Below are 62,817 nucleotides of genomic sequence, written 5' to 3'. Positions count from 1 at the left end.
CAAATAAAATTAATTTGACCCATTTAAATTATAATTAAGTCCTTGCACTTAATTAAATCCTTCAATTGGATCCAAATTAATTCTTAAACATAATTAAAATTCAATTTGGCCCATGATTAAATCAAATTGGCCTCTTAAGAATTTAATTATGTCCTTGGATTTAATTTTTATGCAAATTCGTCCAATAATCATTTAATTTGACCTTGAATTTGATGTTTCTCTCTATTTTGGGGCATAATGGGGGTACAATTAGGTCATTAATTTCCTTTAAAATTGTAGTTTGATTCCCTGATTTGCTTTCTTCATATTACCAGCCTTTATTATTATTTTTATTTTGAAAAAAATTTATTTTTGACGAATAACCTAGAATTGGGTTATTAGATATCTAATCTAACTTCTTCATCAATAATAGGCTCTTATTGTGGGCTCAAGTTCAACCATAATAAGTTAATTGAAACTCTACTTAGGCTACCAGGTTTCCTTTTGTAGTCCCATATATGAGAGCAAATTTCCCATTTAGTTGAGAATTGGTTGTGCGAGCTTTAAGACCTTCTAGTGTCACCTTCCTGTCTTTAATCTTAGGATAAGGGTCCAAGGTGTGTTCAACTCAAATTTTGTTTAAATGTGGATTGTAGGTGTGTGCAAAGGGGGCAACACTTCATATACATGCTAAAGACTAAGAAATGGTACAGAAAAGGCACATAATATATATACATCATAGGATATCAAAAGATCCAGAATGAATTTCTAAAAACAAGAAAAACATGGGATTTAACCTTCATTCCTTAGTAGAGTCATCATGTTATCGCACCAGAATCTTTGTGCAATCATGAAATAAGTGCCTAGAGTTTTGGCTAAGAGGGTGAGAGACCATGGTCACCCTAACATGCCCTCAAGGAGGTTACCACTTATTTTCTAGCTTATGAGAATGATGACACTATAGACACAAATAACGTAGCCCTCAGAAAATTAGAATCTCACTAATATCTGAAAGCTCACTTGGAATCTCTCCAAATAATGAACAAAAACTTCATAAAACTAATCTGCTTCTATTAGTCAAAAACAGGCTTTGAATAATCGAATTACAAATAACTGAAATTGAAAGATTAAACGACTAACTATCTGTTACATAAAGCAACACCCATGTTCCACCACTTGTTCATAAATCAAGAGAAAGTGGGCAATTATTGACAAATAAATAAAAAAAGAAACAGAGACAATCCATAATAATAGAGGTAGTGGGTAATTATTGATAATTAAAGGAAATAAGAAACGCACGCAAATATGTTTAGTTAACTGATTATGGCTGGTCATGTAGTTCTGGCAAATGCATCAAAGAATTCATTATCTTAGTCTGATTAGTGTCCATGCTTCTATCCTAGTATTGTAAAGTATTTATTAGGCCCTTTCTAACGCAAGTGATTAGAAAATTAAGATCAAGCTCAATCTCTCACCTATTAAAGCTCAATTGGGAAGGTGTGTCATTTGAGCTTGAAATTAGGGATGATAATAGATATTGACGGATCGGGTTTTGGGTATCCCTTATTCAACTATTATTCAATATTCAACAAAAAATAGGAATGCATATATTTGAAGTATGCATGTATTTATTCAATGATATATTGTTTGCCTTTAAGCCAAGGGTATTTTTGTCTTTTCATACAATAATCAGTCATTATGGATTTGTCTAGGGGTATTTCTGTCTATTCAATATATTTATGAATAGTAAAAGAACCAAAATACCCCTGGGATAAAAAAAAATAAGCATTGTAAGGCAAGGGTGTTGTCTTTTTCTTTTTTAGAATATAATAAGATTATGTATGTAACTTTAAAGACAGAAATATTATGCCATTGAAACAAGGGTTTTGGTGTCTTTTTCTCACTGTTTTTTTTTTTGTAATTATTGGTTTGGTTGATAGTTGTAACGTAATTTACCATTTAATTTATGATTTTTAAATGCAAAAAGTTGTTGGCACACTTTGGATGACGCGTGCACCATCTCCTGGTAGTGTAAAATAAGCTTTTGTCATCTTATTTGGTTCTCCTTCGTGTTCTCTTCCTTTATTGGTGACACATGGCATCTAAAGGTGGTTGGTTTGCCGCCCATAGCCCTTCCTATTTTCCCCCTTCATACTCTTCTAGCCTAAAAAATCAACTCCAATCCCTATGGCTGTTGATGTTTTAGATTTAGTCTTTTCAGTTCTGATTTTTTTTTCATTTTTCTCTTTTTTTCCTTATTAAAGTTTTATCTTTTTTCAATTTAATCCTTCAATTTTAATTTCTAAATGTAAGTTTTTCAATTCGATCCTTCTAGTTTCCATTCTTTATTTTTTTTTCTTTTGCTCTTTTATCAAAGTTTTTATGGATTTCAATTTTATCGATCATAACAGGTTTTTTAATTTTTTTTCTTCAATAAGAATAATACTAATTTCAATTTGGCTTCTTTTCTTTGGATTTTTTTTTTATTCTGTCCTTTTGTCAAAGTTTATATGGTCTTTAATTTTATCCTTCAAATCTAGTTTATGTTTATTGTTATTTCAATAATAATAGTAAATCATTCTAAATTCTAAGAAATCATAAATTAGATTTTTTTAATTAATTCTAAATGAATATCAATTTGAATTCTATTCAAATAAAATGGAATAAAAAATCAAATATTTAAAAATATTATATAAATTAAATGTATTAGATGTAGTCTATTAATTAAATATAATAGGAATATATTAAATAGATAATAAAAATATAATAGGAATGATCCTAAAAAGATTACATAATGTAGTTATTTACAAATAGGATCCTGAAAGTAAACTTTTTTATTGTTTTCTATTTACATGCCCATTCTTACTTTATGTATGGATGTTGATGTGTTTTTTTATCTCATTACTTATGGTTAAAAAAGGAGGGGGGGAATAGCAATGTTAGGAGTGGCCTCATTCAACTCTATTTCTGTTAGAGAATAATATAAATCATATCTTAGGACCTCACCTAAAAGCTTAAGCTTTTGGGTTGAGATGGTTCTTTGACATGGTATCAGAGCCTTGATGACCAAGTGGTCACGAGTTCGAATCTCACCATCCCCATTTATTTGATAAAAATTAAGCACAAGGTAAAGTGGGTCTGTGCAAGTTTCAAGCCCAAAGGGCTTTCATTTGAGAGGGTGTGTTAGAGAATAATATAAATCATATCTTGGGACCTCACCTAAAAGTTTAAGCTTTTAGGTTGAGATGGTTCTTTGACAATTTCTAACACTTTGTGGGTCTACTGCGTTGCCAATTTAGTTGGTTCAATGATGATGCTTTAAATGCACCCAACTTGCCAAGTTAGTTGTTTTCTCTTGTACAAAGCTTTAGGGGAGTTGTGATTGAATTAGTAGATCCTGAAGTTTCATTTTACACTTGCTTTCATTTCTCTTCACGAAAACACCACTCGAATTTTATGTTAATGCACAATGCAAAAAAGTATTGTCGACAGTTGAGGGCAAGGAACATAGCTAGAATATTGCATATGATGTTGTGGGAAGAATCTGGTTGTTTCCTTGATTAAAGGGTGCCGACTCACTTTATGATCCAAGCCCAATGATGGTATCCTAATGTTTTAAATATGAGTCTCGTTTCATTGATGATCTTATTGGCATGTTTCACAAATGTGTATCTCATTTATACACTAATTTCTTTATGTTACAATTTTTTTTTTGTTTGGCACTTCTTGTCTCACTACCGGCATTGGACAAAGAAAAATATCTGGAAATTCTAGTCAACCGAACATGTATGTACCTCGTGAATGCACTGGACAAAGAAAAACATTTGCCTCTCTCTCTCTCTTATTAGTAATGCATCACAACAAACAAAATTATTTGATCTCTAATTGTTTTGCTATATAGGATTAGAATTAAGGTTAGGGTTTTGATATTTTAAATTGTAAGAGATTCAATTTGTAGATAGATGGGTTTATAAGTGTTTATGCTGCCTCTCATTGTTAAGATTAACTTGTGAATCCAGACGGTATAATTTTAGTGAAAAGACCATATAATTTCAAGGAGTACATTTTAAATCTTGTTGCTGAAGATTTTCTTCTTCTAAACTTTGACTTGTTTTCTCATCAACTATTATATAATCATAGAAATATCTATTTCTCACTCTCGTTCTATTTCCCTCCATTGCATTTTTATCTTTTCAAGTGACTCATTATTGTTTTTCTAATTTTTTTTTTGCTTTTAACAGTCGGTAATAATGGTATTACTAGTTCATCTCTTTAAGTTTGAAAAAATAAAATAGATTAAAAGTTTGATTGAATCAAGCAATGCACCAATTTGAGCTGAACTGAATTGTAATATTCTTGTTTATCTCTATGTGCCTAGTTAGGCAGACACATATTGAAAGTAACATCAAGATTAAAGCCTAGAATAGTAATTTAAAAGTCTTTTTGATGGTTGAAATCTTCATTAACAATCACACTTTATCTCTGAGTTGAAGTTTGGAACTCTCTCTCTCTCTACAAAAAAAAACTGAAAAATAAAGAAAATAAATTTTTATATCAAAATTAAATTTTGAACACCAATCACCTATAAACCTAAAAAATAAGGAATAAAAATATTTTTTTATATGAAATTTGAAATCATTATCTATTTTACCTTAGTTTTTCTTTGATCCTCTAATTTAGATCTACCCTTCCTTCCAAAAACTTAATATGCCGGAAAGGACAGGTTATTTATAAGAAAGAAAAAGAAAAAGAAAAAGAAAAGAAAAGAAAAGAAAAGGAGTTTATGTATTTTATTTATGGAATATCCTCGAATATTCAAAGATTATTTCGCAACATTATCCAGTCTCTCTTCCATGTGCTTCATTTTGTTCCCATTACTCGATGTGATAAATAATTTTGTCAGCTTTGTAAGTAATGCAGGCGCCTTTAAAACATGGAAATATGTTGTGGTCTCCATTGAATGACAGGAATCGCTGGGGCTGAACCACGCAGAAAGACTGGTAACCACAAAAAAAGGAAAAGGAAAAGAAAAGGACTGCACTACAAAACAAATATTGAGATCTGAATTCTGAAGGCATCATCTACTACTGTTATCACGTGTTGTTGTAATTACTGTTTACTTCTAAATATATTAAAATAATATTTTTTTATTTTTTAAAAGTTATTTTTTGATATTAACGTATAAAAATAATCTAAATACATAAAAAAAATTTAAAACAAAAAAAATTTAAAATTCTTTTAAAATATTTTTAAAATAAAAAAACAAACAATCATATCACCACGATAAAATAATCTCCATGGAAACTTTTTTGATAACATTTGTGGCGACTGGAAGGAAGAAAGCAGGAGGAGGGCTCCTCCACTCATGGCAATAATTGTCCTTTGATATATAGCAACCCCGTGAAGAATTTTCTATTGAAGTTGGAAGGTACCCGAGAGTTGGAATTTATTATAAAATATCACAAATTCCTATCTATATTTTTACTGTGAAATTATAGCATTCCCAAAGTTGATTGGGGGTGAGTGTTGAATTGAAAGACAAAGAACTAAAATAAAATAATCAGGTAAAATAGGTGATAGGTTTGCAAATAGTTTAAAAAATTCATCTGCGTCCCTCATCTTTTTACGTTATTAGTTAGTCGGTCCCTATAATTTTTAAAAAATAAATTTTGATACCAAACTTAATTTTCCTCATTTTCTAGTTCTTTGTTTGGTGGATGAGAGAGAGAGAGATGCCGGATTCTGGTTTAGAGAGATAAAGTTCACATTGAGGAAAATTTAAGCCATCAAAACGATCAATTTTTGTGTCAAATAGTTTCATATGATGAGGAAGGTTACGATTAAATGTTCTTTTAACTTGAAAACACCTAAAAAAAATAGATCTAACCTTGAGAAGATTTTTGGTTTCAAGTTTGGATTGGTGTATTGTGTTTTTGGAGGCTATGAATTGGTTTACCAAGGTTCCTACGGTGTTTCCTAGGTGTTTTGAGTAAAACAAAATACAAATAACCTTGTTTTTCTACCATACCAGTGGCTGGATTCTGAAATTTCCAGTTGATACGTCATTTGTTTTCTCTCAAAGAAACTGGGACCGATGACGCGTTGTTCATCCCATTAAATTTTAAAAAATAAATAAAGGCATGTGTGTGGGGGTCTTTTCTTGACCGAGGTGTGGCCTCATTTTTTTCAATTTTTTTTATATTAATGGCTATTTTTATGTGTTTTTTCAAATAATTTTTATAATTTTTAAATTTTAATTAATACCCCTTCTATATAAGTTTTTGGATTTTTTTAGCCTTTCTTGAAAAGCAATTATTTTTTAATTATATTGAGTGTGTTTAATGTTTTTTCAAACATTAGTATGATTCATCTGTAATTTTTTTTGTATATTGATATAGATTAAATATTTTTTATAATATTTTTAATATGTGCAACCTTATATAATATTTTTTGTTACTTTTATTTTGTTTAATAAATTTTATATGTGTGTCAATCTCTATTACAAATTGATTTTCATAAACAAATTTATTAGACACAATAAGATAAATGACCTATGTTGCGATATTAAATATTTTTATCTACATTAGTATTTTATTTTGCCAATTATGTTTTTATTTATTGTTGATTACTTTTTTTTTCATTTATTTTAACAAAAGGTTAGTGGTTTATTTAATTGGATGTGTGCATAATTGTTTTGATTTACATTTTTTTTTATATAAAAAACTTTGTTGAAAAATTCAACATATTCAAGTTTATTTGATCATGTATTAGTGTTTTCCATTTGATCATTATTCCTATGATTTTTTTTTCTTAACTCTTTAATAAAAATTTTCTTCTTTTTAATTTTATTATTAAATCCAAGTTGATAGTGTATCTGTTTTTTGGTCTTTATTGATTGCTATTGTTGCTTTTTTTTTAATATGATTCAAATAAAACTAATTTATTTAGTTAATTTAGATTGAAATATGTTTACGACACTAAATTATTTTACTAGAAAAATAATACAGATCGACAATATAGTACAAGAACCAATAAATAATAATGAACTAAAACAACTCTTTTACTTACAATTGCAACACAACACAATCTAATAATAGATAGTTAGCCTTTATTGTAATCAATGTCTTTTAAAAAGTTAGCTAAATAAGAAGTCATGTTAGAAGGATAATTTACTAAACCAAATCTTAATAAAAATACAATTTTTTTATGATATAGATATATTCTTACATTCAAATTATTTTTAATTCAATCTGCAGAGAAGAGAAGAATAAGGTGTAAACTAGTTATTTATATAAAAAGTTAGTCTGTAGCTAAGAACTTTGAAAAAGTGGAAATGATCATGAGTGACATGGACACTAGCATCAATTCGAGCATAGGCGACGTTCAAATAATCCAAAGAAATAAAAAGGTTTATATAATTATTATTTTTAAAAATCGTGAAATTAGTAGATATATATATAAACTGATTTAAATATTTATATTAATCTTAAAAAAAAAGAAAAAAAGATAAGAGGTCAGAAAGGACAAACGCTATTTTATTTATGGAATATCCTCGAATATTCAAAGATAATTTCGCAATATTATCCACTGTCTCTCTTCCATATGCTACATTTTGTCCCCTTTTTTCGATGTGATGAATAATTTTGTCAGCTTTGTAAGTAATGCAGGCGCCTTTAAAACATGGAGATATGTCGTGGTCTACCTTCAATCACAGGAATCACTGGGGCTGAACCACGCAGAAAGACTGGCAATTAATGGTACACGAGCCATGTTGCTTGATCTTTATACTATTATGATTTATTTCCTCCTTAATTATTAATTCTTAGCTTTACATAAAAAGTTGCGTTTTCCCCCAGCACTTTGAAAACGTGGAGACTATCACGACTGCCATGGCCGCTGGTATCATTTCGAGTGTCTTTGCTGTTCAACTAATAGAAAGAGAGGAGGTGGGTTATTAAAATAAAATCCGAAAAGATAGCATAGAAAGAGGAGTTTATGGATTTTATTTATGGAATATCCGAAGATTATTTTGCAATAATAGCCACTGCCTCTCTTCCATGCAAGTAATGCATGCGCCTTTCAAAGATAGACACATGTTATGGTCTATCTTTCCCACGACAACGATGACCAGGTAAACAGGGGATGAATAAGGCAGAAAGACTGATAACCACAAAAGACACAAGAACAAGACAACACAACCATGCAAAAATTTAGATTTGTATTAGTTTAATATCTTCTATCAATTATATATATATATATATATATATATATATATATATATATATATATATATATAGAGTACTAATAAAGGTTTAATTTATCTTTAATATTAAATTAAATAATCTAATATTTGATATATGAATCTAAAGTAAAGATAAATTTCATGGGACAAAAATACTTTACAAAGAAAATTATAAAGTTGTTATAATTATGAAATTCCTATTATATCAAACCATTGTTTCCAAACTGTTCCTAGTCGATGCTCTCTAAAATATTGGACATTCATTAGAGTTGTAGAGGTTGGTACATATTGTCGCACATGTGCGGCATCGCGATGATGCGTCCAGTACATGTAGGTCTGAAGTAATCGGGAAAATAGGGCGGACAAGTAATTCTTGTCTTTTATATGTGAAAAACAAGAATGAGAGTCGCCACTTAATATTTTGGTCACTAGGAACCCTAAATAGTCTTAGAGATTGGGTATGAGGACTAGTTGTGTAAATTGAAGGTATTAGCACCCCAAATACGTCTTACCTAAGGTAAACTGCATTGTTTAATTGTCTGATAAAAAATTAAGATCTTGTCGTGTTTTCTAATTGTTGGTTTGTCTAAAGTTTAAGAAAAATCCTCTACTGTAAGAAGATCCTTATTTTATCAGGTAAAGGTCTATACGTAGATAGTGCAATGTTTGATTCTCTTAAGCTTTTCTTCTTAACCCATTCACAAGCATTGAGCCAATAGCTCCTAAGTTAGTTGACTTTACAGTATTAGGTGTTAAAACACCCCTTCGAGCTTAATTGCTTAGGTTAGGGATTTGATTGACTTAATTTTTAAAATTATCCTGAATTAATATATGAATATTATTTAGGCAGCAAATTGATATTTTATCAATTTATAGGCTTTTAAATTTTTTCTATAAATATTAAGTTGTGCCTTTTATTTAGATAAGGTTGCTTATTACATAGAAAAACTATGCAAATTATAAAGTAGAGAGCTAACACTTTAGACATAACAATCTCTCTCCTAAATAGGGATTTATAAGATTTCTCACTAATGGTTTGTGTGAATTATCATTAGAGATTGGACAATTAAACAACTTGTGGTTTGCAACAACTCAACCTTTAAAGAATTATTAAAAGAAAAAAATCAGTTCTTCATGTAATAAATCACAAAACACTCTAGATCTTCATGTAACAAAAATAATTTTGTTTTATTATTTTCACTGTGTATATAAAATAGTTGATAGTTTTAGATAAATAAAATAAAAACTGAGTTGATTTTGAAATGACTAACATGTGTGACATGTTTTAAAACATAGTTGATGGTTTTAGATAAATAATGATTTTTTCACGTGACATTTAATTGATTTATCAATTGGTTATAAGTATAATTATGACAAAAAATATTTATTTATTTAAGAAATAAAGAAATATAGGTGGTATTGTTTACATTAAAAATAAACATTCATATAAATATTATATAAGAATAATGATTTTTTATAACAAATAGGAGAACAAAGCTAAAATCAATTAAGTACATAGAATTGACCATGCTAAAAAAGTCTTGATCGACCAGAAGATTTGAGTAAGTAGTCGATTAGGTGATAATGAGTTATGATCGACCATTGGAAATTGATCAACCATAAGATTTTTAAAGTGCACGAGGAATGAAAAAGCTTAATTCTATTCATAGTTGGAGTCCTTAATAAAAAAAAATTAATTAGAAGTCATAGGATTTGCTTAGAATTCATTTGATATCAATAAATAAGGAGTTTAATTTGTATTATGATTCAATTAAGTCTCCTTACCTTATACCAATAATTGTATAAGATTAGAATTTTCATGTTTTGATAGGATTCAAATTATATATCAATAAATAATGGGTTACATAGTTACTATGACTGATGATTAGCATTTTATATACAATTTTAGTTATTGTTTTTTTAGCAGTTTTAGTACTATTTATTTATTTCTTTATTTATAGCTTTATTTTATTTTATTTTCAAGCACTTTAATTATTGTAATCTCTCTCTCTCTCTCTCTCTCTCTCTCTCTCTCTCTCTCTCTCTCTCTCTCTCTCATTCTTTATGAACCTATATTTTTATTTATATGGTGTTGCTTTAGAGCATATAACTTTTCTTAAGACTTGAGGTCTTAGAGCCCTACACCATGCTCAATGTTCCACGGTGTTTACGTGCCTACTCTCGAGATTAAATTCTTATTATATAGTTTCACCTTTTTAGAATGTGAAATGATTAACTAGTAGCATATTGATTAGAAGATTATTTGAATGATCAATAGATTATCGCACCAAATATGATTTAATATTTGTTTTATAAGATAATAATTATGCGTCCAAGAAAAAACACAAGTAATGGAGAGAGGCCACCTTCTTAACCATGAAGAGCTTAATATTCTACCATCTCCTTATATTCTAATGTATTAAATAGTATTAGACATTTTTAAAGATGGGTCTTCATTGTCTAAATCATAAGTACACTATAGAACTGTGTTTATATACACTTTTACTGTTCCTGTGTAGTACCTCATGTTTCCATCAATCCAAATAGGTTCATCACCACCAATCATGATGATATAGGCCTAATATTAGTAATGAAAATGGATAATATGGGTCATCCTATTGATTTCATAGAAAGTGATACCGAGATATTAGGAATATAGAATAGAAACAGTTAACTTACATAAATGATAATTTTTCTCGCCACTTTAAGGTACAAAACCAAAGAGATATATATTGAAATAACCCACCACTTTAAAGATACATATTCACTCACCACTTTAGAGATACAAAGTCAAGGAATAAAAGTTCACTACTAATAAGGAGATACAAAAATGTATAAGGAACAAAAAGGCAAGGTCAAAGACTTTTTTATTTAGATTTTGTTAAAGATCTCCATACATTATTTAAATGATCATTATATACTTTGAAAAACCTTCCAGGTCTAGGGATAGATTAAAATGATAGAATTGGAACCAAAATAAATGATTTCTATAGAAAATTAGACAAATAATAACTAACACATGTTTTGACTTATTAGAAACACAAATAGACACATAGAAAGTCTAAAAACTAAAAAGCCATAACTTTATGTACAAAACTCCAATTCATGTATGGTTAGCTAATTTAAAACCACTAAACTCTCATGGATTGTCAACTTGGATATGATTAGTATATTGATATGACACGATATTAGCCTATGATTTTCACACCCTATAGGCCTCATATTGACCTTTAGTGGTTGATTATTGAGCAGTTGATGACCCTTTATGACCAATTAGTTATTAAACCTACTTATAAACATAATAATTATAACCTACCTTTAAGAAACTTCTCGTATAATGTCATTAGGAAAACCTGACATGAACTTAGTCTTAAATTTTATGAACTTGGGTGACAAGTTAGTTGTTATATATGAATGTACCCTATTTTAGTTTCAGCAAGAGTCCAAGTCATTGCAGCAAGTAAGGAGGATTGCAAAAGACCCAACACCAACAAGTCGCCAACTATAAATAACATAAATTACATCATTAACAAGATAGATAAACTAATCTAACATTGGAATGATTTGAGTGCACTGGATTAGATAAAGTTCCTAAAGAAGTAAGGATGAATAATGCATGTCTTAAAAACACTTGTACAAAAACCAAAAATTAAAGCTTTGGTTCATTTTAAGATCCTTTGTATATATCTATTTCTTTTATAGACATTGATATGATGCCTACAATAGAGGAATACTAGAGGTTGATATAGTTCTTAAAACCAGAGCACTTAGTGTATTTCTATCAAAGACTAGATGAAGCCTTAAGAGAATTGGATAAATTGTTGAGGGTGGAGCAAACGGGGAGATATCAAGAAAAGAATAATGTTGGAGGAATACAACTGAATGTGCTTAAAGATACTAGCCTTAGGCATCTTCAGATATAAGTTCCTTTGATGTTTGTTCAAAATCATGTTTCTATTCGTTAACATATCTAAGGTTCAAGAAAAGTTCTCTTCGGTAAGGAGATCTTTGTCTCATCAGATTAATACCTAGTCATTCTAGAGCCCATAAAGATATGTCTAAGGTTTATGAAAAATCTTTATTAGTAAAGAGATTCTTATCTCATCAGGTTAAAACCTCACTATCCTAAAGTTCAAGACATAAAAAAGAGGTTTTATCTGAAATTTTTGTCAAATCCTAATGGATAATCGCAAACTTGTTATGATACCCATTAATTAATGTTTTTTTTTATTTTTCAAAGTATGATGAAAATGTAATTTTTATTTTTTCATATAAAATATGCATGAAAATTTTAGAATCTAGTCGTATGCACACCAAATAAAACATATTTTTTTGTATTGTTGAAATGAGGAAAATGTTTAAGAGATTTTTGGAACTTTTGAAAATTTTGGCGAAAAGCAAGTATTCTTAATACCGGGTTAGTATCTTACAATATAAGTCTACAACTTCGATATTAAGTTAATTCCTTGAAAGGAAACATATTTATGTATTTATAAAATAAAGAATTTATTTGTTTTTGAAAAAAAAAAACCAAGATTGTTTTAGAAAAATCATGTATTTTTAATACCAAGTTCGTATTTTATAGTATAATTCTACGGTCTAATATTGGGTAAAATTGCAAGAAAAACACGTGAGGGGGCCACAAATAATTTCAAAACGGTCCTTGGATTTCTTAGATGTTTTTTAGATTTTTTAAGGGTCTTTTTGGCTAGACACACAAATATAAACAAATTAAAATTAAAGAAAAAAAACTTATGGTGTGTTTACCAATCGCACCCTTAGCCTAAAATCATAAGCATAAAAAATTCATTAAGGTCGTGTTTGGCAAACACCCCCTACGGAGCCAAACAAGACCTTATTTTCTTAAGGTAAAACAGAGCGGGCCAAATATACATTTAAGTCTGGGTTTGAGTTGGGCCTATTGGGCTTGAGGCCCAAGTCCATGTATAGGGTTGGACTCAGGCCCAACCCAACTTATTTTGTTGGGCTAACAAACGATCCAACTAACCTTTTTTTTTAGAAGTTGGCTTAGGTCCAGCTTGTGTCACATGGTCACTAGTCTAGCCCCTGACCATGTTAACTTTTAATTTGCTATAAAACATGAATTATTTATATTTTGCATGCAAAAAACAAAAACTTGCAAAACTCAAGAGAAGGAAAAAGAAGAAGAATTATATGGTTGTATCGTTGAAGAACATTTTTGAAATAAAATATATTATGATATAAAATTAGATGAAATAACTTTATAGAATTAAGATAATTGAAGAAATATTATATTAAAATATGATAAACTCATTTTAAAAAAATAAAGACATGTTAATTTTATTCTTACATAACTTTATAGAATTAAGATAATTTGTTTTCAATTATATGTTATTTATTCTTACATTTAGATAAGCCGATTTAATTCCTTGAGCTATCAATCAGACTCAATAACTTAAAATTATGGTACCAACCAACATGAATTATGATTATACTATCTCATTGACTTGTTCTATGTTGCGGGTCGGGTTAAATTTTTTTAAAACATAAAAAAATATTCAGATATTTCTAATATGTTTTTTAGTGAAAAAAAATTTAAATCGTATGGTCAACCAGACAATCAACTCAGACAACTTGTAAAAACATAGTTTAACTCAAAAGAATTTTCAAGATGATATTTTTTAATATTAAAATAGCAACATATTGGATTGACTTGAGTCAACCCCGGTTATAAGACTATGATAACCTCATAGAAAACAAATTATAAAACTTAATTTCCAAACAACTCAATGTTGAAGGATGAAATTGAAAAAACAAATACTTAAAAAAAGGACCTAAATGAGTGATCTGAGCTAACTTGTCAAACTTGCGAATCGGGTTATAAGACCGAGAGAATGCCATAGAAAAAAAATTAAAATAAATTACGAAGTTCAATTCCCAATCAGTCTATTGTTGAAGAATGAGACTAAAAAAAATTAATTAAAAATGAACATAAAATATGACCCAAGTTATGAGACTGAGATAACTTCATAGAAAAAACAAAAAAAAAATGACCTGATTTAACCAGGATTAACTTGTCAAGTTCGCAACTCTGGTCATGAGATTGAGATAACTCTATAAAGAATAAATTATGAAGCTCAATTCTAAATCGATCATGTCAGATCTAATATTGAACGATGAATTTGTAAAATAAATAATTAAAAAAATAAGCTAAGTCAATATGGGTTAACCCGTTAAGCACTATTTTCAGGTCATAAGGTCAGAATAACCTAATAAAAATCAAATCAAAATAAATTATGAAATCTAATTATCAATCAAACACATATTAAATGATGAAATTGGGGAAAAAAGTCAATTAAAAAAAAACCGAGTTAACTAAAATAACCTACCAAACCCGTAACCTAAGTCATGAGACAAGGACAACCCCGTAAAAACAAAACCTAATGTTGAAGGACATGAGACCGAGATAACTTCTTAGAAAAAAAAATGACTTGATTTAACCGGGGTTAAAATACTAAAACATGTGACCCTGATCTTGAGACTAATATATCTATATAGAAAACAAATCAAAATAAATTATGAAACTCAATTCTCAATCGACCCAATATTAAATGATAAAATTGAAAAACAATTCAATTAAAAAAAAACATAAAAAATAACACGAGTCAACTCGGATTAACTCGTTAAACACTATTCTCGGGTTATGCAATCCAAATAATCTAATAGAAAGCAAATAAAAAAATTATGAAGCTTAATTCCTAATTAACTCAATACTAAAAGATAAAATTAAGGGAAAAAAAGAGTTAAATAAGAAAAAAAAAAGATAAAATCTAGCCAACAAGGTTAACTCACCAAATCCACAATCAATGTCATAAGAGTAAAATAATATAATAAAAAATAAATATAATATTAAAAGATAAAATTAAAAACAAAATATTAATTAAAAATTTCAAATAAAAAAATAATCACAAATAATTTCCCCATATATTTTAAATAATTATTAATAATAATTATGGTAAGCATTGCCATTTCGCAGTGATGGGAGGGTATATTGGAATCTCAGTTTCTATAAATTCCCATGAAAACAATCCACAACACACAAAGCAATAACATTAATTAGCTCTAAATTGTCCCTCTCCTCATTTCAGCACTACGTGCTTGGCTTTAGCTTTCTCCAGGGGAATCAATGGCCTTGGCTGGATTGCCAAGTAAAATGTTGGCAGTTGAATTGGCTGTGATGGTGCTTGTGCTACTGGCCATGGCACAGCAGTCTATGCAGCTGAACTTGAGACGCCCTTTACCTGAGGTTGCCAAGAAAATCAATGGCAATACAGTGTCTTATTTAGGCATTGTTGTGAGTTCCTCTGCCAGCGAAGACGCTCTTCTTAATTCTGGTTTCTTTGTTCCCAGCACACATGTACCTTACATTGACCTCGTCGGTAAATCCTTTTTTTGAATCTTAATTATGAGTTGTAACAATGGACACTCTTAGTTAATTAATTAATTAAATTAGGGTGGGTTATCCTTAATTAAATCTAATAATAAGCAAATATATATATATTGATCAGCTTGACACTGCAATAATTTTAACTTTCTGGTTTTTTGATTAATTAGGAAGAAGATTCAACATTGGAAAGATTAAGGACGTTCATGTCGTAGTTGTTAACGTAGGGGGTGAAATTGTAAGAACCCTTCTCTCTCTTCTTAATATCACCGTTTAAGTGCATATATAATTAACGTTAACTCTTGTTTTTAATTAATTAACTAATCCGATGTTTAATGCTGTTTGCGTATTAGCCAAATGTAGTTCTAGGCACCCAAGTTCTGTTCGATTTACTTAGCATCCGAGGAATCATTCATTTTGGGAGTGCTGGAAGTGTTAGCGATTCGTTGCGTCTTGGTGACGTTGCGGTGCCAGCGTCTGTTGCCTTCACAGGAAATTGGGAATGGAAGGTACAATTAAACTAGTTCAAATTATGCAAAACTTTAATTTGTGAGACTACAACTGACGTTTTGTGATTTATGCGTGTATTTTTGGCGCAGAGCAACACGTCAAAGAGAGGGAAACTCAAATTCGGAGACTTCAATCTTCCACAGAAAGGATCCAATTCCTTGGGAAGCGCAGATTTTCAGAAAGTAAAACTGTATACTGCCGGGAACCCATCACAGAACCTTTTGTGGCTTCCCGTCGATTCAGACTGGCTTGCGGTTGCCTCTGAGCTGCAGGTAGCCACTGATTCGATACTTCTCCGTACTCTATTACCAAAATTCTATATTTACTGTTAATTAATCTGTTTGATTGCATGCAGGGTTTGAAGTTGCAAGAGTGTGTAAATGAGATAAACGAGACGAATTGCTTAGAGAACACGCCGGCAATCGTCTTCGGAGGAAGAGGCTCCACTGCCGATATATACCTTAAGAATGCAGCATATGGCGAATTCCTTGCCAATAGATTGAATGCCACATTTGTGGATACATCGAGTGCTGCCGTTGCTTTGGTAAGGGAGAAAGGAAAAGTGAGAAAAGCATGCAGTTGATTTTAGGATTCGTCACAATTTGGTAACTAATGGTTCGTGCTTTGATTTGCATTTGCAGGCTTCTTTGACAAATGAAGTGCCTTATATCTTGTTCCGTGCTATTTCGAATTCGGTAATTCAAGGAACATCAGGCTCCAACTCTCGCTATTTGGCCACCGCCAACTCTGTCAAAGTTGCAGTCAAGTTCATTGAGTTGATTGGTGAACCGAACTCGGTTTTCAAGTACTGAAAGCAACTAGTATTATGCCCTTTCCTCAATAAGGTCATGGTGAAAGCTCTATCCTCTATGTCCATGTCATGTACTCAATAATGAAGTGTAATGAGGAGGGTGTTCTCTGTCTTTTAATGAAGTGTAATGAGAAGGAGGGTGTTCTGTGTTCTGTGTTCTCTGTCTTTGACGTTGAATATGGTGTAGAAATCATGTGTCTGCTGCAATTTCCGTTGGATAATCGAAAGAACTACATCTCCGGTTGCCAGGATTGAACAAAGAACAATGATAACATTAAAAAACAGAGATAACAACATTCAAATGTGTCTTAAACACACACACAAGTCAATTCAATCCACATTTCTTCGACCTTGATCTTAAAGACAGAGCCTTGAAGCGGTGACTTCATCGACTTGCTCGTGTGTGTATGCGTGTGTGCACGCTTTTGTTACACAGATACGTAGACCACTGAACACAACGGTATTTTAATTGTAATCATTACACATTCACTGCTCCTCTAATGATCAACACTATGATGTGCAATATCATGGCTATTGCTAACTTTCTAAACCTGGTCCTTCTCGTTTTCACTGCTCCTCTAATCGCCCAGGTGTTGTTTTTCATTCTCCTTACTTGAGGAAGTAGATAGATTGCGGGGAAATTTAAATTTTTAACTTTGAGTTGATTTTAGATTTTTAAGCTATTTTTCATGTTGTTTGAGAATATAAATAGGTTTATTTTACTATGTTTTTTTAATGTATTTTAGATCAAAAATTGGTTTAAAATGAGTTTTTTAGATAAAAAAACCAAAGTCTTATTTTTTCAACTTCTATCCATTACTTAATTCTATAAAAAGCAGATAACACATTATTCATCCCTTAAAAAAAAAAAAAAAACTAGGTCTTGGTGTGCAGCCTAGGATGGAAAGCCTACTCGCCTTGGCTCTCTTTTTTAGAAGGATACTTGGCAACCAAGCCCACGCATTTCGTCTCTTTTTTTTACCTCTAGGGTTTTTTTAAAAAAAATAGTTATTTTATATTTAGGTCAAAAATAAATTTTTTTAAAAATAAATTTAATTGAGTCCATGATTCAGGTTGAAGGTTTGACAGGTTAATTCACAACTTCTAAGGCAACACAATATTTTATTGTCTAAATAATTTTTTAAGAAAAGAATATATTTGATTGTTTTTTTTTTGGTTAAGCATTTGGTTTATTTTTAATTTGTTCATAATGTATTTCTTTTTCTTTTTTGTGGGATTACATTTTTTAGATTTTACTTTAACATATTTTTCACGGTGTAGTTAAGCTAGGAAACCCGGATCAATCAAATATGTTGTCATTTCTTTTTTGTTTTTTTTTTTAAAAGCGATGTTGAATTTTTTTAAAGCATTTTGTTTATTTTGAATCGGTCTTTATTATATATTTCATTTTGATTTTTTTATGGATTAATTGGTTTCAATTTGTTTTTTATATGGTTTTTTATCATCTTCATTTTTTTAAAAATCCAAGCCACATTATTATCGGTCATCCAACTTGTCAGATTATATGATGCTTCAAAAAAATTCATGTTATCTTCACATTTTTTTTTATGTTTTAAAAAATTTGATCCGACTTATGGCGAAGCACAAGTTAAAAAAACTAGTAAATATCTATGTTTAATAGTATTTGTGATTGAATTGGACCGTCTTTTTTTGTTGGAAATTAGGTAAGAGAAACATTTCTGAAATTAATGAACCTATAATAAAAAATTATTTCTTCATCTTTATTAAAGCTCATTTTTTAGTATGTTTTCTTAGATGCTAAACTATTTTTAAAACAAGACCAGTAGCCTCATGGTTTCCATTCAGGAAGAATTCAGGAATTGTTGTTGTTGGAAAGTTTTTTTAATTAATAAATTTTAAAAAAATTATAGGTGAATAAAAAATTAATCTTAAAGAACTCTTAGTTTTTCTAGATTTAATTTTTGATTTATTATGGCAAATCAAAAGTTGATAATTGTGGGAATTAATTCTTATTAATTCAACATTTTAGCTTTCAAAATTCACTATAAAATAAAGGGGGTAAAGAAAAAGTTCTCAACTTGAATTTTTCAGATTTTTACATACTCTTCCTCATCTCATATTTAATATTTTCTTCTCATTTTAAGCTTTGATTTTTCTTTCAAATCTAGAACTTAGATTCTTCTTGTTAAAACATATTCTTTAGTTCAAATACATTATTTAAAAGTGTATCTAAACTAAGATGGTGGTATTAAAATCTTGAGAGGAATTTTACAAACATCTTAGTTACACAAATGGGGAGTAATAAAATTTTAAAGACCCTCCTTCAATTTAAAGTATTTCAACAATTTAGTACCCTCCTTCAATTTAATTTGAACATAAATATTTTTTTGTTACTAGTATGCATGCTAGAACTTTGAATTAATCTCAACCGTAAATTTGATTATATGCATAACATACATGCTAGAATTCTATTATTATTTTTATGTTGAAACCATGTTTGTTATTATTATGTTTTTACATATGTTCAGTTTTAAACATGTATAGAATTCTATTATTATTCTTATGTTAAAACCATGTTTGTTATTATTATGTTTTTACATACGTTCAGTTTTAAACATGTATAAACTCTAGGTTTTGTTAGACATCTTTTATATATCATGTCTTTATAATAATAAACTAAATATTTTCCCTCATTAATCTAATATATATTTAGATTAGCAGTTGTAATTAAGATTGGAAACACCTGTAATTTGCTCAATTGGATATAAAATTTGCATACTGCCATTCTTATTTCTATTGATCAATTCCTTGCTTTCACCATATATTCAACAATTACTCGCGAAGTTTAAGAAAAACATGTTTTGAATCTTTAAAAATTCTCACATCAAATTTTGTAAGAGTTTTCATGAAAAAAACTCTTTACACCTATACTAAAAAATAAAGATGGTGACTCAGTGGTAAAAGTTTGGGACTAAGAGGTTTGTTCCATCTGTGGTCTCATGTTCGAATCCTGTGGTTGCTCATATGATAGCTACTAGAGGCTTACATGGTCGTTAATTTCAGGACCCGTGAGATTAGTCGAGGTACGCGCAAGCTAGCCCGGACACCTACGTTAAACTTAAAAAAATAAAAATAAAGACCCTCCCCACTATTAGTTAATATCGAATGATTCTTGAATGGTGGAATCTTGTTTTAGCTCAAGTAATCAAGATTCTTGAATGGTGTAATTGCTCATTGATATGTGAAGCAATCCCCACATGATAATGCTGCTTTTTTAATGAAAGTTTAAAAGGTATGTTCATTAAACTTCAAACTTTAGCTATTATCTGCGCATCCTAAATTGTCATTGGAGCTTGCTTGGATTATTGTTGTGTTCCAATTAATATTTTAGATATTTTTTTTATAAGGTTATGATGTGCATCTTGTGAAAGATTAGTTTCAGCCATATTTTTATGATAATCACAAATCTTATTAGCCATATAATTGTTTTAAAAGTATTTTCATAAGAAAAAAATTTATATGATTAGAAATAGTTTTCAATGATATAAAACTCTACTAAATTAGAGCTTCATGGTGAAAGTTTTAATTTTTTAAAGATTAAAAAACTGTTTATATTAAAGTTAAGATTCTCCATTATTTTAGGATTACTCATTTTTTATAAGAACCAATTATAGTAATGATATATGCTATTCCTCAGCCATATTATGCGGGTATTTAATCAAACTAGTATAGTTTGATAAATGTTTTTGAGAAATAATATAGGAGAGAAAAGTATTTGGAAAATAGTATAATTAACTCAACCGCTATTAAAAAATATAGTTTTATTAACCATCACTAATGAAAATAACGGTTATAAATAATTATCATTCTCATTAGTGTCTTATTAAATAACTGTTATTATCATTAGTGGTCATTTAGAACGCTAAGCAATCGCTACTAAGAATAGCGGTTGTGTCCAAAACCCAGTTTAAATATAGAACTAAGTCTAAACCACCACAACAAAAAATTAAATAAAACCTATAAATTATCAAACCTTAGACCCATAATTCAAAGTGATATTTTAACATTTTTATTTGTTAATTATAATCTTAAATTATTACGTGCGTTTTAAATATTGTTTTTATTTTTGTATTTTTTAAGTTGTTAATGAATGATTTGAAATTTAAAAAAAAAACATTCATGTGTTTTTTTGTTTTTTTATGATATTAAATTATGCTTATATAAACAAAGTATGAAAATATATAATATATAAGACAACTTTGACAATTAGCAAAATCAACATCTACAATTTATAATTGAAATTTTTTAAATTAAATTCTAATTGTAATTTTATGACAATCATGCAAAGAAATTTGATCTTTGATTTGGCGATTGTCCTAATTTGTGTTCTATATTGTATAAAATGAGTGTTTATGGAACCTTTATTCATATTTTGATGAGACAAATTTTATGAGTTCTAATATAACTGAAGGATAGATTTTCTTTTATACACACACACACACATTTTACAGGTCAATTCAAAGATAAAAAAAAAATTGGCCCATCATTAGTTCCATTAGTTTAATCGAAAGAAAGGAAGAATTGGAACTTTAATCGAAGACCAGGAGGATAAATTCTGGTGTGGTGGAAATGGAAGAACCTCGGAGTGGCAAATTACATTAACCCCTTGGTCATTGTGCTTGCTTGGTTAGTCATTTCCGTTGATCCCATCCCATCCCAACCCTTGACCAAATTGATTCACTGTCGAGGTAAATATCCTACCGGATGGGTCGTTTGTTTGACCATGCATGAACCCAACCATCATGTTGTGGTGGAGATGAAAGAGCCATTAGGTCTATTGGGTTGGGCCGATCCACTAGAGCTGTTCTTGACGGGTTTGATGTACGAAGTGCATGGAAAAGAATTTATCAAAGAAAAGGGATCTCAATCCTGTTTATTTTTATATTTCAAAAATATTTTAAAAAAATTTAAAATTTTTTATTTTTTATTTTAAATTAATATTTTTAAATTATTTGAATACATTAATTAATATAAAAAATAATTTTTTTAAAATAAAAAAATATTATTTTGATTCTTTTCCTACTAAAAATCAACAGCATTCCCAAATACTTCCCTCCACGACAAACCTCGCCTGCAGATTGCGAGGCTCTTTTTATTCGGCTGAACCCCCCTCCCCAGACGAAGCAGTTGACTCGTCAGAATCGAAATCTTTTCTTACTTGTAGCCAAGCCAACAAAAGAACTCCAGAAGATACAGCCACTAGCCGAAGTTACACAACTTAGAAAGCCCAGTGCATACAAATCTGATAGACTTCATTGGTCTACAAAATTATTGACCTAGTTCATGGATGAGCATGCACCTAAAGTCCTAAACCTGACATAACAAATTTCTCCTCTCTTTGATCAAAAGGCTGCTACCCACCAGCAGCACAACACCACCTCTGCAATAAACATAGAAACATACAAGTTCTGAAAGCTGCAGTCTGTTTTTGTCCAGTTGATTAACAAGTAGCAAAGCCAAGTTTATAATTTCAGGCCAAGGTTATTCCACAAAATTACAGATAGTTCGAAACGTATCTAAGAATTTGTATGTGTGAAACGAGGGATAAAATTTTAGAAAAAAAATGCATGTTCATATCCTGAGCGTATTAATGGTCTCAGAGAAAATTTGACGGTAAAACTTAAGAGATATCGTTGACTAGAGTTTCGATACACTAAAGTAATTTTGCATGCAAATGCTATTATATTTACATTTTGATATCAGCAAGCTGCAAGGGTAAAATATCTTTTCTACAATGGTCAATCCCCACAGGGCCAACAAAAGTCATTAGGAACACGCTCTACAATAACCATGTAGAAATAAGCTACTTCATGTCCCGAAGTCTCAAAATTACGCGAGACTATCTTAGTTACTAGCTGATTCTGACGGACTTGAATAACAATTGACAGTCCATCTTATCATCAAACATTATAGATGAAAAATTTACCTGAGTAGCTAGCAACAAACTTGTATACACTTGGCAAGTATCATTCCATTAAGCTTTCCGATGTTAGAAGCCCCATCTGTTCAGCAAGATGATTCATATGTTGAATATTGTCCCATCCATTGTCCTTCCATGATGGAAATTCATGCTCCTTGCTCGTAAGTGATATATACATATGCATGCTTGAATAGTTTAAGAGAATGGGTAGCTACTGTTGTTAGGAGTAATTATTATTTTATTGTGGAGTCATACTCTTCTTATTTATATAAACACGTACGTGCGTGTGTGTGTGAGATATGTAAGATAGTGAAAGAATAAATAAACAGTCACTACATATCACAACATTTCTTTCTTCGTTTTCTTCTTTCTTCTTTCTTCTTTCTCTTATCTTTCTAACTTCCTTTACCCATCTCTAAATAGTCTGTTAAAACAACTTGGTATCAAAGCACAACAAATAAATCTAGTGCATTCAAGCATCAACGTTGTTTTTGTTGATATTAGCAATAACAAGTTGAGGTCAACTTGACTCCATGAACAAAAGCCCTAACATCTCACCAATCATTGTTGTTGTTTGAGCTGTCAATTTCATAAAAAAAGGTGGTTATTAGTTTGTTGGTCTTGTGGTGATTAGATATGCAGTACTTTATAGTGTTGTGAATATGACAGAGAAGATCTTAGCTGATAAAACAAGTCTCCCCTCTAGTGATAGTACTAGGAGTCGAGTTGAAGTTGTGAATGAGAATCTTACCCACTAAATCAGCCCTATCAAATAAGATGAAAATAATTATATAGCTTAGTCCTGATTTTGTATGTTGTTTATCAAGGCACATGGATTATATGGGTGCATCACAGGAAAAAAGGAGAGAACAGTAGCTAGTGACTAACTAATTGAACCTCTTTACTCATATCATGGCTCATCAACTTTGTGCAACCTTTGATAGCTTGTGGTATCTTTCATTAGATTCTGCTTTAAAAATCTAGAATGTTACTAGCCAAATGTACTCACGATTGGGCAATGATGCACACGTTTGTGAGCTAAGGAAAAAGGTTCGTGAAACCAAGCAACGTGATATGTTTGTAGCCCAATACTTTATGGAACCAAGCACGAGTTCAAATATGGGTTGGAGACCATTTCTACAAATATTAATCAAGAACTACATTTGTGGCATAGTCAATTGGAGCATTTATCTTAGTAGCTTTACCAAAGCTTTTTCCAGCATCAATGTACTATAAAAACCTTATCTTGAGACGCGTGTGAATTTGTTAAGCATAAATATATTGCTTATACCTCAATTAATAATAGAAGTAATAAACCTTTTTATGGTAATTCACTCAAATGTTTGAGGTCCTAGCCCAATTGTTTTTTTATCTGGTATAAGGTGTTTTGTTACTTTTATTGATTCTTATAGTCATAATACTTGGATTTATTTGATTCATAATAAAAATGAAGTGTTTTCAACTTTAAAAGATTTCATAACATGATCTCTACACAATTTAATGCTAAAGTTCAGTTCTTGAAAAGTGATAATGAGTACATGGATGGAGGTTTTCAAAACTATATGTTGGAACATGGGATTCTCCATCACACTAGTGTAAATACACCAAATCAGAATGGTGTAGCTAAGTGAAAGAACATATACTTATTAGAAGTTTCCAGATCTCTCATGTTCACAAAGAATTTTCCTAAAGCCTATTGGGAAGATGCAATTCTTACAAGAACATATCTCATTAATAGGATCCCACTAAGAGTTCTTAAGTTCAGAACTCCAATGGAGTTCCTAGAAGGAACTTGTTCCTATATTGTCACAGCAAAAACCTTTAGGTGTGTTTCCTTTGTTCGAGATCATCGACAAGATGTTAGAAGGCTGGATCCATGAGCATTAAAATATGTTTTCATTGAATACTTTGCTCCTCAAACAGAGTATAATTAATTTTTAAACATGTTTCTTAAACTTGTTTTTTTAAACCATAACTAAAATATCTTTTTAAAATATTTTTTTTTAAATTATAACCGCAATATCAAACAAATGCATTATATTAGATGTAATTAATGAATAAAATCTGCTATTCATCAAGAAAAGGTAAAAGCTTTGATTTCTTTTTATAACATAATTCATTTCAGGTCTTAAATAAAATCTTCTTTATAGATAAGATAATTAACAGCAACATCTCCATTTATGCCAAATGACAAGACTTGCAAATACTCTTCTATACTGCAACCATCCATGATATTCATTTTATTCAGAGACACAACACTCTACTTTTCTCATAAACTGGGCATCGAAGCCAACGATCCAACAACATTTTACTTAATTTAAATGTTTGTTTTATTTAAAAAATAATTACATGAAAATAAAAATAAAGACTCTTTAACAAATCCTCTAACTCGGGATAATTGAAATCTTCTCTGATCCTAATACTTGTCATGACTTGTGTAACACCCGGATATCATGGTAGTCTATTAAAAAATTTTATTGATGAAAAATAAATATGTATTAAGTGACAGACACACCTTTAGGAAAAGTAGTTTGAATTGAATAGATCTAGAATCTAGCTGGCCTACTCTTTGTTTTTTTCTTGGGCTGGATCTAACCCAGCTGTATGGGTTGAGCTAGACCCAGCCAGTCCGACCTGTTACCGGTTAAAATGTGGCTTGCAGATGCTGCCTCAATCTAATAAGTTCTTGCATGAGAGCATTTTCATCCCATTTAAGTCTTTCCACTTCTTCCTCAAGGCCCCTCGAGGCCAAACTTCTCAACCTCAACACATGCTGCAAACAAAGAGTTCTGGACTTGAGGTGGGAGGTTATCATGAACAAGAATAGGTTTTTTCCAAGATATACTCCTCAAAAGGTGTTTTTTCCCTCTTAAGAACCTCTCATTTGCAAATTCAAAGCGATTAGGATTAACCTTCTTGAAACCCTGCTCAATCACAGTAGAAAAGGTAAAACATGAATGATATAACCATATAAACACCAGGGTTGATCATTATTATAAAGAATATATTGATGTAAAACAGAGAAAGCTGAAAATAGTGCGACACAAAATCATTATCCAAAGTCCAACCATCTATAAATTTTTCTTTTAAATTGAATTTCAAATAATAAATATAACTTCTTGAGTTTATGCAGATGAGCAAAAGTTAAAAATCCATTACCATCAACTAGCACAATGAGCACACAATTACCACAACCGATAGCTAGAAATAGAATTCAACATCATAAGTGATACATGTGCCTCCTCGAAAGGTTTAAGAGAATGGGTAGCTAACTGTTGTTCAGAGCAATTGTTATTATAGAGTGGAGTCAAGAGTAGTAAAATAATTTTATATTCTTCTTATTTATATAAACACGTGTGTGCGTGTGTGAAATGTAAGCTAGTGAAAGAATAAATGAACAGTCACTTCATATCACAACATTTCTTTCTTTTTTTTCTTCTTTCTCTCATCTTTCAAACTTCCTTCATCCATCTCTAAATAATCTTTGAAAACAACTTGATATCAAAGCACAACAAATAAATCTAGTGAGTTCAAACATCAACGCTATTTTTGTTAATATAAGCAATAACAACATGTTGTTGTCAACTTGACTTCGTGAACAAAAGCCCTTACATTTCACCAATCATTGTTGTTGTTTGAGCTGTCAAATTTATAAAAAGGTGATTATTAGTTGATTGGGTTCTTGTGGTGATTAGATATGCAGTCCTTTATAGTGTTTTAAATATGATAGAGAAGAGCTCAGCTAATAAAACCGGTCTCCCCTCCAGTGAAAGTAGTAGGAGTCAGGTTGAAGTAGTGAATGAGAATCTTACCCATTAAATTAACACTATCAAACAATATGAAAATAATTATATAGCTTAGTCCTGATTTTGTATGTTGTTTATCAAGGCACGTGGACTATATGGGTACATCACAGGAGAAAAAAAGAAAAGAGTAGCTAGTGACTAACTAATTGAATAATAGAATAAAAAAACTCTCTACTTATGTTATGGCTCATCAACTCTATGCAACGTTTGATTGATTGTGGTATGTTTTATTACATTCTGCTTTAAAAATCTAGAATGCTACTAGCACAATGTACTCATAATTGGGCAATGATGCACAGGTTTATAAGCAACGAAAAAAGGTTCATGAAACCAAAAAACGTGCTATGTTTGTAGTCGAATACTTTGCGAAACCAAGTAGTTTGTGGCAAGAGTTATATTTCTAATAGGATTTCTAGGCAGATTGTCCAAATGATGCAGTAAAGTTTCAAAAACTAATTGACAAGGAACATGTCTATAACTTCTTAGCTAGGTTAAACATTGAATATAACCATATTAGAGTTTAGGTTCTAAGGAGAGAGCCTTTCCCTTGCTTCAGGCAAACATATTCTTATGTTCAACAAGAGAAAAGTAGGAGAAATGCATTGTTGCATCTTATTACACATGGGAGGTTAGTCATGATAGGTAACTCCAATAAAAAAAAAAAACTTTAGTGAGGGGTTTACACGTCTTAGTAAACCAATGTTAGCAGACGAAGAACAATTGAAGTGTGATTATTATAGACAAACCAAACATACTAGGAAGACAAGCTGGCAGTTACATGGACATCCTTCAAGAGGACGAGGTGGGAAAAGAATAGGTTTCCTAGATATCAAGCACTTGTGTCAAAGATAACTAAGACTCCAATTCCTGATGGTCAATCAAACACTTCAACTTTTTTCGAGAAAGAGATTCAGACACTTAGACATCAAATGGCCAAGCTTGATCCTCCCTCTTTATCCAACTTTGCACATGTAGGTATGCTAATGATCGCATTTAATTCTTTCACCATTTCTGATTCCAATCATTAGGTGATAGATTCAGGAGCCAATGATCACATGACTCGATTTTAAAAAAAAAATCATCATAGATTTTTTTTTCAAGTAAAGATAAAGTTTGTATAGCTGATGATTCCCTAGCCTCCATTTCTGGTAAAAGTTTTTATCTAATGTACCACTTTATCTTTAACCACAATCCTCCATGTTCCCAAGTTCTCTTCTAATCTTTTATCTATTAGTAAGATAATTAAATATTTAAAATCTAAAGTCTCATTCTACTCTACTCATTCTGTGTTTAAGGACCTGAAAACAAAAATAAAGGTGATTGGTTATGATAGGGTAGAAGATAGCTTATATTTGTTAAAAGGTGGTTTTGTTAGTTTAGAAAACACAAGTTTAAACATGGGCTGGTAACCATTTCTACAGATGTTAATCAAGAATTGCCTTTATGGCATAATTAATTGGAGCATTTATCTTATGTAGCTCTAACAAAGCTTTTTCCAGCATTAATGTACTACAAAAACCTTATCTTCAGACGCGTATGAATTTGTTAAGCATAATTGTGTTGCTTATTCCTCAACTAATAATAGAAGTAAGATACATTTTTATTGTAATTCACTTAAATGTTTAGGGTCCTAGCCCAATTGTTTTCTTATTTGGTATGAGGTGCTTTGTTACTTTTATTGATTCTTATAGTCATAATACTTGGATTTATTTCATTCATAATAAAAATGAAGTGTTTTAAACTTTAAAAGATTTCATAACATGATCTCTACACAATTTAATGCTAAATTTCAGTTCTTGAAAAGTGATAATGAATACATGGATGGAGGTTTTCAAAACTATATGTTGGAACATGGGATTCTACATCACACTAGTGTAAATACACCAAATTAGAATGGTGTAGCTAAGCGAAAGAACAGATACTTACTAGATGTTTACAAATCTCTCATGTTCACAAGGAATTTTCTCAAAACCTATTTTGGGGAGATAGAGTTCTTACTAGAACTTATCTCATTAATAAGATCTCACTGAGAGTTCTTAAGTTCAAAACTCCAATGGAGTTCCTAGAAGGAACTTGTTCCTATATTGTCGTGGCAAAAACCTTTAGGTGTGTTTCCTTTGTTCGAGATCATCGACAAGATGTTGGAAAGCTGGATCCATGAGCATTGAAATATGTTTTCATTGAATACGCTACTCATCAACAAACAGAGTATAAATGATAATAATATTTATTTAATTTTTCTTTTCATTGTATTCTATACATAATTATTTTTTAAACATGTTTCTTAAACTTGTTTTTTTTTAAACCATAACTAAAATATCTTTTAAAAATATATATTTTTAAATTATAACCGCAATATCAAACAAATGCATTACATTGGATGTAATTGTTGAATAAAATCTGTTATTCATCAAGAAAAGGTAAAAGCTTTGATTTCTTTTTATTACATAATTCAATTAAGGTCTTAAATAAAACCTTCTTTATAGGTAAGATAATTAACTACAACATCTCCATTTATGCCAAATGACAAGACTCTCAAATACTCTTTTGTACTACAACCGTCCATGATATTCATTTTATTCAGAGACACAACACTCTACTTTTCTCATAAACTGGGCATCGAAGCCAATGATCCAACAACATTTTACTTAATTTAAATGTTTGTTTTATTTAAAAAATAATTACATGAAAATAAAAATAAAAATAAAGACTCTTTAACAAATCCTCTAACTCGGGATAATTGAAATCTTCTCTGATCCTAATACTTGTCATGACTTGTGTAACACCCGGATATCATGGTGGTCTATTAAAAAATTTTATTGATGAAAAATAAATATGTATTAAGTGACAGACACAGGAAAAGTAATTTGAACTGAATAGATCTGGAATCTAGCTGGTCTACTTTTTGTTTTTTTCTTGGGCTGGATCTAACCCAGCTGTTTGGGCTGAGCTAGACCCAGCCAATCCAGCCTGATTATGGGTTAAACTGTGGCTTGCAGATGCTGCCTCAGTCTAACAAGTTCCTGCATGAGAGCATTTTTGTCCCATTTAAGTCTTTCCGCCTCTTCCTCGAGGCCAAACTTCCCAACCTCAACGCATACTGCAAACAAAGAGTTCTGGACTTAAGGTGGGAGGTTATCATGAACAAGAATAGATTTTTTCCAAGATATACTCCTCAAAAGGTGTTTTTTCCCTCTTAAGAACCTCTCATTTGCAAATTCAAAGCGATTAAGATCAACCTTCTTGAAACCCTGCTCAATCACAGTAGAAAAGGTAAAACATGAATGATATAACCATATAAACACCAGGGTTGATCATTATTATAAAGAATATATTGATGTAAAACAGAAAAAACTGAAAATAGTGCGACACAAAATCATTATCCAAAGTCCAACCATCTATAAATTTTTCTTTTAAATTGAATTTCAAATAATAAATATAACTTCTTGAGTTTATGCAGATGAACAAAAGTTAAAAATCCATTACCATCAACCAGCCCAATGAGCACACAATTACCGCAACCAATAGCAAGAAATAGAATTCAACATCATAAGTGATACATGTGCCTCCTCAAAAAGTTTAAGAGAATGGGTAGCTAACTGTTGTTCGGAGCAATTGTTATTATAGAGTGGAGTCAAGAGTAGTAAAGTAATTTTATACTCTTCTTATTTATATAAAAATCAGGCTCCCCTCCGATGATAGTAATAGGAGTCAGGTTGAAGTTGTGAATAAGAATCTTACCCACTAAAGCAACCCTATCAAACAAGATGAAAATAATTATATAGCTTAGGCTTGATTTTGTATGTTGTCTATCAAGGCACGAGGACTATATAGGTACATCACATGAGAAAAAGAGAGAAGAGTAGCTAGTGACTAATTAATTGAATAATGGAATAAAAAAACTCTTTATTCATGCCATGGCTCAGCAACTCTGTGCAGCCTTTGATTGTTTGTGGTATCTTTTATTAGATTCTGCTTTAAAAATCTAGAATGCTACTAGCTAAATGTACTCACAATTGGGCAATGATGCACAGGTTTGTGAGCAACAGAAAAAGGTTCGTGAAACCAAGCAACGCGATATGTGTGTAGCCCAATACTTTGCGGAACCAAATAGTTTGTGGTGGGAGTTATACTTCTACTAGGATTTCTAGGCAGATTATCCAAGTGATGCAGTAAAGTTTCAAAAACTAATTGACAAGGAACATGTCTATGACTTCTTAACTGGGTTAAACATTGAATATAACTATATTAGAGTTCAGGTTCTAGGAAGAGAGCATTCCCTTCCTTGAGGCAAATATATTCTCATGTTCAGCAAGAGAAAAGTAGGAGAAATACATTGTTGCATCTTGTTACTCATGAGAGGTTAGTCATGATAGGTAACACCAATAAAAAAATCTTTAATGAGGGGTTTACACATCTTAGTGAACCAATGTTAGCAAACAAAGAACAATTAAACTGTGATTATTATAGACAAACCAAGCATACTAGGAAGACAAGCTGACAGTTACATGGACATCCTTCAAGAGGATAAGGTAGGATAAGGTGGGAAAAGAATAGGTTTTCCTAGATCATAAGCACTTGTGTCAAAGATAACTAGGACTCCAATTCCTGATGGTCAATCAAACACTTTAACTTTATCCAAGAAAAAGATTCAGACACTTAGACATCAAATGTCCAAGCTTGATCCTCCCCCTTTATCCAACTTTGCACGTGTAGGTATACCAATGATAGCTTTTAATTCTTCCACCATTTTTTATTCCAATTATTAGGTGATAGATTATGTAGCCAATGATCACATGACTTGGTTTTTTAAAAAAAATTCATCTTACAATTTTTTTTCAAGTAAAGATAAAGTTTGTATAGCTGATGATTCCCTAGCCTCCATTTCCGGTAAAAGTTTTTATCTAATGTACCACTTTATCTTTAACCACAATCCTTCATATTCCCAAATTCTCTTCTAATCTTCTATCTATTAGTAAGATAATTAAAGATTTGGAGTGTAAAGTCTCATTCTACTTTACTCATTATGTGTTTAAGGACATGAAGACAAAAAAAGGTGATTAGCTATGATAGAGTGGAAGATAGCTTATATTTGTTGGAAGCTGGTTTTGTTAGTTCAGAAAGCACAAGTTGAAACATGGGCTGGTGACCATTTCTACAGATGTTAATCAAGAATTACCTTTGTGGTATAATCAATTGGAGCATCTATCTTATGTAGCTCTAACAAAGCTTTTTCCAGCATCAATGTACTACAAAAACCTTATCTTGAGACGCCTGTGAATTTGTTAAGCATAAATATGTTGCTTATTCCTCAACTAATAATAGAAGTAACGAACCTTTTTATGGTAATTCACTCAAATGTTTGGGGTCCTAGCCTAATTGTTTTCGTATCCGGTTGTAGGTGATTTGTTACTTTTATTGATTCTTATAGTCATACTACTTGGATTTATTTGATGCATAATAAAAATAAAGTGTTTTCAACTTTACGAGATTTCCTAACATGAACTCTACATAGTTGAATTGTAAAGTTCAATATTTGAAAAGTGATAATGAGTATATGGATGGAGGTTTTCAAAGATATATGTTAGGACATAGGATTCTGCATCAAACTAGCGTAAATACACCAAATCAGAATGGTGTAGCTAAACGAAAAAAACAGATATTTACTAGAACTTTATAGATCTTTCATGTTCACAAGGAATTTTCCCAAAACCTATTAGGGAGGTGTAGTTCTTACAAGAACATATCTCATTAATAGTATCCCACTAAGAGTTCCTAAGTTTAGAACTCTAATAGAGTTCCTACAAAGAACTTGTTCCTATATTGTCCCGCCAAAAACCTTTGAGTATGTTTGCTTTGTTCGAGATCATCGACAAGTTGTTGGAAAGTTGGTGCCATGAGCATTGAAATATGTTTTCATTGAATACTCTGCTCCTCAAACAGATTATAAAGGTTTTCATCCTTTAAGTATAAAAATATTTGTTAGCATGGATGTAACATTTCATGAAAATGAGTCATATTTAGTCAACTCACCTCAAATGGAAGATTAATGAGAGTGAGTATATGTTTTTGGCATCACCTACTCTATTTAGTTACGGACCAAAATTGGATGGAGCAAATTAGAGGAAGAGAGAGTAAGGAGATGAAAATCCAGCAAAAATAGAGAAATGTAAAAAAGATGAAGAACCAGAAAGAAGGAAAGAAATAGTTCATGAAGATGATGGGGAAACTAGAAAGGACAAAAAGAGAAGGTTTTGGCAAGTTTACACTCACATGAAAAAACTGAAAGAAGTCAATGAATCTACTCTACCTCACCAAGAACCATCTTCGAATTCACCCTTACACCAAACTCCGGACAATAAGTTTCCTAACTCTTCCACTGAAAATATTATTCCTTCTATTGATGATATTCATATAGCTCTTAAAAAAAGAGTTTGAAATCGTACCAAACATCCTTTATCTATTTTTTGTCATATGATCTCTTGTTACCTTCATATAGAGCTTTTGTATCTTCCTTATCTTCTATGTCTATTTTCAAGGATTGGATGGAAGTTGTTGAAAATACCAGGGGGAAAGAAGTTATGGCAAAGAAAATGAGAGTTTTGTTGAAAAATGAAACATGGGAGCTCACTACTTTTCCTACTAGAAAGAGAGTAGTAATTGCAAATGGGTTTTTTGTGTTATGCAGAAGTTGGATGGAAGTATTGATTGGTGTAAGACAAAGCTAGTTGTTAAAGGATATATCTAAACTTATGAAATTAACTATCAAGAAATGTTTGCTTCTGTTGCAAAAAATAAACTCAATCAGGGTATTGCTTTTCTATATAGAAATTTAGAGAAAAAGATGTATATGAAAATTACTTCAGGTTTCTCTTGTAAAAAGATAGAGGGCAAGGTGTGTAAGTTAAGAAAAACTTTATATGGCCTTAAGCAATCTCCCAACGCGTGGTTTAATAGATTTAATAATGCGGTTGTTAGATTTGGATACAAATATAAAGATGGAGACCAAACTATGTTCATCAAACATTACCAAGGCAAGACTACAATTCTCATTGTATATATTGATGATAGAAAATGTTCACAGGTAGGTTTATATGTTGAAAAAGTATCTTGCTAAAGAATTTGAAATCAAAGGCCTTGAGAGGTTACGTTACTTTCTAAGAATTGAAGTTGCAAGGCCAAGCCATCTTTATTTCTCAAATGAAGTATATTCTTGATCTATTAGTTGAAACAAGGATGTTAGGGTGTTGGCCAGCCAATTCCCCTACAAAAGTGAATCATCACCTTGTTGATTGTAAAGGTGAAGTAGTTAAAAAATGAAGATATCAAAAGCTAGTTTGTAGGCTTATATATTTATCACATATCCGACCTAATATAGCTTATTCAATTCGTGTTATCAGCTAGTTTATGTATAATCCTTGCACATCCCACCTTGATGTTATTTATCGCATCCTTCGATATTTAAAGTCTGCTCTTGGTAAAGGTTGTTATTCTCCAATAACACTTGAAGGTAGAAGCCTTTACCAATGTTGATTGGGCTAGATCATCAGGTGATAGGAGATCTATATTTGGATATTGTTCTTTTATTAGTGGTAATCTGGTTTTGTGGGGGAGTAAAAAACAACCGATAGTGGCTCGGTCATGTGTTGAAGCAAAGTATCGAGCAATGGCACATGGAGTGTGAACTTTTGTAGCTAAGAATCTAATGCATGAGATGGGAATAACTGTTGGTGAACCTTTGTCATTGTTTTGTGATAACATAGAAGCTATCAAAACTGCTCATGATCCAGTTTAACATAATTGAACGAAGCATATTACGGTTGAAGGAACTTTATTTAGGAGAAGTTGGATAAGAAGACTATTTGTATCCCACTTGTAAAAATTGAAGAAGTTTGTGTGTTTACTAAAAGTCTCAACAATAGGGTGTTTCACACTAGTACTTTCAAGATGGACATGAGAGATATCTATGCCTGATCTTGAGGGGAGATGTTGTTTGGAGCAATTATTATTTATATACGTGTGCGTGATATAAGCTAGTGAGAATGAATCAACTTGTTTCATCTCACAATGTTTCTTTCTTTCTTCTTCTTCTTCTCCTTCTTCTTCTTCTTCTTTCTTTTTCCTCTCATATTTCCAACTTCCTTCATCTATCTCTAAATAATCTTAGAAAACAACTCTAACAAATGAAAAAAGATAATACCCGCACATTCACATCCAAAGAATACACAAGAACTTTCAACTTTTTATGTAGCAACTTTCCAAAGTTCAAGTGAATTGATCTATGAAAGTGTAGTCACCTTTTGTGATCTTTTTATAATAACTATGTAGTTGATCTGGTATCTAATATGTCATAATATGTCTCTTTAAAATTTGAGAGAGATAGAGACAGAAAAAATAGATCCATAGCAAGCTTAAAACTCACGTTATAGTAACATATCATTTAATACCCCCTGACCAAATGGATCGGAACTATAGTAACTATAAAATCACAAATATCTGGTAATCCGCTATTTTTATGCAAACAAACATGCATAATTAATTATACACTCTCCAATCCTGATAATTATGACCTAAAGAAAACTAAAATCTAGAGCTAAACTTAAGTTAAAATTTACTAAACACAACTCCAATTGAATGAATCCTACCACACACACACACACGCACAAAAAAAAAAAAAAGAAGCTTAAACAGTAAGGGAATACACTCTTAATACATGTTTTCTCAATGATACCCTTGCATAAAAAATTAAACAATCAACTGTAACCTTTAGTTTATCCATACTCTCTAACATGCACATCCATCATCGAAATTAAAAGTCACATCCATTATGCATGACAATTTAGTTGTGAATTGTCTTAAATGCCCTTTCAAAAGTATGCAAGGAAAAAAAAAGGTTCTAAATAAGAAAATTTTGATGGAAAAAATTGAAAAGTGGGCATATTAGAGAAAATGGATAAACTAGATAATACTGACAACAAAAGAAGCAAGATTGATAACTTTTTATAGACAAGGGTGTTTCTGTAATTTACAGATTTTCTGGATATTCTGGGAAAAAGGTCTAGGTCTGGTTTTATACTTAGCATTTTATTAGTTCTAAAGTAATTAGCTTTAAAAGGTGTTTCCTATTTTAAATAGATTTCTTATATAGGAAAATAAGTCCTTGTTTGACTAGGAGTACTAGCATCTCTATATAAAGGTTATGTAGGCTTTCAATATTTTAATTATACTTTATGAATAACATTCCCATCAATTTTGCTTTGATTGTGTGACTCAATCTCCTCCTAGGTGTGGTGACCCTTAAAAACCCTAGGAGTGACTCCTATATTCGATCTACATTCTTCCTCATATTCCAGCATCAATTCACAGCATTACCACTCTAAACAATCTCTAAAAGTCAGATTCTGAACAGCCCCCTAGGTTGTCCTGCATCACTAAAGATCACTATTGTTTGATCATTTTGTTCAAGGGCACAGTTGAGATATGCATAATATATAAGGGTACACTGATAGGTTTTCCCTAACAATAACATGCATACACATTAAAATTCAAAAACAAAAGTTATTTATCAGGTGATTTCACGGAGAACTTATAAATCACGGTCAAAAGATTAAACTGGCTAAAATAAGAGTTATCTCTGTTAACTCATAATACCAACACAATTATCGACAAACCATGTTTTTGCCAAGACCAACGCTGGTCATGCATACTCAATCAAGGTGTAAGTTGACCTGTAATTTTTGAGCACATGGAACATATACACCATGCCTAATGTGTTTCTTAGCAACAAAAGACAATTTGACAACATTCAGTCAATTTTGAGTCATTCAAATCATGTTTGTAATTCAAAACCAAAAGTTCAAAATGCTATAAACAAAAATCCTTTACACAAGAGAGAGAGAGAGAGAAAGCAACAAAAGATTCTTATGAGGTTCTCTGGTAAAAAATGGATGATAGCAACAATATATAACCAGAACAACAAAAGAAGAAGCCTAGAATGAAGTAGGCTTCGGTAGTCAAAATGGCCAAAGAGTGGATTTGGAAATGGAATTAGTCATCATATATGTTGAGTTATCAAATCTAGCATGAGTTATCCACAAATAACTGGGAATGGATGCCAAGATGTTGAATAAGTCAATAAGATCCACACTCATCTTCTTCTTTTTCTTTATTTTATTTTTTACCAAAAGAAGATGCATTAGAAAAGAGATGTTCAAAGATGAAAAATATAGATAAAATAGCTAGCTACTCCTAAAAAAATATGTGAACAAACCTACTGCTCACTGAAAACCAAGCAGGAGAGTAGTGAAACAACTCATTACTATTGAACCACCAACTCCAGTTTCCCTAAGCACGACTGTAAATATCATTAAGTTTTCTAAATCCATTAAACCTGTATCTACTTTATCCACTACACCATCACTGTTGAAAAAGCAATGTGTTCTATGTCAAGCTCCATAACATCATTATAAATTTATTCGAAGTCCAACAAAATCATATCTTCAATATGAGAACATATCCAAATCATACTCTCCATCTTTAAGTCAACAAACTCGTATCTTTGATTTGTAAGTCCAGCAAACTCTACACATAAACATGTATAAACACACAAAGAAAGGGGAGAGGGAGTACCAAATGCTTACAATAAACTTAAAAGATACAGCTAGAGATTTCCTTGAAACTCCATAGAATTCATTAGACTCCATGAATACCTACTACTCATTTCAGATTACCTTTTAAAACACGTAAGTCTCGTCAAAACTGATTTCATATTCCTTGACCACTTTCATCAGCAACTCCAGAGCTGATCTCTAGCTAATCTTGCCTAATACCCCAACTTATGATTCCAAAAAAAAAACATTAAAATCAACAGATGGTTAGAAAATAATTACCATCTCTGAATAGGATTCAATAAGTTTACATGGAGAAAAGCATGCAAGCCATAGTACGATACAGGGCATGCACATAACATTAATAACATATGATCATTAAGCTTTTTATTATTATTATGATCATTGTCAAAAAGAAAAGAAATTCAAGCAATGGTTTTCACAAAAGTTTATGATTATAACAACAACAACAACAACAACAACAACAACAATATTGATTGCTTCATCAAGATATACATGAAGAGCACTTTGAATAAAATTGGTTAATAATAAATAATCTTGCAAACATTCAGAAGCCAGTCAGCCCCTTACTGATTGGTAATAATCCAGTTGAATGGATTAGGATAGAATTACTAAATAGCTTAATAAGTAGCCTAGCTGAAATAAAGTAAATCCACATGCTAAACTCACTTCCTTGTACCATTAACCATTACCATACAAATAAACAAAAGAATGAAAACTTTGAACGACTAGCACTGATGGCATATACCAAAAACTTGTGTAAAAAATAGAAGTTTCCATGGCGCGTGCATAGGTTGCTAATCTAACTTGAATCCGATTTAGAAAACCATTCAACCAAAATTAGTAACTAATTTCATATAATGAATTCTCTCCCATTCAAAACCTAAATTTGGCAGTAAGAAGTAAAGCAGCAGCATTAGCTTCCGATTTTAATTCAAACCCATCGGCAATAGAGAAATCCAATAATCTATATAGACCCATCCTTCCTTCCATTTCCTTCGTATCTAACCACTAAGTTATATATCTAATAAATAAAACTGCTAACCATCCAATTGAATGGATTGCAAATGTAGATAATATATATAGCAATTCAATTCTAAGATTTAAATAAAAATACACACACACACACACACAAAAGTATTCAATTGCCTGACAAAGCTGGAGAAGTTCTTGTGCTTGAAGTACTTAGGAAAAAGATCTCTTTGAAACCCTAGGACATTCCACACCACAAAACTGTTATTGCTGCTACTCCATGACACCATTGAATCCGTCGACGGGTCGTCTACCATGTCGTAGGTTTTGCTTAGAAATGGAGGCACTATGTTCGTGTTATTATTCCCAAAATACATTCTACTAATCTATTTATTATTCTTTTTTTTCTAACTTTTAAATAAAATTATAAACACAAACTGATTTTTTTTTCTTTATTTTATAGCGATAAAGAGGCTGTTGAAGGAAGGATGAAAAGAAAAGAAAGGCAAGACTCAGAAAAACAAGACACGGAGATGGAGAGAGAGAGAACGAGGGGATGGGCCGTGGAGATGTTACGGTCAATAGAACACCCAGACGTAAGAGTACATTTTGGTCCTAACATGTTATAAGTACTCGAACATGTCCTTAATTAGACCAAAAAAAATTGACCATCTAATTGCGACCTTAATATATCAAATAACATTTTGATCTTTTAATTTGAAAATATACAATGACATCACATTAGTTATTTAATCTTAAAATAAAACATTAAGAACATAATGTTTTTTCTCCTTTTAGCATTCAAAGAATTGCATAAATAATAAATACATTTTGATCTTTTAATTTTAAAAAATATCATCACATCATTAATTTTTATTTTTTTAATATTTGGTTGAATTATTATATTTATTTATTTGTTAAAATTTAAAAAAAAACAATTCAAAAAAAATATTATATACAAAATATTATTTTTTTAATTTTATTTTTTATATGCAAAATATTATATTATTGACATTATTATCACCATACCACAACTCTACTACTAATATCTCTTTAATATTATAATCACAATCAATACCATTATTGTAATATTATCATTAGCTATCACAACCATTATTTTTATTATTACTTCATCACCTTCACCCTCTATTTTAATATCATCATTGTCAGGTGTTTAAAAATATAGTAGTAATTACTTTTCAAAATATATTTTTTTTTAAATGCATTAAAATAATATTTTTTTATTTTTTAAAAAAATATTTTTAATATCAACACATCAAAATGATCTATAAATATAAAAGAAAATAATTTTAAGCAAAAAAATTGAGTTTTGACCACCCCTTATTTGGACTGCAATTCATCTTTAACTTTATAATCACCATCATCATCACTAATTCTATAACCTTTACAAACATTTCTTGTCATCATGTTTTTATCATAGTCCCTTTTATTACATCATCATCACTTACTATAATTTTTCTTACTTATTAATAAAAAAAATTATTGTTGATTTTATGTTACTATAACAATAATAATCACTGTTGATATCATATCAATCATTATCATATCGCCACAACAATATCACCATCGCTATCATAATTAAATGTGTCATATTATTAGTTTTATATTTTAGCTAATAATATATTTTAATATTTTTTAAATTAAATAAAATTTATATAAAATATTTTTCCTTTGTATATATCTTTGTTAAAAATATAAACAGTTTTTAAAACACACACTATGAATGATAAATAAGAAGCAGTTTTGATTTTATTAAAATAAAAAACCAAAAATAAAAGAATGAAGTACCCTTTCATATTTCTCGAATAAAAAAAAAGAAAATTAAGTGAATTTTAATTATAGAAAAGAAATTAGTGTATATATTAGACACATTTATTAGCCCATCGATTAAAGTAAGTGTGCTCAACTAAAGCAATTGGTTATCAAGGCAAGAAACAAAGAGTAAGTATAGATGAAAAAATCCATAAACAAGTTCAACAGAAGAAGAAGAGAAACAAGCATAATATTAAGTAATGATTTGTAAACACAATTCATAAATAACCATGCGTGATTTTGTATAAAATCCAAGGAAAAATATAAAAGGAAATACATAACTTCATTCCTCGTCTTTCTTTTCTCCTACCTCATCTTCCTCTTATTTTTTTCCCAATACAAATCAGATTTCTCCTCTTCTCCGAATAAAAGCTACTAGCTCGTCATAGAGATCAATGGTTTCCAACTCATCCACTTCATTTGCACCATTTTTTCTTGATCGAAATTCAAAACCTTCAAGGAATATATCAACATGCATGTCGCTACTTGAAGTTGTGGCTATCTTCAAAAAAAAAAAAAACAAATATCTAGCATCTTGTTTTTAGAAGAAAATTTTTTTATTTAAGATGTCATCATCTAGTGTTGTGGTAACTAGAAACCATAACTAGTCAACAAAGATTTTATAGTACGAGATTGATTATGTTAAAGGGAAGATATTATCACCTTTAAAATATTCTACTTGAGGTAAGACGCATTATTGGTTTTGTCTTAAATTGATAAGGGTTTGTTGTGTTATGCTATCAATAGCCTATTTATAATATTATCGACTTTGATGTTAGTGAATATTCAACTAAAATTACTTTCATCTCCAGCGTTGATAAATATTAAATGAAGAAAAGGTCTGATATTCCTGACTTTAGTATTAATGAATACTAGGCTAAAAGTTATTTCTAATTTTAATACTAATATTTCTAACTTTAGTGTTAGTGAATACTAAGATTAATCCTAATTTTGTCATTGATGAAAACAAATATTAGCATTAATGAATACCATAGATGATATTCTTAATTTTGGCATTAATGGATATCAAACAAATATTAACATTATTTTGATTTCCATATATGTCACGAATTGCATCCCACAGGTCCAGTGATGATTCTAAGAAATTAAAAATCTTAGCAAGGTTCCTTTCCATGGAGTTAAGGATTCAAAACATGACCAGCTGATCCTTGAAAAACCATGCTGCATATTCTGGATTATCAACTTCTGGAGGAATGATAAAACCATTTATGAACCCCAACTTAGATCTTCCACCAAGAGCAATGGTGACAGCCCTTGCCCAAGGAAGATAATTAAATTCATTCAACAACATAGAACTCAATCTTTGAGATGTGTTGTTATCATCAGAACAATTTGCTAGTGCTGAGACCTTTGATCCAATATTAATGGCATCCTTTAAGTGGTCTTTCATGACAACACCATTGTCTCTGTCTCTTCCTGTAGTATAAGAATTCAAACACTATGCTTTGATACCATGAAGAAATTTGAAGCAGAGAAGAGACGTGAGACAGTGCAGCAGTAAAACAGAGTTCTGCATTCATACTTTCTTATGCTATACATATGCATATATATACAAAGGGAAAAACTTGCAATATGGAAAGACAATCCTGCGTATCCTTTCTCCCAACAGTATGCTAAGATTATATGCTAATAATAAATACACAATCATATCTAAACTAGGTAACAAATAAGTTATACATGGTAATAGCATAATAGTAAAGATCTTCAGAATCGCTTCAATATCTTCAATAGAAACAGAACTAAGCATCCTGCCTTGGTGGATATTACAAGCCTTATGCATGGTCTTAGAGATATGCCAACAATTAAGAAAATCCTAGCTTGGTATAAACAATGTAAACATGTCCTCGTGCACGTACAAACCCAGTTAAAGATCTCAAACAAAGCAAGTTAAGTCTCTTTGCCTGAGTTATTTGTTTATTAAATGAGGAGTAAAGCAAAACTTAGGTATGAAACGTGAAAGTCATACATATATTAAAGCACCAAGAGCAGAACTTTCCCTTTTTGCACTCATACATAGCAAAAGGGTTTTTTTTATACCAAGCAATTGTCATTATCTAAACCTTAAGATTTAAAACAAGCTAAAATTCCTTTCCTTTCATTATTATCAAGCTAAGGGTTCAACAGTATTTCTTAATATGCCTTTTCTTAAATCATGAAGCTAGTGCATCATGGCAAGCACACACAGAGATAAAAAAAGAAAAAGATAAGACAACACCTAGATATAACAAATTAAAACGTGAAAGTAGAAAAGGTGAATGCTTTATACCCTTGACAGCAGCGAAGGGTACTTTTGGCTCAAACAAGAGGTTGAGCCTACATTTTCTTTATATTTTGATAATTTAAGAGAGCAAAAATCTTTAGGATACTTGCGGTGATGGCACTGTGGAGATAACTACTAGTATTTTTGTTCAAGTGGTGGTGAAAATTGAGTTAATGGTTGGACTAGATGTTTCCTAGGTAAGGGTTTTGTTCCTTCTTTTGTTCTCGTCATTGTAGGGGTACATGGCGGTGGTAGATTTTTTTAAAATGGTATATTTGTTGTTCCAGATGGCTTCCTTGTTTTTGTAAAAAAATCAATTTTTTTTAAAATAGTCAAATTATTCTATATAACCTGTCGTTAATGTGAAAAAATTCAAAGATTTTTTAAAAGTTTTCAAGTGACCTGTTTGTTAGTTGAAAAATTCAAAGATCTTTTAAAGTGGTCTAGTTGTTACAGGCAATCTGTTAGTTTAAAGATTTTTTGAAATGAAAAATTTTGAGAAGTATTTTAAAACTTGGCCATTCCATGGTGGCTTGTCTTTTGATGGACTCTATCAGGGTTTTTTTGTGATTTTTTTTGCAAAACACGTTGTTCAATTCTTTGGAATTAGATGACACTCGTATATCTTTACCTGGTTTAAAATATAGACCTTCCTTTATTCGTAATCTCTTTTTTACTTGATTGGTGAGGTTTGTTATTTCTGATCTAAGTCCTCTTGGTCGGTTAGTTTCTAGCCCACTCGAGTTGCCCTATATAAGTCATTTTCCAGAGTATTTCAATTTTACACGGCTTCACTTTTATGGCACTCATCGTGACTTATTTATTTGCTGGAAATTCTGTATCTCACTAATCAATTTGAGAAGATCATTCATTATTCTCTTGTCTCGCTGCTAACAACATTTAGTGTCACTAGTTATCCTTAAAGGATTAAACTTCCTTTTGTAAGAATATAGCTTTGAATGATGTTGTGATGCATGAATACACCTAGTTTGCTTGTCAAACTTATCTCTCGTGTAGCTGAAATTCTAATGGTTTTATTAGTCAACTTCTAATTGAAGTTAGAACTTGAAAATGATGGAATTTTAAGTAGGTTTCTTCGTGAAAGTTGTAGATATTGATGTTAGATTTCTAATGAGACTAGTCTTGAATAATTTAGAATTATATAACTCTAGATATGAGCTAAAGATTGAGGAAAGATATAAACAAACATTGTAGTGGACAGATTTTATACGCCACTGTAATGGATGATTTTGGGTTTATAAATAGACAAACTAGGTTTTTATTTCTTCATAAAAAATATATCTTTGTGTCTTAGCTTTGTATAGAGACAAGTCACACCTAAAATCGACTTCTATAACTTCAGTTATAATTAAAATATCGAACAATGTTTGGGGTTAGGTGGACTAAACCAATTAGGATTAGTCAATATCTAATATTTGCTTGGAATTGTTATTAATTGAGGGTTCTAACATTTTAATTGATAAAGAATAAGTATGAACATGAAAAATATGTATGTTTATGGAATTTTAAGGATCTTCCTTGTTATTGATATGAAAATAATAGTTGAATAAAAAGTGAATTAAAATTGTGATGCTAGCTGAATTGTTATTGATAATTGTATTCTGGTGATATAATGAAGGCTACAAGGATAAGACAACAATAGGGAGCAACAATATGTATATAAGCTCAAAATAAGAGCTGGACTCATTTTTTATATATATAAAAAAAAGCCTTTGCATGTTTTCTTTATTGAATTGTTGCTTATTTGTTGTCATATCATTGTAAAATTGATATATATTGTGAAGAGAAGAATGAAATAAAAAGTTAAAGTGCAATGTTGCACTTGGTACTCAAAGAGGATTTTTGAAATTGAAAGGTTTGTTGGTATTCAAAATGAGTGGCTAAGAAAGCAATGGTTTGTTTTATTGGAAAGCTTGAAAATAAATAGGAAAGAAAAAAAGAGAAGGAAAGTAATGTTGGGGATTGACCGACATTATTGATTAGTCTACCACGAGGTGGGGAGTAATGGCATTCGTGGTTATTGATGAACGACATTATTCATTAGTCTGCCACAAGGTAGGGACTAATGATATTAGTAGTTACTAATGACCGACATAATTGATTAGTCTGCCACGGGGTAAAGACTAATGATATTAATTGCTACTAGTGACCAACATAATGATTACTCTAATAAAATATGGATATTAATGGTACTAGTGATACCAAAACCAGGAATTTATTTGATTAGCCGGTCAAGAGAGTAGAGACTTCCAAACAAAAAAAAAAGGAAGAGTAAAAGATAATCATGTATAGGCTAAAACGAGTGTAAATGACGGTCGAATATAGACTTAAAAAATGAATGGTAGCCATGGTTAAAATGAGGTTTGTTGTGGCAATATGTTTAGGCATGAACTTGGGGTTGTTCGGCAGGATGTTTAGGTGTGAAACGATACATCACATGGTGGCTGATTTGATAACCCTAATGTGATGTGGTCAATGGCTATTAGGTGGTTCATTTGTAATGGACTTAGTGGTAGTTTAGACGAGCCCTTTGCACGATGATTGATGAATACAATGATATCCCAATTAGAATGAGATGGGTGGCTTTTTGTTGAACCAAATGGGTTGTTAATTTGAGCAATTGAACAACCCAATACGACACAGTTATGGGTAGGTTTTAACAATCAATTTGAAGAAAGAACGGGTGTAGATTATATAAAAAGTCATTCAGTTGGAATAAGGGGCAGGCAGAGACTGTATTGAATATAGGACTCGTTTGGGAACGCGGCTGTGGCTGTGTTCCTAAAAAATTTAAATTTTTTTTGTTAAAATTTAATATGGTTTGTATATTTTGGATCGTTTTGATGTGCTGATGTCAAAAATGATTTTTAAAAAATAAAAAAACATTATTAACATGTATTTTGGCACGAAAAATTATTTAAAAAGTACCTACAACTACATTGTCAAACATGCTCTTAATAGGAAATAGTCCGATGAAAATTGTTCGGGTAGTCGTATAGAAGGGATTCCAGGACTGTTATGATAGCAAAATAAGCATGAGTTTAGGGTAGTTAAGACAAGGAAATATATATATATAAATTATATATTGTTATGATAGTTCAAGTATATCAAAATGAGGAATAAGTATGAAATGGACGAGTGCATGGTGGTATGCATATAGATAATGTATGTATGGTTTGATGTATGACATGGAAGTTGACTAGTATATATTGCCTCTAGTAGTTATGCTTTGATTTCTATTATATTTTTTATAGAAAGTTTCTTATAAATATTAAATGTTGCAAGTTTCTTATATTAATATTAATATAAATCTTGATTATATATATCCAAATAACATTACGATTGTAAAAGTAAAAAAAGAAATGTAATTCCTTGTAATTGCAATATTTTTTAAAAGAAAAATAAAATTATTCAAGAATTATAGAAAGTAACAAGAATATAAATATGCAATAATAAATATTGATTTTTTTAAAAAATTATAAAATATATTTTAGGAATATAATAAAATTTATTGTAAAGCATTTCAAAGAAAAAAGAAAAATAAAAAGTTTATATGAATTATAGAAATTAACAAGAATAAAAACATGATAATAAATCTTAATCTTTTTTTTAAAAAAATAATTAAAAAATATTATAGGAAAAATATATGTGGAAAAAATTATAGAATACAAACAAAATTTCAAATATATTGTTAGAATTGTATAGGAAAAGATAATAAGATATAAACTTAAGAAGAAGAAAAACATGAAAACTGATGTAATAAAAATATCCTTCTTGATTTATCTTTCAAAAACGAAATTATCCCTTCCAAGAAGCTACTTTATTATGATGACGTGGAGCGACGTGATTGGAGAAAAATAGGCCTATCTATCCAGCAGGTCGAATACTGTAATGGAGCCATTAGTTTCCATTAGCGACAGATAGAGAAAAGAGAGAGAGAGAGAGAGAGAAGGATGATTCTGGTTTCACCGGATTGCCTCTCTAATTCTTATTCGTCGATGGTGTTTTCTCACAATCCCATGCTCTCCTCTCATCTCTGCTTCACAATAAGAAGAAGGACGTTCCGAACGAAGACGAGTCGACGACTCTGTGTAGCGAGTAGTCTGATTACAAGCCCCGAGTCATTCGAAGTTGGGAGACTCATTGGCAGCTACGGCTTCATGAACATTACGAGGTGTACATATGTATAGTTATACTCTTTTTTTTTTCTTAATACAATTGATTAGTTCTAAATGGAATTGCATTTGTTTTCAGCTATTCGGCAGGAGGAATGGATTTTGAATATTCAGGTGGACAGCTGAAACTTCAAGATGTAGGAGAAGGTAGCGTGAAGATCAGGTGCGCCTTTATTTTATTTAATCACAATATAACTAAGGGTTTGCATGTTGCTCTGATTTGTAGTAACTATTATATATATTCATGGCAGTTATTTTTCAGGCTTTACGAAGGAAGAATAGCGCAGGGTTCACTTAGAGGCACTCCCGTTGTTTTCAAGGTGATTTTTCTTTAAATTCTAGCAAGTGAATCATATACCGAGTAATATATGCTTTCCGACTTAAATCAATGCACATCTTCTAATATTTATTGTAATTCACTCGGTTGTGGTAAGGATCTTGCAGTGTATTATTATATTTTGCCAGGGGCTGGATATGTTATTCCCATTTCACGAGTTAATTAATGATTAAAGGAGAAGAGTGTAGCTAAATCTATATTTTCTTTTCTTTTCAAATTCTAATTTATTAAGGAATTTAACAACAACATTTACTAAATGTCCCCCTAAATCGAGAGCAGTTGAAAATTATAGCGACTGTGCCATCTTCAATTTGACATTTCTCTCTTCCCAGTTATCTTTGATCTTCCTTTTCCTCCTTGTGGAACTTGAATGGATGTTGTTGACCCGTCACATTGCAAAGTTTTTTTTTCTTCTTCTTTTCTTTTCACACCGAGATTGCTGGTTATGAAGGTATATCCTGGACAGCGAGCTGGTGGCATAGAAGCTGATATGATGGCTGCAAATGAGCTCAATGCCCATGCTGTACTTCAGGTTGGATATTGAAGGCTTTTCAAATATTAGAAATATTAGTGACATGTTATTTTCTTTTTTATATACCATGGAAGGTCTTTTCATGTACATCTTTCACAGAGCAGTTCAAAAGGTTCATGCCAGAATCTCCTGATGCTTGTTGGAGGATTTGAGACAAAAACTGGAGAACAGGTTTGTTATACCAGGTCAAATAAGAAAAACTAGTCATAGTTGTTTTGGGAATTTTCTTATATGATAAAAAATTGATGAAATTAATGTACACAGTGGCTTGCTTTTCGTAATGGTGGGAAATATAGTGCAGCAGACTATGCAAAAGTTACTAGTGAAAAAATTTCAAAAAGCATTTCGACCAAGGAAAACTCCTGGAATCATTTTGAACAAGAACAAAAAATAAAGCGCAGAAGATATTTTGTTATCAAGCTACTTCAGGGGGCTATTACTGGTCTAGCCTACATGCATTACCATGACAGATTGCACCAGAGTCTTGGACCATCTTCTGTTGTTCTCAAGTACGATCATAGATTTTCATGTTTCCTGTTTTAACTGTTACTGTCATATTTGTCTGCTTACTGATATTTTACACAATGTTTTACTTGAATAATGGCAGCACTATAGCAGAGAGAGAGGCTCCTTATTTAGTTCCACGACTTCGAGATCTAGCCTTTTCTGTTGATTTGAGGTGCTATTAAAATTCCTTTTCTTGCAATTACTTCTCAGCAGGCTTCTGTTTTCAACTTAGAAATGTTATCTGTAGACAAAACTCATTGTCCTTGACATTTAGAAACAGATCATATAAGTGATTCCTCTACATGCAACAACATTGTGGGCAAGCTCTTTGAAACAAACGTGGTTTAGTGAACCACAACTGAATGAATTCAAACATGTCAAAAAAAAAAAAAAACAGAGAGAGAGAGAGTGAGAGAAGGAATTAATCGCAGTTGCTATGTTCTTTCTTCTGTGATTGTAAATCTTGTGTAAGCTGTAACATGTATACGTGTTGACCTGTATGATAGCATGTAGCACATTGGTTCCTTTTATTTTAGTAACATGGATGCGCTCAATTTCTCACCCTTTTTTCACCACTATAATATTTTGTGATTAGTGAGAATGTAACAAGCCAATCATTTAAGTCTAGTGCTTCGTGAAGGAAAGAATTTAACAGTCAACTGATAATCAACCAGTTGTTCCGTCGCACTCAGATTTCTTATTATTAATATTATTATTCACATAGATGCATACTGGCCTTCAGACAATCTATCTGCAGACTCTTGCAGAAAGGGATGGAGTTAACCATCAATCTCCATCATACAATATCCCCAATCCAATAAGGATCTGGTTTTCCCCAACTGTCTCCCAGATGGCAAACTGACGAGGATCTGGTTTTCCCCAACTGTCTCCCAGATGTTTCCCCAGATGGCAAACCGAGTTACGGAGGTGTTAAAGGTTTTCTTACTTCCAGGAATAGAAATTCGCAAAAAAACATTTAGGGATTTTCTTGGTGACATGAAGGCAGACCAAATGATGTACGCTTAAGAGAGAAGGGACTTAATACCATTGTAGATTCTTGTATGTGCCATCCATGAATCTTAATGCTTATAAGGAGATTTCTTACTTGTGACTGTAGAAGGCTTCTTGATATTGCAGTATAGTTTCACAGGTTTGAACACGTTAGCGCATTTTCACTTCCAAACATGACTTATCAGGATTTCAAATTTAGAAGATGGCCGTGGGACATTATCAGAAGGACTTTGGAGAAGAGCAATTGCTGCTGGAGCCTCCACACCTATGGAGAAACGAGCCTTTGGAATTGCAGATGACATGTACTGTTTCAGAACTTGATGGTTCTATCATTAGTTTTTTCAGTTCTTTAGCTCCTTTGACCAATTTCTTTTCTGGTCCTACATAGATATGAAGCTGGTCTTCTTCTTGCATACTTGGCTTTCGTTCCATTTTGTGAAGCAGGCATTGTGGATGCTCTTTCTTTGCAAGTAAGCAGAAATATGATTACCTCTGATTAATTATTATATCATTTGTAGGCAGGCGTTTCTCTTCATCTACGTGATATAAGCAAGTCCAGAGCACCTGAAATCCTGAGCACATAATGCCCTTATACACCTTCATATTCTTCAGAATGTGTTTTCCTGACACTAATAACTTATGCATGAACTTGCAGAGGCTTTTAGAAAACACTTTCCGACTCGATCTTGAAGCTATGAGAGAGTAAGATGATTTTTGTACCTTATTTTGACTTGCTTAAAGTCCATTAGCCAGTGCATGCATAAGATGAATTTGAGATTATAGGAGTTTAAAAGGTAAGAATCAGATACATTTGTAAGCACCCTTCGTTTGGCTGAGCTTGACTTCAGGAGTTATGTTATGGTCTTATGCATCAAAACTTGGCTGCTTCTTATCTAGTTGAGTCCATGCGTAGATCATGATGCAGGTGATACTTGAACATTTGTAGATTCTACAAGAGCTACAGACACATTTTAGCAGTTTCTTTCTTAGTGGGGATCTATCTTCTACACTATGATTTTTCAAATATAGGATGAAATCCAAGTGAAAAGGTAGTTTGTATGCCAAAGGGAACAACAAATAATTCTCAGTTTGGCTCTGAGCAGAACCTCAAAGACTCTGCTACCCGTAGAACACGATGAAGATAAAATGCAAAGTAAAAAACGAAACTCTACGTTATATCCAAAATTCAGGAAGTTAACTTGTGTGTTTTTCACACATACTTGAATACTTAGATTCCTGCAGCTGGTTGTTTGTTTAAACGCGTTTTAAACACTAGTTTTCTACAGTGTATTATTTAACTATGCATTGCATATTTTTTATGTAATATTTAATTGATCGTTTAAATTTTAATAAAAGAACAAATTTAAGTATCGATTGAATTAATTTCTCGTGTGAGATTCAATATTGAAACAGTATTATTTAAATTTAACAGTTTGATTATGTTTTTGGCATATCAAACCAAGGACAATGGCAATTATTTGGCCAAGAAATAGACAGTTTCCAACAGATTAGAAACTAAGCTCAAGCTTGTCATGGATCTTGAGGTGTCAAAATGCTGACACACTTGGTTTTTCCTCCCCTGTCTTTGCCCTTTCTGGCACACACAGATATTGTTTAGCAGATGATCGTTTGGAAGAAGCTGTGAAGTTTCTGGATCTTGGTGACCGGGCTGGATGGCAATTACTTGAGGTTGAATCAGAGTTTAAAATAAACTACTTTAGTCGTCTATGGTTAATTATGATTTTCTTTTTGGATATGTACAAGCGCTATAATTTAAGATGGTTTGCAATAATGGCTAACATTTGGTCTGCAATAATTCTGTCTGTTTCCGGTGTGCAGGCAATGCTAAATCCAGACTTCCGGAAGAGACCAATCGCTGAAGCTGTGCTTAAGCATCGATTCATGATCGGAGCTGTTGTTTGAGTGGCGAAGAGCAAGTTAAGTGTACATGATTGTAATTATCAAGAGCGGCAATAAAAAAAGAAAAAAGAAAAAAAAAAGGAGCATTTGCGTCCTCTTCACCATAGTATTTCTGCTTTTCCTTCGGAAAAAGTGACGCTGTCTCAGCTTTTGTATTGGTAGATGGTAACCAAGAGTGACTATTTTTATATATATATAAAAAAAAAATTAGCACGTTTAAAAATAAATGGTAAATTAGCACTGCTTAAGTCTCTTTTTGAAAAATAACATTCTTCATTAAATGTCTGCGAGTGAAAATTGTGATTTCTTAAAAAAAAATTAATATATTAAAGAAATCATTAAAATAGACCGGCATAATTTTAAAAAAAAAATTGAATTTTTTTTTATTTTTTTTTTAATTTAATATTTTTTTTATGTTTTTAAATTGATATCAAAAATAATTTTTTAAAAAATAAAAAAAATATTATTTTGATAAATTTTACAGTGAAATACATTTAAAAAAATAAATATGAACATGTTTCTAAACAGGTGTGATTTTTTTTAAAAAATAAATTACTAGTGCTAATTTATCAACATTTTCCAAACTGTGTTATATAGAAAAATACCCATCAAAAGTTGTGATTTTATTATTATTATTATTATTATTATTATTATTATTATTTCTTCACTTAGTCTAACCATCAATGCCAATGGTGTTGTGTCGGAAAGATAACAGCTTTTATCTCATCAGGGTGGAGGTCGGAGTACCTCCAACTGTATGATGACTGGGATGCTTGGTTGGTATTATATTGTAGTAATATTTTTAAAAATATTTTTTTGATTATAAATATATATTAAAAAAATATTTGATGTTTTGTAAAATAAAAATAATTTAAAAAACATGCTGTAACTCAATTCAAGATCCACACAAGGAAATGCAAAATCTTCTAGTCTCACTCACACAGTATTTTCAAATTGTTATCTAATGCAGATTAATGCAGATTAAGATGATGAGTTTTGGGTCAGTCGGTATTTATATTTTAAATTTTACAATGTTAGTTTTTTAAAGTATTTTTTATTTGAAAATATATTAAAATAATATTTTTTATTTTTAAAAAATTATTTTTATATTCACTCATCAAAATAATTTAAAAATATTAAAAAATTAAAAACATTTTAAAAATTTTAGAACCACTTTAAAACACAAAAACAAAATATTACTCAGTCACGCCATATGCAAATGTGCAAAACCAGTAAATAATCAGGTCTAAACAGGCCTAAGGCAAAAGAGCCCAGTACAGACATACTGGCCTAAAGCCCATTACAAATATAAGTCTACTTACTGAGCTTGCTAAAAGAATCTTACGAATTTCTCCTCTATCTAGGCTCTTCCACGTTCTTGCTTTCAACATAGTAATAATCAGAATCCAAAACTGCCTGCAGAATCAAGCAGGTAATCCCTTTTCTTATGTTTTTCAACATTAGATTTCATTTGGGTCTTTCTTAAATCTCACTGGAACGTAGCTTTGCATGACTATTTTGCTGTATTAATAGTTTTTTTTTTCCTTCTCTTTTCATAAGAATCATGATTCTATGAAGAACTATGGTTATAATCTAGTTTAAAGAGAATTATATGTGTTGGTTTGTTTCTTTCTGTGGGAATTGCAAGTTTGATATAACAATAACTCATAACATGATTTGGTCCCTCCTCCCCCTCTCAATTTTGGGAATTATGAGTTACGAAGATTTGGACTGCCATGATTTTAGCATGGAACACAGCATAAAATCGTATAATTACAAAATGATAGTGCTGTTAGCCGCCACGTGGCTTATAAATCCATAAAAGAGATCTTCCAAAGAAGAACCCATTTATGTATTAAAATCCACGCTGCTTTGGACTTCAACGTTTTCCTGTTGGCATAAAACAAGTGATTTTTCGGTTTGTTGCTCAAATGATCATAGATAAACAACTTGGAATTTCTTTTTGAGCTACAATTTGCTATTTAACCACAAATGCGCTTGTTGTTCTTTAGATTGGTGCTTGTTTTGCTCAAAATAATGTCTCGCGTTTATGTTGGGAATTTGGATCCGCGCGTCTCCGAGAGGGATCTCGAAGATGAATTCCGGATGTATGGTGTTCTTCGTAGGTAATTTCTTTGGCACCTTGCATTGTTTGGCTGATTTGAGTGTTTTAGGAGTGCTGGATCTTTGTTGTTTCTTCCGTGTTAGTCATTGTTATTATTGCTAGCATTTAATTTTTCTCAGTATCCAAACCTGCTAGTTGACTTTTGCAATTATTTTAAAATTAAGGAGTATATTTGTGTGTCACGAATCTGCATATGGATATGTAGCTACTAGTATTATCAAAAGTTGCCAAGGCACTCTCTTGGGCCCCTAAGCTGAGCAAGGGGCTACTTTGGTGCCTGAAATGCCTGATGGCAAAGTGTTTAAATCTTTAGGTACTTGGACTCTCGCTTAGGTCATTTTTATTTCTATTTTTACATTACTACCCTTTTTTAAGCTTTATCTAACTTATCATGGAGAGTTTCAATTGTTAAATTCTGAGAGTTGGGTACTTTAGGATGATGAAAGTTGCCCTTAGAATTATCAATAATCTTACTATTTGGAGAAAAAACAGAATTTTTAAGAGATGAATGGACTTTAAAGTTTTGGCTAGTATGTTAAGTGGGCTGCTAGCTGTTGACTCGTAAGTTTCTAGAATTTTCAGAGAAATATTTCTAGAAATTTAAATATCCTACTACCTATTCCAAAATGCCTGCATTTCTTTTTGTTAGTTAGGATTATTTTCCATGTAGTGGGCATTAACTCTAAATTGATGGATTAGTGGATAGTGGGATGTTATGCATTAATGGGCAAACAACTAGATCATGGAAGAAGTAACCACTACGTGCAGTTATTGAAGTTAGTTTTCAAGTATGGGTCTATAAAAGTTACAGCAAAGGAGGATAACAGTAGAACAATCAACACAACTGCAAATTGCAACTGCACCCAATGCAATTCTTTCAAGGTTCAGGTATCCTGAAACTTAAGGCTGTAATCTCGCAGGTTGAATCTTATAGACTATAGCTCTGGGGCATATAAGCAGTAGGTGCATGCTGATTTTTTCAATTCAGTAGGTGCATGCTGATTTTTTCAATTTTTATAAACTAGACCAGGCATAAGTATTCTTTGCTGAAGATAATCTTTGCAAATTGCCATTTGGTTTTAAGTCAGTAATCATTTTTTGTCATTGCTTGAGAAGGACAAGGGTTGTTTTATTTTTTGAACTAAAAGGTGCTGATATGAAAACTCTGTAGAACAAAGGCTTAGGGACTGGTGGCAGTGGGATATGTCTTTGTGCATGTTTGTTGTTGCATTTTTCATTGATAACAAGATTTTTCCAATTCTAATTTCTAAATAAAAATTCATGCAGTGTCTGGGTTGCTCGAAGGCCACCAGGATATGCATTTGTTGAGTTTGATGATCGCAGGGATGCTATAGATGCAATTCGCGCATTGGATGGTTTGTATATTTTTGTTTCCTGTCATTTGTTACGAATGCAAACCCTTTTTCTTTTATGAAAATTTTAATTTATTATGATGTTTGCCATCTCTTGTTTAAAATGATTCCTGCTTTTTATTTATGATTTATATTTCTTATGCTATATGTTGGCTCTTCTTATGTTCAGTGTTGGCTGCTATAACTTCTATTATTTTCTGCTCATGTTTAGTGAACTCTATTACCAAACATGGAAATTAAATTGTTTTAGAACTATAGGGTTGCAAGCTGTATTATATTTTAGAGAGTTCTGTTAAGATTCTGACTCATTTTACAGGAAAGAATGGCTGGCGTGTGGAGCTTTCTCATAATTCTAAGGGTGGTGGAGGCCGTAGTGGTGATGGACATGGACGTGGTGGAGGTGAGGACTCAAAATGTTATGAGTGTGGTGAACCTGGTCATTTTGCACGAGAATGTCGCCTGCGCATTGGCTCACGAGGCTTGGGAAGTAGTCGTCGTCGAAGCCCCAGTCCTCGCCGCCGTGGAAGTCCAAGTTATGGGTATGGGCGCAGGTGCGTCTAATGTGTTTACCCCTCTTTGGGATTATATTTATTTTCTGGATAGAACACTTGTTAGAAATTTTCTGGTTTGCTCTCTTATTTTCCTTCTTTGTTTACATTTGCATAGTCACAAACACAATGGTTACAAGTCAAGTAATAGGCTTGAATTAGAAACATGATCTTGTGGTTTTTTTTTTTTTCCATACAGAATAACCTTATGATTTTACATGAGGAAGAACAATGTCGAAGCATTATGAAATCAAAGCACTCTATCTCTATTAATTGACTTTTACGTTTCCTTGTGATGATTGTATGGTCTGCCATATACTTTACTATCATATTCCATGGCGTGCTTCTTTTCCCCTACCATATATATAGGACCAAAACTGGTTCTGGGCAGGGCAACTACTATTTTCAAAAAGGAATGGAATTGGAAGGATAACTGCAACTGCTACTGAAAGCCTTGAAATTGCAGGATAATTTTTCCAGATGAGAGGTGATAGAGTCAATAAATTTATAGCAGATGGCTTTTGAGTCTCTGTTAGCTGCTTTAGCTATAATAAAGGAATCATAATGAATATGCTGTGCAATAGGAGCTGGGCAACACCATTGACCAGTAATGAGATTCAATGCAATTTTTTATCCTGGGCTATCTTGTGTTTGCTGATTAGGAGAATATGCTCACAGTTGACACGCTAGATTATTTACTGTTGCTATTTTTACTTTGTCTTTGGCAGGAGTTATAGCCCCCGTGAGAGAAGATCTCCAAGACGCCGGAGCCTTTCACCTCGCCGAGGTCGCAGCTATAGCAGGTCCCCTCCATATCGTCATGGCCGCCGTGATTCACCTTATGCTATTGGGTATGTTGTGCTTATGCATATTTGGGAAAAATAATTTAGTTATTCTGCTATATACTATCCAGCTAGTCTTATGGTACAGTGTTGTTGGGTCAATGATACTGTGATCTGACACTTTGACTACTCGTAAAAACAAAAGAAAACAATTATCAGAGCATAACAAAATTCTGAAGTACAAATTTCATCTGTTGCATCTGAGTGCTTGTTGGTCTGAACAGCTGAGTATTAGAACCATTGCACAACCTTCTCAAAAGAAAAAATGTGCATGTAATTTACAGAACAGTTGATTATTTATTTTCTTCTATGTTTAATAAGATGAGGACAGACTTATTTGCTTGTTTCTCCCTGCAGCGACTGAGGCTGGAAGCCAAACTGAGAACCAGCAGGATATTGAAGAAAATAATCTGTTATACTTTAGTTCTAATAGGACCATTTGAGCATAGAAGGTCATGTTAAGTTATGTTCGTCTCATGACAATGAGGTTTGTTAGAAACTTGGTTTCGGGTGGCTTCATCGAAGTGTTTCAACTGCGAAACAGGTGCTTGGACACTGTTCTATCTCGGCTTGCTGTCTACAACTTGCTGAAATATGTAGGTCTCTTCCATACTTTTAAAACTTAAACTGCAACCTTTTTGTTCCTAAGTTTAATATTGACTATTCATGTTATAATTATTATGTTTGATGTGGTTGTTTCTAAAAGATTTATATGTTTTGTTTTGAGGTGTGGTTTTCGGCCAAAATGGCATCCTTTCGCCCCTTAACTGCATCATAGTGCACGGTTTTCTCCATCTCTGCTTCTCTGCACGTTATCTACACGTCATTCTACATGTTTTTCAGCCTCGATCATGTTGAAATTGCAGTGTTCAGAAACTTGGTTGTCTGCGACACCTTTTAGTGCATCCTTCTGCAACAAAGATTGTGTTCCATTTGCCACGTTTAAAATTATACCACGTTTGAAATTTCTGCTAACTGGCAAGGGGAAGCTGTTTGTACTGTTGTCCCCATCCTTGATTCTCTGTGATCTATCATTTCCCACTGTTGCTTCTTCGAGTAGTGTTGAAACTACAATTTCTCTGGAAAACATGGTCTCACACAACCTCTGCTGACATGGTATGCAGCATTAAAGCATCTGATGTAGTTGGTTTCTGCATTTTTCCCTTGTGGGTTCAAGTAAGTTGCTCTTTCGATCCTAGATTTCCATGTAGAGGTGAATGGCTTCAGGTTATTGTTTGCAGTAATTTCAAAGATGCATAATAATGTGACTTTGCACCACCCCCGGAAGTTGTTGTTCCTTTGCTGCGGTTAGAAATGCAAACTTGAATTCTTGTAGTTGCAGGAGTCCTCTTTGAATCAGCATCAGAACATAGAAGTGTTTCATCCTCGCCAATGCTCTGATTGTTGTCCACTTTGCGTAGCCAGGAGAAATCTCTTTTTATTTTTTTTGCAAGCATGGTAGGAATCCCCTAGAACCGTGCTTTTCTTTAATTGACTGTTTGGAACCTTGGAATTGAATAATTTTTATGTTTGGAATATTTGTTTTTAGAGTATTGATTCGAATTCCAAATGGAATTTTAATTATAAAAAATAAGCAAAAATAAATTAGAAGGAAGATACTCTAATTTACTACAATAAATATTTTTAGGTATAAACAATCACCACCTTGAAGAGCATTCAATAAAGTCAAGACTTTCATTAGCATTTTGCTTTCTTCATGGTGACGTGGCCAATTCAACAACATATGCTTTGCCTGAAGTATCTATACTTCCAAGTGCTCCTGTTACGGTGACAGCTTAACATATGCTTTATGTATTAATATTAAAAAATATAAAAATATATTTTAATATATTTTCAATTAAAAATAATTTTAAAAAAATACCATACATTATTATTATAGGCATCAACTAGCTAATAGTAGTTCATTGAAGCAAAGCACCACCATATAAACAACGACTACTAATTTGTCCACCCTCTCTGATCGTGACAACAGCCTTCCTAAATGACCAGCAACAACCATATCTTCGACCATTTGATTAAACTATAGCCCAATTGAACCATATATTCAACCTCTGCAACTAATACAATATCAAGCGACACCTAAATTAGTCATTGAGTGTGTGTTTGCCTGTGTTGGGTATTGTGATAGTTTTTGTGATTGTAATTTGAAAAAAAAATGTTTTATAAAAAATATTTTTAGTTGAGGTTGGTTTGATATTTATATATGTTTGGTTAAAAATATGATTGAAATTGAGGTTAAATAGAAAGTAGTTTAATATATTTGATTAAGAATACTTTTCAAATTGAGGTTATAAAATAACTAAAAAATATATATATTAATATTGATGATTTTTAATTTAAATATTGTAGATTTAAATACTGCTATTACATCTTGAAATAAATAATACTTTATATATAATATTTTTTATTATTCCATTAAACTATCTACAATTATATCACGTATGAAATTCATCTGACAAGGACTACAATTTTCATGATTCTTTTAGCGTACAACAAAATCAGATAAAATATCATCAGGAACAAAATTGAGATTACGATCAAATTCTGCAAAATGTTACGCTATCATGTCATCTCCTTCTAATTTATGTAGTGTCATTGAATAATGTTAAATACTAGTTTTTTGAATAAAACATAATTAAAAAAATTGAATTTTTTTTACTGGGTCGGATCGACCCGGTCCAATACATTTAGGTTCGAACCGAACCTGGTTTGATCATGAACAGTGGAGACTATTCACGGGAAGTGCAGAGCAATTCACTCTGCACTTCCCGTGAAGCAGCTTGGAGTTGCTTTTAATTTACCTACGTTTTCAACGTAAAATTAACTAAGGCCCACAAACAGTAAACAACATTTTATCTTTTACCAAACATGTATTTTTTGTGGTTTGCTTCAAATGCAGAAGTAACCATGGAAACAAACAGACTCTTTTATGATATGTTTTACGATTGCAGTTTAAAAAATAATAATTTAATTGCGATTTAAAAAAATATTTATTTAGTTAAAACTATTGTGAAATGGATTTCTGCAAATAAAATAAATGAAAAAACAAGTGTTCATCGATAAAACACTCTTTGAGATTATTTGGTATTGTGGTAGCTTCTACTTTTTGTCCAACCATAGATAAAAAAATATTTGGTTAATCAAATAACTTCTACGTTTTGTAGTGCGCCCCATGTATAAGTGTGTTTCAAACTTTAGTTTTGTATAAGCTAAAATAACTTGTTATTCATTCATGGAGATCGATTTTTCATTTATTTTGCATGCAATAATCAATCATATAACAGTTTTAATCAAACACATATTTTCGTAAACGTATTTTTTTAAATCATAACTGCAAAAGCAATCATAATGTCAAACACACATGAAAAACATGTTATTTTAGTTTCTACAAAATCAATGTTTGAAACACAATTATTTATGGGTCTCAATGCAAAAAAAAAAGAAGCTATTTGGCTAACCACATGATTTTTTATCTACGGTTATGCAAAAAATAGAAGTTACCACAATACTAAATAGTTTTGACTACCTTAAAATTTGAAGTGGCCAACATGAATTTCAAAGGAGAAGAGATAAAAGGAAAAAAAACAATATTATCAGTAAAAATCTTCCAAGAAACAATCAACATGCGTTGTCGCCTGAGGAAAAGGATGTTGTGAGGAATTCACGACGAACAACACCTTTTTAATCGTCATAATTATCTTCAAGTAGGCCTTAACAGGCTTCTTGGACTTGAAATATATTAGGTATCGAGATACCTAGTATATGAAGAAAGTAGCATCCTTGCATTAGGTTAGGAAGTTTCTTTCTATCCTCTGATTTTAGAAGAGTGCCATACTTATGGGTGCTTACTAATAAGTCTTTAAATTGACTAGGAAGGACTTGTGAAGAGCATATAATCTATTAACACCTGAATAAAGGTTTCCAAACATAACTATATCAAAAGGAGTTACAATTTATATCGCATACCTAAAGATAAAGATGTTACTGAAAATTAATAAGAAAAGTAAGAGAGAGAACAATTGACATCTTTTTATCTAGCTTGGTATTGATCCTAAACAATTGAATGATGTCAAAAATCCTTTAGCATTTCCACTTATCACTAAAATATTGTTGCATTTAGTTGAGTTAGTTGATGTAATAAAAAAAAAAATGTTGAGCCATGTTCTAATTGAATTCTTTCAAATATTGAGGTTGACATGGTCATCTTGAAGTTAAAGCCTTTCTCTTTTAATGTTCAGAAGGAAGAGACAAGCCTTTTTAGGGACCATTTGTTATAGGTAGGGCCCCAAGCATTTCCTAATTATACCTTTATGCATTACTTATAATTGCCTAATTAATATTAGGGACACAATCAATGATGTTCTGGAAACAAGTAATTATAGAAGGTTTTTATTAACAAAGAGCTACTAAAATATGCTATTTTTTAAGAAGAAAACTTAAGGTTTCTAAGAATACTTGATTTTTTTAGAAATAAATTAAGGATTTCTTAAAAGAAGCTAAAGAGCATATTGATTGATAAACAAAGACTTAGCATGACAATTCTTATAATCTTAAATATCATCCCATAGCCAAACAATGTTTAGTTTTGAAATTTTTAGCTAGCTAAAACATCAATAAGCTAACACATGGTCAATATTTTAAAAGAACAATGCTTAATTTTTCACACATCAATGAATGACCTATTAGTCAATTTAATAAGAAGGCAAGTTGTTATTCATTCATTTATTCTAAATAAAACAAGAGGCATTGTTTATACCTAAAATAAACAATCATTTGTCATTTGATTAGGAATAGTACTTGCTTGCTTTGTGTTTTTGAGTAAATTAGTGTAGATTTCTAAGATTGACCATCAATCAAGAAGATGAGGATTCATGTAATTGATTGACAATCAAGTCCTATTCTTAAACAATTAACGTTAATGAATGTTGTAGTATAATTAATGTTCTAACACACACAACCGCTAGAAGAAGAGGTGTGAATAAAAAGTATTAATTGAATTAGAATTCAAATTGTAAAATGCTTATTTGTTATATAGATCATTTTTATAGGACTATAATTTATAATTTATATAGAACTCAATCTATATAACATTATAATAAAAATGATGATAAAGATTATAATAATACCAAACTTATTACAATATGATAGAGGTGGTTGCAATAATTTAGTAGAAGAAAAAATAATTATTATATGTTTGTGAAGGTTATGGAGATAGTGGTTATAGTGTTGTTGGAGTTAGTGATATGGACAATGTTAAAAGAGAGGATGGTAATGAAGAAGTGATAATTAAAACGGTAGTTGTTGTGACTATAACAATAATGATGGTTGTGAAGATAATAATGGGGTGATGTTAGTGATGTCTAAGTGACAATGAGGACATAATAGTAATGTTGGTAACATGATGTTATATAAATAAAAAATTATAAAACAAAAAAATTATTTTTTGTTATTTTTAAAAATCCATTTTAATTTTCATAATCTTTCATAGAAAAACTAAATGCAAATGTATGATCAAATATGTTTTTTTTCTAGAAAAAGAAATAGCAAAAAAAAAGTATTGTGATACCATACAACACCTTAACTTTGATTTTGTTAGAAATGATGTAATCACGACGTGAAAAAGTTGAATTGAAGATACATTTACAACTACAATTAAAAAAAAGAGAATAATTATCAATTTAATAATAAGAAATTAAATTATTATTTCATTGATGAAATTAACATGACATGGGAAAATATTTATTTTCCTTTTCAATATGCCATTTTCTCTTTTGAGAAAGCTATATATTTTTATATTCAACCTTTTATTATCTTTATATTTGAGTATATTACCTTTAATTTTATCTATTGGGGTTACCAACCTTTTATTTTTTTATTTAATTTATGTGGTTTATTTAATTTGTTAAGTATTGAAATCAGTGTTTTAAAACCCGGCTAGCCTGGTGGGTCGACCCGGGACCCGAGGCTGAAACCGGGTCAGGTTAATGAAAAAACTGGCCAGGAATTTGGTTCGACCAAACCAGGTCGATCTGGGTAAACCCAGATGAGACCCGACTGTTTTATATATATATATAAAACGTCACCGTTTTATCCTCTTACTTTCAAACATTTTGACAGTAAAATGCTAAAACAATGAAGACAAAAAATCTAATTTCTTCAATCTCACTTGAGAAGAAGAGCAGAGGAATTTAAGCCACACATGAAAAACTTCAAAGCAAGCCATACCAAGTTTTGTCCCCGTCTCTCTTTTGGTTATTAAATCACCAATGGATCTCCATTGTGGCTTTCAAACTTTTGTGGTTTGTGGCTTTTCTAGTTAGTTCTCTATCTGCATTTCTCTAATTTTAGGCAAACTAGTCTTAATTAATTCTTGCACACTTCTTTAATCTTTGACACAACTTCTTTTGTGTTACTTGAAGTGGAAATAAAGAGATCTGGGATTTCTTCATCAGTTTTGGGCAAACTTTTTTTTTCTAGTGAAAACAGAGAGATCAATAACTGGGATTCCTTCTTTGACACAAATTTTTTTTTGGGCAAACATTAAACATGGACAATTTCTGTTGATTGCAAGAGTGGATGAAAAAGGGGGGAAAAGGAGGAAAGAGTGAATGGGACAAGCAAGAGGTGTAATAGATTTTGTTGTGATTCAAAATAACTTCTGCAGCTCTTCAATGCAAGGGATTGTTGGATCCAATTACCTATTGATATGTATGGTTTTAGACATGTTCAGGAATAGTTTGCTCAAGGACTATGATTTATTAAATATTTTTAGCTTTAAATTATTTTAAAAAAATATATTAAACAATCTATTAATCAAAGTGTTTGTGTTGCTATGTGATTTTAACTTTAATTTAAGAAGAATGCTTGCTTTCCAGAACCAATCTAAACAATTTATGTTTTTGGTTAATCTGAGTCAACCCATCTGACTCGTGACTCGATTATTGTAATGGGTCGA

At 31.3% G+C, this 62,817-nt stretch overlaps 3 protein-coding genes across 7 annotated transcripts; all 3 read left to right on the top strand.

Annotated features, from left to right (window-relative positions):
- Nucleotides 1-15,293: 15,293 nt before the first annotated feature.
- Nucleotides 15,294-17,120, top strand: LOC133668844 (bark storage protein B-like). The gene is made up of 6 exons (XM_062088862.1): nucleotides 15,294-15,642; nucleotides 15,818-15,885; nucleotides 16,001-16,156; nucleotides 16,247-16,429; nucleotides 16,513-16,701; nucleotides 16,799-17,120. The coding sequence occupies exons 1-6, from the start codon at nucleotides 15,390-15,392 to the stop codon at nucleotides 16,967-16,969; spliced, it is 1,020 nt and encodes a 339-aa protein (XP_061944846.1). The 5' UTR covers nucleotides 15,294-15,389; the 3' UTR covers nucleotides 16,970-17,120.
- A 29,237-nt stretch (nucleotides 17,121-46,357) lies between these two features.
- Nucleotides 46,358-51,180, top strand: LOC133668779 (uncharacterized). Of its 2 annotated transcripts, XM_062088777.1 has the most exons (12): nucleotides 46,359-46,645; nucleotides 46,726-46,809; nucleotides 46,909-46,966; nucleotides 47,435-47,515; nucleotides 47,615-47,686; nucleotides 47,780-48,024; nucleotides 48,123-48,194; nucleotides 49,219-49,335; nucleotides 49,422-49,503; nucleotides 49,689-49,735; nucleotides 50,641-50,722; nucleotides 50,873-51,180. In XM_062088777.1, the coding sequence occupies exons 1-12, from the start codon at nucleotides 46,425-46,427 to the stop codon at nucleotides 50,954-50,956; spliced, it is 1,245 nt and encodes a 414-aa protein (XP_061944761.1). In that variant the 5' UTR covers nucleotides 46,359-46,424; the 3' UTR covers nucleotides 50,957-51,180. The 2 variants fall into 2 exon arrangements, 1 of the variants encoding a protein (XP_061944761.1); XR_009833799.1 differs by lacking the exon at nucleotides 49,689-49,735 and having other exon boundaries at nucleotides 46,358-46,645.
- Nucleotides 51,181-52,267: 1,087 nt separating this feature from the next.
- Nucleotides 52,268-57,389, top strand: LOC133706285 (serine/arginine-rich splicing factor RSZ21-like). Of its 4 annotated transcripts, none has more exons than XR_009844484.1 (7): nucleotides 52,269-52,385; nucleotides 52,966-53,079; nucleotides 54,366-54,454; nucleotides 54,768-55,002; nucleotides 55,728-55,850; nucleotides 56,199-56,437; nucleotides 56,708-57,389. XR_009844484.1 is itself a non-coding variant. In XM_062131783.1 (6 exons), exons 2-6 carry the CDS (start codon nucleotides 52,991-52,993, stop codon nucleotides 56,203-56,205), a joined length of 531 nt encoding a protein of 176 aa, XP_061987767.1. In that variant the 5' UTR covers nucleotides 52,268-52,385; nucleotides 52,966-52,990; the 3' UTR covers nucleotides 56,206-56,546. The 4 variants fall into 4 exon arrangements, 2 of the variants coding, with proteins under 2 accessions (XP_061987767.1, XP_061987766.1); XR_009844483.1 differs by having other exon boundaries at nucleotides 56,569-57,389; XM_062131783.1 differs by lacking the exon at nucleotides 56,708-57,389 and having other exon boundaries at nucleotides 52,268-52,385; nucleotides 54,768-54,990; nucleotides 56,199-56,546.
- Nucleotides 57,390-62,817: the final 5,428 nt, after the last annotated feature.

This window comes from Populus nigra, chromosome 11 (assembly GCF_951802175.1).
Source record: "Populus nigra chromosome 11, ddPopNigr1.1, whole genome shotgun sequence".
NCBI lineage: Eukaryota > Viridiplantae > Streptophyta > Magnoliopsida > Malpighiales > Salicaceae > Populus > Populus nigra.
The sequence above is the reverse complement of the archived record's forward strand: the minus strand, read 5'-3'. Positions and strand labels throughout refer to the sequence as shown.

Bases quoted from the DNA above. Each gene is read 5' to 3' on its own strand.
- LOC133706285 (XM_062131782.1), top strand. From the start codon at position 52,991: ATGTCTCGCGTTTATGTTGGGAATTTGGATCCGCGCGTCTCCGAGAGG. The intron at 53,080-54,365 runs GTAATTTCTTTG...AAATTCATGCAG, and splicing joins ATGTATGGTGTTCTTCGTAG to TGTCTGGGTTGCTCGAAGGC. The intron at 55,003-55,727 runs GTGCGTCTAATG...TGTCTTTGGCAG, and splicing joins AGTTATGGGTATGGGCGCAG to GAGTTATAGCCCCCGTGAGA.
- LOC133668779 (XM_062088777.1), top strand. From the start codon at position 46,425: ATGATTCTGGTTTCACCGGATTGCCTCTCTAATTCTTATTCGTCGATG. The intron at 48,195-49,218 runs GTGCTATTAAAA...ATGACTTATCAG, and splicing joins GCCTTTTCTGTTGATTTGAG to GATTTCAAATTTAGAAGATG. The intron at 49,504-49,688 runs GTAAGCAGAAAT...ATGAACTTGCAG, and splicing joins TGGATGCTCTTTCTTTGCAA to AGGCTTTTAGAAAACACTTT.
- LOC133668844 (XM_062088862.1), top strand. From the start codon at position 15,390: ATGGCCTTGGCTGGATTGCCAAGTAAAATGTTGGCAGTTGAATTGGCT. The intron at 15,886-16,000 runs GTAAGAACCCTT...TTTGCGTATTAG, and splicing joins TTAACGTAGGGGGTGAAATT to CCAAATGTAGTTCTAGGCAC. The intron at 16,430-16,512 runs GTAGCCACTGAT...GATTGCATGCAG, and splicing joins CGGTTGCCTCTGAGCTGCAG to GGTTTGAAGTTGCAAGAGTG.